The sequence below is a fragment of the Anarhichas minor genome, unplaced genomic scaffold (assembly GCF_050575085.1).
Source record: "Anarhichas minor isolate MPS153535 unplaced genomic scaffold, ASM5057508v1 ptg000026l, whole genome shotgun sequence".
Classification (NCBI taxonomy): Eukaryota; Metazoa; Chordata; class Actinopteri; order Perciformes; family Anarhichadidae; genus Anarhichas; species Anarhichas minor.
In genome coordinates, this window is record NW_027466472.1 from 265,383 (window position 1) to 337,471 (window position 72,089).

A 72,089-nucleotide genomic window follows, 5' to 3' on the forward strand; every position below is an offset into this window, starting at 1 on the left:
GAACAGAAAAAAGGGAATTGCAATTTGAACAAAGCTCTTGGGCCATTTCTTTTGTTTGTTTCAACGTCAATTTGTTGACATCTAGCAGCAAAATGAGCAAATCAACGTCCACTGCTTACTTAGAAAATATGAAGAAATGAATGTCCTCGAAGCCAGTTTATGGATTTAAAGACTAATTTGCATGTTAATGACAATATGATGCTGGATCAGAAGCTTACATATTTATAGTTAATCTATATTTCCTACATGTTTACTTCAGTCTCATTTAAAGGGCCAGTGTGCAGCACGGCGTGATTGAAGAGGTATTTATTTGGTTGTAATCTGCAGCCTCACCACTAGATGTCACCAGAACATCCCACGCACTGTCCCTTTAAGAGCTTTAAAATAAAGTGCTTGTTCAGGAGATAATCAGAGCGTCGTATAGACGAATCCCATTTCCAAATTCAAGAGTTTTAGTAGTTCAGCAGAACTTTGTGTGTTTGATGGTCCTGCAGACACAAATATAAGTTAATGACTAGAATAAACCCTTAAAGGCAGAAATAAAGAGATTCAAATTTATTGTTCATTGAACGAAGAAGTTGACGATTTGAAATGTGCAGATAAATACGAGTCCTACAGGACTGATGTTAATCTGCTCAGCCCTGAAAGCATTGCTGTAGTAGGCATGTTTAATCTCTTCTGGGTTTTAGCATGTTATTTTAAAATATTCATAGGTCATATATTGTGACTTGGCTGCTTTAGGAAGATAAGAGACGACAGAGAGGTTTGGAGTTTCTCCTCACAGTATTTTGATTAACTCCAGTTGTTCCTGGAGGACTTGACACGTAACTATTTAATACAACGGTTGTTGTGGAGCAGATTACCTGAGGCTCATCTTTTAGCTTGCAGTTGTTAAAACATATATTATTCATTCCCTTTCAATACCCGTCGAGGTATCGCAGCGAATTGGAGAACATGAAGAGTTGTTGCACTGTTTATCGTTGAAGCAAACGTATTTAATGTCACTTTATTGTTGGCGTGTACTGAAGGAATATAAAGATTTAGTTTTCCAAAAACTATACGGATTCAGCAAGTGCCTTTGAAATGACTGTAGCTTTAGTGTACTGTACTCGAGCTTCGTACGATATGTATCGTTAACATTCATCAGATTATTTATCATAACAGCGAGACGTTCACGGCCTCCTCTCGTTCCTCTTGATTATAAACATTGCTGTTCTAAACCTTCAGTGGAATGTTATTGGCTTGCTGGAATCAATTATTAGCCAATTCACGTTTTCCCGTTTTATATTTTGTACTAAAAGAGGCGACCTATTTTCTGAAGTAGAAATTAAATGTAAATGTACCGTAAGAGAATACCAACAGATGTATAGCTTTGCAAATATTAAATAAGTCTCACTTCATTTGTCGTGTGGTTTACTTTTCTATTTTAAATAATAATAATAATTGTATTATAGCATTAGGTATTGGGTATTAGGTATTATAGCATTAGGTATTGGGTATTAGGTATTATAGCATTAGGTATTGGGTATTAGGTATTATAGCATTAGGTATTGGGTATTAGGTATTATAGCATTAGGTATTGGGTATTAGGTATTATAGCATTAGGTATTGGGTATTAGGTATTATAGCATTAGGTATTGGGTATTAGGTATTATAGCATTAGGTATTGGGTATTAGGTATTATAGCATTAGGTATTGGGTATTAGGTATTATAGCATTAGGTATTGGGTATTAGGTATTATAGCATTAGGTATTGGGTATTAGGTATTGTCATTGGGTGTCTTGATTGTTTTTTTACCTTCTAGCTAATGACTTTGAGTTAAATGTTAAAACAGTCAAATGAAGATGTGATGTGTCGTCGTAACCATTTGTCAACGGACAGAAGACGGCCGAACGGATACATTTGGGGGGTTTCAGCTGCACGTAACAAGGTACGCTCAAAGTCTTTGGTATTTACAAATAAGTTATGTAGAAATTTAAACATTTTTTCTATTTTATTTTATTTCAGAGGCCTTTTAAATGATTTGTAATAAGTGTCTTTTTGTCTGTAGTTTAAGTATGTTGGTATTTTTCATCCTGTATCTTTAATCTGCTCGTCCATTCCAATGTTTCAGTCTTGGGATTCTTTTGCGAGCAGAGATTCAAAACAGTATTTATGATAAAGTCTAGTTTCTAGAAGTTTCTAGTAATGGAATGGACATTCTTTTATATATTTCACGCTCTCTGAGCTCAGATTGACGTTTTGTGTCCGCGTAGCTTGATAAAATTCTCCTTTATGTCTCTGTCCTCTAGATTCTAGAGGTCTGCCGGTCTGCAGAGGACCAGAGAAGACCTCCAGCTGGTCTTCACAGAGAATAAACATGTTCTGAGTTCGGCTCGGTGTCCCTCCAAAGAGCGAGCCCACGATCCAGAACAGTCCCAGCTGCTCGTCGAGGTCCAGCAAGTAAGTCCCAGTACGGCAAGTTGTTTTAACATTTAATAGATTTAATGTCTCGTAGATATACTTTATTAAATGTTTCCTGGTCAAAATTAACATTTCAGATATCCACAATCCAATTCTTCCTCGAAAAATAATCACGCTTGTCTTTTATTTATCTGTCAAATACATCTACAATCCAATTCTTGATTTTATTTTCAGAACTCCAAAATTAAAAACATTATCCGTGATATAATTTTGAATATCCAACATACATTATGACCAGTAAACATGTCATTAGGGATTGTTTTTGCAGATATCCACGATATTGATTTCCAAAAAGATGAATATTTGCCAAAATGGCTCACTTCAGTTACGACTAGTAACAATTGGATTGTAGAGATCTGAAATGGGAGTTTTTCCACATTTTTATTATACAGATTGTTCATTCTAGATATCAAAAATGTAATTGTGGATATTTTAAATTGAAAGCTCAATACATGTCTGGCAGAACTGATGTAATTGTTCCTCAGAAGAATGACTTTGTGGATATCTGAAATGTTCTTTTTGAATAGGAAGAATTAAATTCCATATATATATATATATATATAATCTAGCTATTAAATGTTAGAACGGCCACTTACATTTTTTTAAGGTATGTTTTTTTTTTTTTAAAGGATTTAAGGGACACTGGTCTTTAGTTGGATGCAGTATGCTACCTCACCACTAGATGCCACTAAATCTGACACACTGCTCCTTTAAAGAAATATTTTCTAGTTTAGTTTTGACTATTACAGATCTTGAAATACAACCAACAACACATTAATATATTACTTGTTTAACTAGACTGTAGAGTAAATAAACTGCAATTAAAAAAAAATTACATTTCACAAAGATAACGCAACGTACCTCAAATTACATAATGCCAATAACATTAAGCTGAATGTTGGTCATGTCAGATTAGCTTAAATTTGTCGACACATCACATTTATAATATTAACTAGACATCATATGGACTCCATACACAATGAAAGACAATTAAATTAAACTAAGTAAACATATTTATATGTCTTTTAAACGAATGCTTCTCAGATTTTTTACATGTAAATATTTTAATGTAAACGTTAGCAGCAACAGTTCCATTTTTACACTAATGAAAATTCCGAAACATAATGTCTCTGATTCAAAACATTCAAATCACAGATTTCAACAAGAGGCGATTATAGCGTTCCGGTTTAGTAGCTTTGTTTGTGTTTAACAAAAGCAGCGCTACAAAGTGTGTAAACTGTACTTAAATACAGAGTTTTATTATTTAAGTCACTTTCTTTCCATGCAAGCACAAAGTCATTTACACACTGATTCAAACTAAAGGTGAATAAAACTAAAAACAAAATCTTTACCTTCATTTAAACATTAAAACAATCTAAAGTGGGCTGACAGTGATACGCTCAAACACTCGTCTTCCATCCCGTTGCTGATGAAGCAGCTCTCTCTCTCTTTTTATCTTAAGTTAATGAGGATTTGGCATTTCACCTAAAAACAAACAGAGAGGACGGGTGAAACATCGTACAAGTAGGCGACTTTTAAACAAATACAAAATCCTGTGTGATGTAGGAATGTTACCTCGTGCCAGCGCAGTGTGATGACGGGCAGGGCCAGGTGACAGTGGGGGCAGGTGCTGATCTGGTCCGGGTCTCCTGCATCGGCACCGGTTCTTCTGCCGGGCCCGTCCGACTGGGAGCCGGCCTGGTAGCCCCTTGAAAGCCAAGGGGTGGCCCTCTGCCTGGTGAAATAATCCTCTTCCTCACTCACTTCTTCCTCCTCTGACGCAGCCTCTTCCTCGTCCAACCTGGCTGCTAGAAGACACACCAGCTGGTTTGGAGGATACAAACAAATGTATTATTTTAATGACAAAAATGCTGAAAAGGGGATTTTGAGCTTCCAGCGAGATTATGATGAAATAAATTATGGGAAGAAAACGCATTTCTTTCTTTTGCAAAATTAAAAACCAACATGGCAACGACCGTAATCCAAGATGGCGTCGGTGAAATTGACGAACACGAGGCCAAACCAACCCAATAAGTGACGTCACGATGACTACGTCCACTTCTTATATACAGTCTATGGCAAAAACCACGATGTTGACCAGCCGGTTGCTAACTTTGTCTGTCCGTCATTGTTAAGATTATTATTTTAATAGTTTTCATGCTCCACATTTAGCTTCAGGGATTTTTTCCCCAATAATATGTAATAGAAACCGTTTACCTCATGTTCTTCTATATCCTGAACAGGAAAAGATGCCATACATCTGCTACAACTCGCCGTTGTTTTTGCTGTGAAAAAGAAAACAAGACACGGTCGTAGTTTAATAGAAAAGACATGACGATAGCTGCGTTTGTGCTGAAGCTTCACATCCAACATCTCCTTACTCTTGTTCGGTGGCACTACTTTGCTGGCGGTTGGAGGAGGACCCGAGCCGCCGTTGGCAGCCGAGCAGGCGGCGCCGTGGCCGGGCAGGTCCTTCAGGGTGACGTAGCGGCCGCAGTCCCTGCAGAGCTCGGTGCGACTCCCGCAGGCCAGACGGTGTTCGTCCAGATCTTTAGACGGCAGCTCCAGCTCGCAGAACGGACAACTCTGCAGACGCTCCTCACACTCATCGGACTGAGAGGCGGAGCAGAGTTATAAAATCCTTTACTACCCTAACTTTCTTTGGCGTGAAAGTGGAAATGAACTGATGAACTACATGGTGTTTTAATCCAGAAATATTGTCAATCCTTGATTATTATTTTTTTAAGTATGGTTAAAAAGGAACGGCACCCTAAATATCCTGTCTTCTCGTCCACAAGCTCCACAAACAAATGGATCCTACATTTCCCATAATGCAACAAGATCATTAGAGGTCTTTCATATAGGGAGTCAAAGTCCCGCCCCTTCCGGGTTGGCAAATTGGCAAACATCATATTTCAAACAATTCAAACAGGATCAAAAAGTTATTTGTCTCTCATCGTTGACTACTGTTCATATTTATTCCAAAATAAAGTCCACCAGTGTGTGTGTGTGTATATATATATATATATGTATATATATATATATATATGTATATATATATATATATATACACGTGTGTATATATATATATATATATGTATATATGTATATATATATACATATATATATATATATATATATATATATATATATATACATATGTATATATATATATATATGTATATATGTATATATATATATATGTATATATATATATATATATATATATATATATATATATATATATATATATATATATATATATATATATATATATATATATATATATATATATATATATATATATATATATATATATATATATATATATATATATATATATATATATACACTTCCCTCATACCTTTATGTCCAGGAAAACCAACAGAAACGCTTCACTCACCTCGTGATCCAGGAGGTGACGACGTTCCATCTTCAGGTGACACTTGGAGCATCTCACCTGCAAACAAACAGTTTAAACCTGCAGAGAATACACCACCGTGTGTGTGTGTGTGTGTGTGTGTGTGTGTGTGTGTGTGTGTGTGTGTGTGTGTGTGTGTGTGTGTGTGTGTGTGTGTGTGTGTGTGTGTGTGTGTGTGTGTGTGTGTACCTCGGTGTGCTGCTCCTCTCTGTGTTGGTCCAGTTGCTCTTTGGGAACTGGTTCATCGCAGTCGGGGCAGAGACACAGGAAGCGTCTGCAGTGCGTTTCATGCAGAGCGAAGTTTGCCTCGGCAACGTCTTTGTGGCTTAAAGAGACGAGAGGGAGAAAGTCATCGTCTGTCTTTACCAGACGCAACGCTTTAAGGGGAACTACGGAGGTTTTTAAAAATTCATACATGTTATTCCTTTAGTCTAAGACTGTCCACAGATATCAGAAAACATAAACAACTCTTTGGTACACTTTCTGTTTCACAACTGAGAACACTTCATCAGAATTGTATCTTGTTTTTAACTGAGAAGTGTTATGTTTTTTATATTGTATAACATATTGATGAACAGGAAGTGACCATATTTGGACTGAGGAGGAGTGACGTAGAGACGTCGTATACGTCTCTGGTAGAGACCTGTTCTTATGGTGTGTTCAATAAAGACTTATGGACCATCAGTTCAAGACTACAGACCATTATTCAGCCGGGGTGCTACAGAGAGGATGCAGATTTAACACATGAAGCTTTGACTTCACGCAGCAGAACCGCAGGTTGCTGCCTGATCACAGCAGACAGGAAGTTGTTAGATTGTGCATTGATGGGGAACAATCACTGCTGAGTTACTGATTTAACTGGTGTTGTTAATGCAGAATCAGAATCCATTTTAAAACTATCACCATTTACGCTCTGGTAAATGTAGAAAACATCTTTCTTTCTTTTCTTCTTGAAAACATAAAAGTGAACTGTTTTGTTCACATGACCTCTCTGAACCCTGTTTTCAAAACCCTAAAAGCTAAATATAGAAAGTGAAAGTGAAAGTATCCCACTTTATCTCTCAACCTCATATCATTGTTAATATTCAATATACAGCTGAATGAGGCTGAACTTTAACAGCAAGCAACGTGTAATTGATCCACATTGGGCCACGCCCCACGGACATGATATCTGATAGATTTTTGTCAGAACAGCTGAAACTTTAAACGACTTTTAAATGTAATTTAAACTCTCACCACGTCCCGCAGATGCGTGTTGCCTGTTTGTCACCCATCGGAAAATAAATCCTAGAAATAAAGATCCGCTTGAAGACAGAGGATCGACCTGCTGACTCGATATTCAGTCTCAGTTCAGCAAAACAGAAACTGAAATCATTCGTCACGCGCTGTTCTTTTTGCGCACCTGACACAAGGTGGCGCAAAAAGAAGAGAGAAATCTCACTCTGTAAATAGAATTATTCGTGGGAGGAAGCTGGTAATGTATTCATATAATAATAACATAATTAAGTACTTTTGATGGTCTGTGAGCTGCCAGAAGAGAGACGATGAGTTCAGATGATGAAGACTCACTTCATGTTAAGGATGTGACACGTTTAGATATTTGTGCTGCTGAGTCGGTTTAATCAGTTGTAGAATTTATTCATCGAACATAAATTAACTCGGTTTAATACAACAGTCCTGTAATAAATAATACCTTCATGAGGGTTATAATGTTTCTTTTGTTAAACTGAAACTGAGGTTCTGATTGAACTCATTGTGGATTCTCTAGTTTCCAGTGATGTTGACTTAGCCTCAATATTTATGATTTGCAAAAACTCAAAATCCAAACTAGTGATACGCCGGGTTGCACTTTAAAAAGTGACCGACTGTTTGTAAAAAATGTTTCTTTTTATAGCAAGACACATAAAACATGCTAGTTTTTGATAAGGTAAGATATTTAACTGTAATTATTATTTTAATAATTTTATTGAATTTTATTGTCCGTCTTTTATTGATATGCATCAGGATATGTCAACGATATTTCTATTCTTCTTTTTAATCTCAGCATTAAATTGTTTAAGTTGGTTTTCGGTTTGAACAGCAGATGGCGCTGCTTCATCATCAGTGTGTCTGGGTCACGTGATGAACTACCGCTATGTGTTCTACTATCAAATACAACTAAAATAAGAAAACGTATCAAACAAGCTGCTTTGTTTAAAAACAAAAAAATGAAATGAAAATATGTAAAGTATATCATGTTTTACTTTTAAAATATTTTGAAAATCTTAAGCTCCTCAGCAGCCAAACATTCACATCTGGAGCAAAGTGTTTCCATGTTTTGGGTTGCAGTTGATCGTGCATGTCTTATGCTGGACACATAACGCATACCAACAATGAACACAATTTATTTTATTTTCTAAAAGAACTGAGGCCACAATCATCCGTCTCTGTTTGTCTTGTTTCCCAGAGTCCGCTGTCTCATAGGAGACGAGTGTTCGTGTGGGAGGAAAGAAAGATTAAAAGAGAGAGACAGGTTCTAGACACATATATTGGTTTGTAAAGTCTCACACTGATATTTGTCCTTTATTAAAAATCAAAGCCAGCCTCTGCTATCCATCTTTGATATGAATCCTTTTTTGACTTCACATTTAATGAAACCTGAGGTTCACCTTCATCTGACAGTGTCACACTGACGCTCGTGATAGTGAGCACACTTTGAAAGAACAAACTTTATATAGATATATATATATATATACACAAGCAGATCCAGAAAACAGGAGGAGGCAGTGAGGAAAGAATTGAGGTACTCAAGAAGTGCAGTTTATTTATCATGGTGGGTTGTGTTGTACCACGTTAACCCTCCTGTCTCTTCTCTCCTCCAGGTGAGTCGCGTCGTCGCTCAGCTGGAGGCTGAGAGGAGCAGCCTGCAGACTCCGTGAAGCCAAGCTTGGGCTCGTCTAGACCACCGTCACCCCCTAAACACACACATTCACCTGTAGCTCAGGGTGCTAACTCGTGTCCATGTTGACCGGCAGGAGGAGAACAGGAGGCCCATGGGACAGGGGAGAGGCAGGTCACCTTTAATGTCGTCTTCACACTCAGCATTTCTACTGATATACATACTTACAGTATTCTTTAAAAGATAAGACCTTTATTTATCGGGGAGATTCATCTGTTAATGCAGCTCAATAGTCAAAGAAAGAAAAATGATCGAGTGATGAATAAAGATGAGAAACCAAGACTAAGTCTCAAATAAAACTAAACTAAAATAGCAATGATCAGATATACTGTATACACCTTTCACCTATTACCCTGAATAACTGCACGGGATAATTGCGTCTTTGGTGTGTTGCATTGTACTATATAATATATATATATATAATATATGTTATATATATATATAATATATGTTATATATATATATATATATATATATATATATATATATGTGTTTGTGTGCAGCAGTTTAATTTAATGTACAGCACACACACACACACATTAATTTAGGCTTCTCATTTTTTATATGAGTCTCAACTTGGTGCAACTAAATCGGTTTAAAGGAGCAGTAACATATGTTAAACACACGGGGGCAGCAGAAACACTTGATGAAGATGATGTCAACATGTGGTTACGAGTGAAGGACGGTGTGATCATCCCTTAGTGTAAAGTGTAATCCTCTTTTTTCCTTATTCTTACCTGGTTGTTCAAACATTGTTGTGTATTGTAGTTTTGTTTGTTTTTGGGGATTTGCAGTTAAATGTAAGTTACGTACATCATCCTAGAATGTGTAACACAATAGCTGCAGAGAATACAAGTAAATAACTGAAACAAGGAATGAGAAATACAAGAATACAAAAATATGTGCATCAGACACAGTGTGAGTAGTTTGATCATTATTAGATGCTTTTTGGCTGAATTAAATGACAGCAGACCTGTAGAGAGGGTAGTGTGTATTATTGAATGCTGGGCTCTAGTCAAACTGTAATGAAGGTTCCATGTAGAGGTGCATTGTGGGAACTCAAAGTCAACCAAAGAGGTGGTAGCAGTAGAGGCCCCACAGCTCATTTCTACCTCGGGTCCCCCCTTGTGGGTAAAACCAGCGAACAATTAGATCTGTGCGTGTGCGTGTGTGTGTGTGTGTGTCTGCGGCTCGCCATAAAGCAACAGAGACGAGAGGACTCTTCCATGAAGACGCTGCATCGAGAACTCAGAGGTACCAGATGGCAGCAAAAGTTTCATTCTGTGAATGATTTATTTTAAATTACAGTGAATTACTGTCACAGACTGGCTTTTATGTGATGTCGTCGCTTTTCTGTTTTATTTTTATTTGTTGTTTTTACTAAATTATTTTATTTTATTAGTTTATTTTTATTGTATCGACTGTCTCACTGAGCTTTCTGTTGCTTTTACTGCTTTGTCTGTCAAAGCACTTTGTAAACAGACCCAGATCCTCCAGCAGAGACCGGTCCACCGTGGAGAGACCCAGATCCGGCTTCACCTGCAGCCTTGGACCTGTAGACGGAGCTCCGGAGGGAGGAGGAGAGCTCAGCTCCCGGCAGCAGCAGCAGCGTCTCCTCCTCCTCCTCCTCCTGCAGAGCTTCTCCTCTCTGGGAGTCAACACCGACTCCACGCTGCTGGAGACCCAGGACGTATTGCTGGACCCACTGGAGGGAAGGGAGGCACGGGAGAACCAGAACCAGGACTGAGAGGGTCAGACTGTCAGACCCTGCTGCAGTAACGTGAGAGGTTTTCTAAAGAGACTCTGGCGCTCAGAGACACTACCACTTTAGTCCACAGGGGGCGACAGAATCAACACTAAATGAAAGTTCCTCGTAGTAACTTTAAAGGAGAACAAACAGTGAAAATGCTACTATCAGGCTTCTGTCATTGGTCAAAACCGTGCATTGGCTTTGTTTTAATTGTAACATATTTCCTGAAATAGTGTGCACTTTAAACTGTCCATGCTGCAAGCTGCTCCCTGTTCACAGTGCACCTTCAGACAGGACCAGTTTCATCTGGCAGGCTGATTGTAACTGGTAATCTTTATGAGCCACCCCTCCGGTTTGCACAGCTTGTTGACGTTGCGTCGTAAATGTGTTGTTTTGATTCCCACTGGTTGATTTTTTGCAGGCTTCGTGCAAACGGGAGTCAGAGTGGGAGAGGTGGACCTCTACCGTCCAACGCTGGGAGGCCAAGAGAGAGAAGAGAGCTGGCTCACACTGCTGGAGGATCCGGGGCCCTGTGAGGACACAGCCGACTACACTATCACACCGGTTATAAAGCAACGTATCTCACACAGACTAAAGCAGCGACACACAGTGATCCTTTGTGTTTATTCAAACGTTAAACGGTGACCAACAGAGAAGGAAGAGATAGCAGCCACGTGTGAAATAGCAGCTATAGAGTCAGACGTGTACGTGTGTGTGTGTGTGTGTTGTCCTCCATCTATATCGATCCAGATTTAATAATGTTCAGGAGGGAAACATGCACTCTCATCAAAACAAACTGTACAACCATAACATCTGATATACTTCTCCATTGTACAAAGATACTTATTTTTTTTTGTGCCAACAGATTACTTATACAAAAGTATTTTTTTTTAGATAACACTGTATATAAATGTATGATTCTCCACCTCTCATAGTCGCTCTTACGTACAGAGGGTTGGCTTGTTATTTGGTGAGTTAACTTGTATAATGTGAACAATTCAATAGCAGAGACTCTTCCGTCTTCAGTAGGAATTGTTATTAAATCGGGTCGAGCTGTTGCTGTGATTTCCTCTTCTTGAGCGTCCACTGTTTGATGAACACATCTCCTTTGTGATTGTACTTCAGGCTGAAGTGTTGAATGTAGATACGAGACGCAAAGATCCTCCGTTTGATGTTGCACTTTGCTACAAATCCTGAGAAAACAAACATTCACCTTTCTCTTTTTTGTTTAGTTTTTTTTAGTTTTTTAGAAAAGTTGGACAAATCTTTATAAACCGTACAAACACTCACAGCAACAAGAGAGACCAAATGCAGGCAAACGATACATCAGTGGTGATGGCTGAACGGTGGTCGTGGCTCTCTGCAGCCACAAGAGGGCAGCGTCGCGACACAAATCAAAACCTCCGACAGCAAACGGAAAAGGACACCAGCCTTCAGGCTCAGGATGCTACTGATCTCAGTCCATTTCTTAAGAGCTGTCGGGGACTGAAATCACTGGTTTGCTGCCAATCTTTAGTGTCTGATATATTTTTTCTAGTTGAAGCTACAAAGAAGAGAAACTGAGGAAACATGTTGCTTAATAAAAAAAAAAAAAAAAAGCTTATGAATTCTATGCACGTGATATATCCGCTAAAATACAAAAATAGATGATTTGAAAGTAAATTTAAACATAGAAAAATATATATATAATCAAATGATATATATGCACATGATCAGTGTTCATGTGACCCATGCTTTAGATTGGTTAGTACAGACAAACGTTAGGCTTCCTAATTGAAAACAAGTGTTCTGATAATGTTATAGGCAAGAAGAGGCTTTCTGTATCATCCTGTCGGCTCTGATGAATGTGATGAGGGAGGGATGGAGGGAGGGAGGGAGGGAGGTCACCACACGGAGCATTTGTCCGCGGGGTTCATCGGGGAGCTCTTCGGACAGTGGAAAACACGGGAAAACTCATCAAACTGGGAAACGCTGCCAATCACCCTGCAGGGGGAGGAAACACGGGAACGTCCAGTAATGTTGAGATGGAGAAACATCTGCAGTCACGATGCAGTTCAAGTGCAAAAGTTCAGGCTTTTCTTTTACATTACAGCCATATACATCTTATTTACATCTAGTTGAGAACATATTTCTTTATTGTTAAATATTGTTTTTCTTTCATGCATCATGGTGGTTTTTCTCTCTCAAGTTAGTTACATGTTGAACAATAGAAATGTCATTAATCAACATCAGAAAAGTCAATTGTTTAGATATAACAATCGCAGAAACGTGATTTGACATATTTTTAATGTCACCATATCTTTTTTAATTATTTTTATTGGGTTTTATCATAGTGATCAGTTGAGATCTTTCTTAAAAGGTAACATCAATGTCCACAAATGAAACAAACTGATGACTTTCTGTTTGTGTTTTGTGTTTTGTGTTATGCGAGTGAGTAAACTGTACCTGTAGTGCTCCGGCGCGTGTTTGTCAGTCAGCAGCTGCAGGTAGATGGACTGAGATCTTCTCTTCATGCACCAGTTCTGGAAATACAACAACAACACAACAGTGACCCGACCCGGAGACAGTTGAGCCAAAGTGGGACAGTCTGGCTTCCAGTGGTGGCACAGTTGTTGTAAGAGCTTTAGTTAGGCCTACTAGTTACTTTTCTGATAAAACTGATGTGATGAGCTTATAAAATTCATGTCTGAAGATCAAACCAGTGTTTAACAAACTTTTTGGCAACTACTTGTTGTTAGCAGTTCCACCAAAGACTGATTTCCCCTCTGAACCTCTGAACCAGTGTGTTTCCATCTGTCTTCACAGGAAACTGCTTAGTTAGGTTTAGCAGAAGATTGAGGTTTGGGTTAAGTTAACTACAGAAGTGTTGTTACTTAAGTTAAGGAAGTTACTTGACAAATAAATCAACGTTGACTTCTCGTTTCACTCGTGGGCACGACCAACGGTCTCCTGGATAAAAGACCGTTTTTTGTTTGACTCCTCCCCTTCCACTTCCTCTTTAGACCTCCTGGTTCATGATTACGTGGATTACATTAATAAATAGCTGGTTGAGTCCCAAAGAGGTAAAATGATCCAATATTTCACAGAAAGCAAAGATTAAAGAAAATAAATTGTGCAGAACTTTATTTTTCACCTCTTATCTTCCTCAGTAATCATGTCACGACCCCTCAGATTGACCTTGTGACCCTTTGGAGGGGCCAGACCCCTAGTTTGGCAACCTCTGGACTAAACTACATAACTGGCTCCACCTCGAACAGCTACAACAGTTAAATGCTACAAATGCATTGATTAATTAGTACTATTTTAATGTAATACAATACATTATATATGAATGTTTGCACATATACTGTACATGGTTTTCACATCACTTCCCCGTAGCAAGAGTTTTAAAGTTGAAAGCTAAAAACACTGCAAATTGCATTAAAAAGTGTGTCTAGATTTTCCGTTACATTAAGCCATGAATTTCAATGAAACCATTGCATTTCAATGATGGTGGTAATAGTTACAAAGAGCAGGGGTGGTCTAGTGCTTAGAGCCACTGCGCCGTCATCAACGCTGCGTTTTGTGATCCTTCCAACGGTTAACGGATCCATCAGCTAATGCTGGGATAATACATAACTCCTACCTGCTCCCTGTGAGCCGTCGCTCCGACGGAGAGCGGCAGCTAAAATGATTTAACATGTAAATGTAACGAAAGACGACAGCGTAAAAACCACTGGGAGGCTTCTGTACCTGTGCAAAGGCAATGAAGACCAGCTGTTCGTGTGTGTATTTGAGCCCAGGCAGCGGCCTCTCAGGTCCATGTTCCCTCACCCACTTCTGATACGCCTGGAGATAGAGAGAGAGAGAGAGAGAGAGAGAGAGAGAGAGATGGAGAGATAGAGTGGAGTGAGTGAATAAAGAACACACAACTTCCCCTTGTAGATATCTCAGCTGATCTAACTGATGGACCAACAGTCTCACAACTGATGGATGAGTCTCACAGCTGTTTGTGAAATAGTCAAGAAATGCGATCTGTTGGTTCGGTTTAGGCAACAAAACCACAAACAGTTAGGTTTACATAGCAAAACCACCTCGTTGGGTTTAGGAAAAACATCATGGTTGGCCTTAAAATAACTACGTTCAGTTATAATTTTATAAAATAAAACAAAAAGTCATGTTTCGGCAACAAAACTACGAACAGTCATGTTTCGGCAACAAAACTACGAACAGTCATGTTTCGGCAATAAAACTACGAACAGTCATGTTTCGGCAACATAACTACGAACAGTCATGTTTCGGCAATAAAACTACGAACAGTCATGTTTCGGTAACATAACTACGAACAGTCATGTTTCGGCAACAAAACTACGAACAGTCATGTTTCGGTAACATAACTACGAACAGTCATGTTTCGGCAACATAACTACGAACAGTCATGTTTCGGCAACAAAACTACGATCAGTCATGTTTCGCCAACAAAACTACGAACAGTCATGTTTCGGTAACAAAACTACGAACAGTCATGTTTCGGTAACAAAACTACGAACAGTCATGTTTCGGTAACATAACTACGAACAGTCATGTTTCGCCAACAAAACTACGAACAGTCATGTTTCGGCAACAAAACTACGAACAGTTATGTTCCGGCAACAAAACTACAAGTCAAATACACAGAAAACAAGGGATCCTTTTCATACTAAATGAAGAAAAGTAATTTATGAGGAGTAAAGACACATATTTTCAGGTGCTACTGATAGAGTTTGTGAAGCCATGAATTTGTACATTGATTGTCCAATATTACTTACGTAGTACGACAGTTTGAGTCCTCCCATGTCTGCTATGTTCTCCCCCAGCGTCAGACGACCGTTCACCTAGACACAAAGAAAGGAAACTTCTGAAACGCTGAAAGCTCTTAAAGTCTCTGCCCCTATACTTCTGTGCTAGTATGTACATGTACTTCAAGGATGTACTTCAATCCTGGATCTGGCGTGTGATAAAAATACATTTTAAGAAAAGTTCCACATTTTAGGAAATTTGCTTTCCTACCAAGAGTTAGAGACAATCATTTTCTGCTCTCTGCCGGGAGACTGTTACTTTAGCTTAGCATAAATGCTTAGCATAAACACTGGAAAGAGCCGGGCACAGCTAGCCTGTTAGCTTAGTCTGTACAAAAACCAAAGAGTTACAAGTTAAGTCCCCAGACAAAGCAGACTAGCGGTTTTCATTGGTGAAGTGCTCCTTTAAGAGAACATCCATGTAATCAAGCGTATCTATTTGTAATCTGCACACAATATTACAAAAGTCTTCCACAGAGAACAATTGATGTAATCAGCAATAACAATAAATCAAGCTGCATCATATTAGAGATGGACACAGACTTGCTGACACATGTTTTTAAACATAAATATCAGCTGACCCATGTATGAAATGATTGTTTGTGCAGTGTGTGTGTGTGTGTGTGTGTGTGTGTGCGCGCAGACCAACCCTCTGGTTGTAAACGGTGAAGTTATCGTAGAGCTTGACGATGCATTCGGCCTTCTTCTGGAACTTCCTGTAGGACTCCTCTGTCCACCACTGTTTGAGGTTGCCGTGGCGGTCGTACTGGCCCCCTAGGGACATGAACCATTGCATCACTAAGATGAAGGGCAAAAGGGCAAGGGGGGGGGGCAGTGTTAGCATGGAGACAACACAACCTGCAACTTTCCTTCACAGTCAAAAAAGCTGCCCAGCACGCCATCTTTGAAGCCTTTTTTTGTTGCTGCGGGAGTCAAACCATTAGGAGGCAAAACGTTGTCTGGATGACTTTGGCTGATTCCGTTCAAGAACTTTTCCAGCAAACTAAATATAAAATAACCGTTTGACTGGTCGGTGTGTGAACTACCAGCTTCTTTGGCAAAGATATTCCAGTACTTGGTAGGTGGTTCGCAGAAATATTTAAAAGTCTTCTGATGTGTCTGAAAGGGCAGCACTTTTGACTGGAAATGAAAGTCAGAGATTGTGGCTCAAAATAGTCTTTTTTTTTAAGGGTAGATCGTACAAATTACACAAATCATCAGGGGACCCTTTGCTGCTTCTGTGGAATAGAATAGTTCAGTGCAATAGCGGGAGGACTCTGAATGGTGAAAGTATGGGCGTTGTTGTGATGGATTATAGGTGAAGAGGCTGTAAATTCTTACCCCAGTCATCATATCCATGCGTTAGCTCATGGCCAATGATCGCTCCTATTCCTCCATAGTTCAGAGACCTGGCAGCAGGAAGGATAAATATAGACCGTTACACAAAACTAAATCTTTCTAGGTATCTACAGTAAATAATCATATCTGTCTGTTGAATATGAAGCTAGATCCAAGACGCAGTTAGCTTACCATAAAACATTGGAAACAGGGGAAAGCCTGGCTCGTGGTTGTTGTATAAAGTAAACAAATGAGATTTTGTTACCTTTGGACAGAGCCAGGCTAGCATGTTTCCTCATCGTTTATGCTAAGCTAAGGTAAGCTAAACATCTCCTGACAGGAGAGTGGTATTGATGTGGGACTTTCGAAGAGAAATCAAAGATTTGAAGTCCCAAACTCATGCACGTTGTACACAGCTTCAGAAGTCATCGCGGATCATGAAATTGGAGATATTTGCATTTGTTCTAATGTAGAAATATCTAGTTTACTGTTACTTGCTTGACAGATGCCCAAAGTTATGTCTGTGCTTATGCACTTACTGAAGAACAAAGCAATATGCCGTTTGACTGATTTCAGTCGTCTCATCACAGACAGCTCTGTGGCTTTCTTCTCTGGTTTTGTCCCGTTGTCCTCATTGCTAATTCTGCTCAGCCGAGCCAGTTAGAATGCAAGTTGCACTCGGGATCTAATTTCGGGTCCGTGTGGCTCAGATTGGTATAAAAAAAGCTCAATGCCACATTTCTTTCCTGCTCGCACTGATTAGAAAACATCTGTTTTACGTGCGAGGGAAAATCTGCATTGGGACCTTTCCGGCTGCAGTGTGAGCATAAATCTTAATTTCCCAAGTCGTTGAAAACAAAATGCAACAACTCGTAACACGTCCCCACAACCTGCTCGTGTCCCCAATGCTTCCAAAAAGCAGCGGGTCGCTCAACCTCTCCTTGACCCTGGGCCGAAGCTCGAGTGCTGTCTTTTGCGCCACATGCAGATATAGAGAAGGATGAAAGGGCAGACTCGGGGCTATTCACATGGCTACATCTGAAAATGACTTTCTGACAGCTAGTCGATACGCTGCCTCACATCGGGCCTGACTCCCCTGCTAAACTAACTGGCTGATTGAAGCTTCATTATACTCGTGGTGGTGGTGGAGGTGTGTGTGTGTCTGTGAGTGAGAGAGTTTATGGGAGGTTAGGGCTACTGCAGTAATAACTGGCTTGGAATAATACTCAATACTGGCAGCAGTGGTTTGCCCCTCAGTGAGAAGCTTTGGAGGAGCATACAAAGGGTATGTGGAAAACAAAAGAAGGTAGTTGTTCACCTGCTCATTCCTCGGTGCTGCAGTGGTTTCTAACTGGCCTTTATATATGTTTATATGCACAGTTAATAATTTATGGAGTAAAACATGCATGGACCTTTGAAACATTAGAGAATGGTATAAATACAGTGATTGTGTTTCAGATGGAGTTTGTATTAAACCTCAAAACCTTTTTGGTCCAGACTGAAATTAAATGTGAAATGTATAAATTACTTAGAGCAAGTATTGAATGTCTGGTCAGACTTGTAATTTGTAAGAAAACATTTAACACTTGAGAAGTTTGTCCTCCTTTGCTTAATGAAACCTTTTTTAGTACCCGGTATTGAAAACCTATATATTAAAGTTTCTTTTGGTTCAATTCAGATGTAAAAGTTAAAGTTGAGTCAAAAATATCCACTTGCTCAAATTGGCCGGATCAAATTCAGACTCTAAAACCAAAGATAAGCAATGGAGCCTGGATGGCAGTGATATTTCATTGCAACAACTTAAATTAAAAATAACATTTCAACATTAAGTCTCAAGTCTTTGTGCTCATGTCCAAAGTCAAATCCCAACTTTGAGTTTCCAGTCTTAAACAAGTCGTAATACTATTATAATTTTTCAGTTGAGCTGCTTAGTTGGTGTACTCGCACAAAATCATCTTTCGTATAATTCTGTGTCTGTGGTCGAGTGGATCTGAAGGAGTTAAGTGTTGTCTTGTTGGGAATGAAAAACGTTAAAGTTAGTTGATTCAGGAATTGAACACATTTTTGACACACTTCAAAAATAACTATAAATCTTAGCGCTTAGGAGAAGATATCAAGTATTTTCAAAATGATGTGTTTAATCGTTGATGAAATTCAATATTAAAGTGTAGTTTTTGGTATTGTTATCAACACTAGTATTCATACATTTGGGCTACTTTTGAAGTTTTCAGTGTTTAATGGCATAATGATTTAAATCTGTTGGGGAAATACTTGGTCCTTGTTTGGCATGATGATGACATACTTTTAAAAATGTTATGCATCACAAAATGCTGCATTGCCTTTCAGCAGCTGTATATTTGTAAACATATTATCGGCCATGAAATACTCCCATATCTGTCACACCTTGATTAAAATAAGCGTTTTCTTCTAAACGTGCTTCTGAAGAGGGGGATCTTTTGTGCTCTGATTAAAGTTCCGTCCAATAACGCCGTGACTCTAATTCACGAGTTTCTCATCACAGAGAGCTCGCTGAGATAAATAGTAGCCATCGAGTCGGACGGGGGAAGCTATCTACTTTCATGCGCCATCAAATTACTCGATGGACTCAAATTTAGGGAGGCGACCTCTCAATGACACCTGTTCCATTAGCGGCACCTTGTTCAGTAATTGAGCTCTTGGTGGGTAGTTAAATTGGTTTGTTGGGACTTCGGGGAGGCAGAGCTTTGCCAGACTAACGTAGCCGTTAATGACCTTTGTTGTTGTGGCCGTGGTGATGCTGGAGCCTCCCTATAGGACTGAAGCAGGCACTACTTACTGTGGGAACTCAGGGTTATAGAGAGTGGGCTGGAGGATGCCGGCAGGAAAGACTGGAAAAGAGATAAAGAAACCAACATGAGGGAGGTGGTCCAGATACAACTCGTAAGAATATCACACTCTGGTTTCAGAATACGTTTTTTTTTTATGAAAGTCACAGTGATACAGTCTCCTTTAGATGGAAAACGACAGTAAGGAGGAAATGGAAATCACTGATGCCTTAAAGCCGCGATAGTGCAGCTGCTATAGAGGACGATGACGGAAAGTCTCTCGATTTGCCCAAATTTCTGTCAGCACACAGAGCAAAAATACAAATCCGTCTCCTCAGCAGCAGCAACTACTTGCTTCATGCAGAGGAATCTGCATTCACCAACGACTTCTTAACTTCTTCCAGTAGCTTTAAAATGATCATATACAGAATATTATCATTGCACCTATCACAGGATGACAGCGGCACGTTGAGGTAATTTAAGATTCATTTGACAAAATAAGAAAATGTCTCTCATAGAAAAAGATACAAAAGATTGTAGAGGTGAGGAATTTGGTAATGGACTGATAATTTACTGTCTACATTTTGATAATTGATTGGTTCCAGCAAGGCGGCAACCTCCGGTTCTGCCAATTGAAGCCGATACTGAAGTCTCTTCAACCTGCATTCTCTCTAGTGTCCACCAGGGGGCGACTCCTCTGGTTGTATAGAAGTCTATGAGAAAATGACTCTACTTCTCTCTTGATTTATTACCTCAGTAAACATTGTAAACATGAGTTTATGGTCTCAATCTCTAGTTTCAAGTCTTCTTCAATATGCGTGCTCCCCAGAGGATGACTCCTAATGACTAAAGTGATCCCCTGACTTTCATCTAGATTTTTCACTTTTCCTGTGAAATCTACAAGAAGGTTTCACAAAGATATTGGTACAGACATTCATGTTCCCCTCAGGATGAGTTGTAATGAATCTTAATAACTTCGGTGATCCTCTGACTTTTCCCAGTGGATCTATCTGCAAGACTTCCCATCAGCCTCAGCTTAATCTCTATAAACATATTCTGCATTGTTATGCAAAGAAATACAGATTATAAAAGGGAAACTACCTTTAGAGAAGAATGTTTACCGAATGTTAATTTCCTTTGTAATTTTTGACTGTAAGAGCGAGAACAGTTGTAACCGAGGATATTGGTCATTCAAAGAACTCCACTATGTTCGGGAGCTCCTTTAAATTCAATCTCTTTCCTCGTCTCCTTATCTTCAAACCGGAACCTGATTCTAGAAATGTAATAAAGAGATGGAGGTAAAACTTAAGTGTGCAATATTAATTTGATTGAAATAAAAAGAAGAGCAGGAAAGTGAATACAGAGATGAGAACTGAAGTGGCTGGTTGAAGTGAGTGAAATAATGTGTGTGGGTTAAGAAAAAAGGAAAAATAAATGACCCAGGGGGCTCTGATGACTGTGTTTTTCTCCGACTCCTCCTGTCCTCTAGCATCAGCTTGCGAGCACGCCATTGATTTTTCTGCGAGAGATTTAATCCAGCTGGCAGGCAGACAGACGAGCAGGCCGATCACGGTGGAAGACGAGGGGGGGGGAGTGGAGAGGGGAGGGGGGAGTGGAGGAGTCGAGAGGGGAGGGGGTGACAGCGCAAGGCCAGATTTGTTAAAAACTCGGGGACGGTGTTGCCGCTTGTTTTTCCCTCCAGGGGGGTATTAAGCATGTGAGGTGCAGATCAGAGGAGAAAGTGAGCGATGAGGCGGAATATGATATGAGGAGGTCGACGCTTTTTTTTATTTCCCTCTAAGCGACATGTTTGAAAAAACAGGCGTCAACATGGTGTAATTGCGTGTAACTAATGCGCGGTCCGTGTTGCGGTGCAGAATGGCAATGAAGAGTCACGCACTCACCCATTTGGTTCTTGTTAGGGAGGTAGTAGGCATTAAGGGCCTGAGGGGGGAGAAGCCACCTGGGGAGAATAGTATCAAACAAACAGGGTTTTAAAAGATGGGATCCCTCACACACACACACACACACGCACACACACACACGCACACACGCACACACACACACACACACTAAAATCACCAATTTACTTGAAAAAACCCCTGATACCTGAACAAAATCCCAAACACTTCTATTTGTCTCTGAGTGTTTGAGGTCTTTCTCTCTCGCAGACATTTTGAGCCCTTTATTGAACACTTTCCGTAAATCCGCATTTCTGCAGACTTTGCCCAAGGGAATTACCCACAATTCATAGCAATATGACGTTAAACACGGGGATATTAGTGGAAGCAGGAGACATAAAAAACAAGGTAAACAAAGAGGAGTTCAGCCTGACAAATTACATATACTCTGAAACAATAAGGATTAAAGGTGGAACATACACACCTTATCTATTCAAACATTCATTTTTTTGATGTAAATAGATTATTTGACGTCTCGTGACGCAAAGAGCCTGGAAGACGATCAAATCGGGGAGTAAAAGTACCTGGACCCCCGGAACTTAACTGACGTCACCTGTTAATTGTTTTATGGACATTGGGATCGGACTTCTCTCTAAACCCCCCTGGTGAGAAATACTCAGTGTGTGAGCTCCCACGGCCAAAGTTCCTCCACTCAAACCGGACAGTTCCTTTATAGTAATCCACTTAAAGCCAGACCAATCGATTGGCTGTAAAATCCCCCCAAAACCTCTAACTGTGAGAGTGTGAGATGCCCTTGTGTTGTGTTCTAGGAGTGAAAGACTGATGGCTCTGCAGTGACTGTGGAGCGACGGAGAGGAGACAAAACACCGGGACGAAGAGGAGGAGGAGGAGGAGTGTTTTTCTTTCTTTATTTCCCGGCGACAACACAGAGTGAGTGATGAAAGGTTCACTTTATTCTGGGCGATAAAGGAAAGGAGTGTGTGATTTAACTCTTCAGGGCGTCAAGTGTTGGCTAATGACGCCGTGGTTCTGAGCACCTTGGAATACTAATGTGACTGTAATGTGTTGTTGTAGCAGAGAGACACTCAATCCAGGGGTTCCGTTTACTTTTTTGTTGGAAAAAATGAAACCGCATATCCCACAGCACTTTTCATGCAGCCTGGCTGCTGCAGATAAGTAAATCAAATGGATTTTCTCCAGCTGAGTGTGTCGATTTCGGTATCTGTTGGTTTAATTTAGAGGCGCATCAACAAATGTGTCAAACTTTAAAAAAAAGGAGGGACACGCGTTGGGCGTGTCAAACATATTAAGAGACCGCGGCGTCCGGTGTGAGGCCTCAGCTGCACGAGCTCAGGCTGGATTTCAGATATATTAACTTTCTTTAATTGCTTTGCGCCGCGTGTCTGTAAAATGAGATTAACAGGCCGGTGAAGCTCGTGTTGACGCGAGGAGACGATGACACTCACGCATTCTTGTCCACTTCCTCCCGGATCTTCTTGACCGACAGCTTGATGTTGAAGTTGATGCTGTTGAGGATGTTCTTGAAATACGTCTTCTCGTCCACATCGAACTGCAAAAACAACAGATATGAAGTTATTACAATACATTTAAACAACATTTAGGCAACATTTTAATGTTTCAGCTTGTCACGGTGGAGCTAATTTTATCAACAAAATGCATTGCGGCCAAACTGATATATTCCCGATATATTCCCCTGACAAACACTAAGCACCTCAGAACTGCACTGAGTACAATACTACAGGAGTAAATGCACCTTCCCTACTTTGAGCACCTCCTCCACGATGCACACGCCCGGTTTTACAGGTTTAAAACGGGATTACACTTTCACCTTTCCCTCCCACAGTTAAACTCATTCCACTCGTCCCAAGATGTTCAGCACATGTGTCTGTTTATACTGTTGCCCCCCCCCCTCTAGTTTTTTGGACAGCTGAGGTTTCACATTCACCTCCTGGTTGCATCAACATACTTAAAGTATAATATTTATTCAAGTGGTCTCAGCTGTGTTCCTCGGGTTCATTTACCCCTGTGCATGATGTAGGTCGCATGTTAATACCAGAGAGAGAGAGAGAGAGAGAGAGAGAGAAAGGGATGCTGGGAAATGGCATTTGCTCGTGTGTGGTGAGGACGACCAGACGAGCTCAGAGTGGAACAGGAAGCTCATGACTCACCCCGTATTCTTGATCTATGAGCTCAGGTTTGAGCATGAAGTCCGGGTATCCTGTCATCACCATCATGTGCTTCAGCTGGGAGAGAAGAAGAAGAGAGTGATGGAGGAAGTGGAGGAGAAACAACTGATCCAACGTCGCCCCACATCCACTTGTGGTTACTAATACCCAGACACACACACACACACACACACACACACACACACACACACACACACACACACACACACACACACACACACACACACACACACACACACACACACACACACACACACACACACACACAGGCGCACATCAACTAATCAAGCAAACTCAATGTAATAGGATTACAGGGAAGCTCTTTATATTCAGCACGGCCCTCTAAAAGGATTATAACTTCAGATTGTAAAAGTATTAGACGGGATATCTTGCAGTGCAGACCCTAAATCGGCACCACAGAGAGATCCGGATTAGGCGATCCCCACTTCTCAATGTCAAGCCCTTGATGTATTCTATCACACACTTCCATCTAACCAAGCAATCAATCAAACCCCCCGGAAAAAAAAAGGAATTGCAAAGAAATAATTAAATCCTTTTTCAAGTACTAATGGGATCTGACGGCGAGCGGTGTTCTGGGATGCAGAAGCAGAGTGAGGCTCTGAACCTTTGCCCTGGCTGCCTCCTTGGTGGCTTCATCCATCCAGTCCAGATCCTGCAGCCGGAGGTCCAGCGAGTGCTTTATGTCCTCTACCAGCTCCTGGACCTGGAGGGATTTCACATGGATTTATAAATGCACTTTTATTGAGCACATAGATCATATTTCACATTAAATATTTCTGCATTCTGCGTTTTTCTCACTAAAAAGTCAAACTGAGTGAGAAAAAAAACAAAAGCAAGGAGCAAAATCAGAAAGCTGCTGGTGTGATGTTGCTCCACTAGTGTGTGCTGTTGACATTTAAAAAGGAACGGTCGGTTATCTTGAGAAACTGGGTAAAGCACGCTGGATTTAAAAAATGATCCGATCTAAAAACCCAGCCCAGTGTTGCCAACTCTTGTCCAAATGAAAGTAGTGAGTAGCACTAGCTCCAAAAGTTGCTAAATTTAGCGTGACGGCAACACCGACAACTCATCAGACACCCCAAAAATGATCGTAAACAACAAACATGGCGATTGTTAATTCTCACAGCTTGTAAGATGAGTGAACGGGCAGAATACAGGCAGGTAGACCGTCCAATCGTTACACTCGGACCAAATTGATTAATCGGACGAGCTTATTGAATTCCTGCGACAGCCGTAGATACCAGATTCTGTTTTTGTCAGAGCGTAATTGATCGCTGTCTGGATGTAAAGACAATTTCAATTTAAATATTCAAAAAGTTTTTGAAGAAGAGTACCAGCCCTGCCTTTAATGCAAGAACTGTCTTCTTTAATATAAGAGTACCATATATCACTAAAACATTGTCTCTTTGCTCAGACTTCATATTTACCCAAGTAATTCATTCTTACTTGTGTACTTGACGTTTTTACATAATATTCTCGTCTTCATTCATCCTGTTATTTAGTATATATATATACATAGTATATATATATATATATATATATTAGAGAAATGCAGAGGAACTTGTTGGAATTCCCCAAACCTAAAAAGTTAAAAGGTGCAGTTAAAGTGGTCACAGATACTTCGGGGTTGCTCGTGTTACTAACAGACGATTTGGTTTGAACGGTGGATTTTCTTCCACCTTTGTGAACCCACTGCTGCCGCTTCTGTGTAATGTGACATCCCATGTCCAATATGTAATTGCCACTGACCTTATTTGCAGCTGAAACACGCAAGTGGAAGCGTTCAACCGTCACAGAAATTTCGATTTCGTTTTAAAAGAAACCCCAGCATGGGACACCGGTCTATTTTCCAGCTGCCAACACCGACGCAAGTCAAAGTGGCTGAAATGGGACGCTTTGACTCGAGGTCTGTGATGGCGTAAAGTTACAAGTTAAAATGTGAGTAAGCTGCAAAGCCACCGAGAAACTTTAAGTACTGACAACGTCCTTTTTTCTTTCTTCCAAATTCCAGAAGAATCCATAAAGAGGAAGTCACCTCCACATCAAATACATTTTAGAAATCTGACTGCTATCAAAGCAGATTATTTGGGCTTTTTTTGCATCCTTGTTTTTGTTTGTCACACCAGGAGAACTATGAACCTGAGGAAGTATATTTATAATATTGATATTTAATATTCAAGTTCAATCTGATACTTTTATTTATAGATCAGCAGAAGAAATGAGGTGTAAATTAAATACGTTTCGGGCACATTAAAATAGTAAAGTTGGCAAACCTACATTTTTCACGAGCTGCCAAATAGAAATACCGAAGCTCTTGGTTCAAAACTACTAATTGGATCGTCTTAAATTAAGGATCTGATATGAGTGAAAGTACAGCTGATTAAGTTGGAGCTGCTGGAACACATTCTCTCTCTCTTGGTCGGTGGCCTACGCTTCCATCTATGCCGCTCGTTACTTGCATATATCATACCTTATTAAAATAAACTTCTGTTTTCACAGGAAACAACTTGGTTCAGTAAAAGATTGTAAAAAATACTTGATTAGGTTTGAGGTAAAAAATCGTGGTTTGGGATAAAATGAGTACTTTTGTTACGTGGTGAAGTAAAATGAAAATGTCAGGATTCAACGTCTGCACAAAGCAGCAGCAGGAGAACAGTCGGGCTCAAACGCAGACACAGACGGAAGATTAAAGGTGATTTTAATAAAGCAAACGTTCAAACTAAACTTACACAACACAGGAGGTGAGGCCGATGAGTTCAAAAGCAATAAGAAGACCCAAAAGTGAAACAATTAACCCAAAAATTTATCAACTACCAAAATTCAAAAGTGAGCAACTTTCAGTCCAGAAATGAGCAAAATGACAAATAAACAGGATCATGTACACAGCCAGAAAAACACAGCAGACGAACCGACCAGCAACCAACAAAAACTATAAATACACAAGAAACTAATCAGACAACAAGACTCGATGACGACAGGAGGTCACGCTGAAAGCTGATTGGTGGAAGAAACACAAGGAACGGAGCGAAGCTGACGAGATGAATACAACACAGGTGATTTGACAGGAAGTCAAAGGACACAAGAGGCAAGGAACTTCAAAATAAAACATGGAAACAAACTAAACCAAGATTATGACAAAATCGTGTGTAAGGCAGCTGACTTCTGTCTTTCCCTCGACCATAACTACGTTTTTTATGTGCCTAAGGAACCGTTTCGCCATCCAAACTTTAAAATACACAGCAGGACCCTGTTTTGTTACGACCCTTTTTGAATTTTTCCTATACTATATAAACTATATTCAAGTTTTTTTGAATGTGCAAAACATAATTTATTAAAATTTACATCAAACTTTTCCAACATCAGTGCTTCTTGAGGAATATTTTTTACGGTCCAAACTTCAAGAAACTTTTAAAGAATTATTCTGGTGCTTTTCTCAAACTACCGCAAAACAACGTCTGACACCGGGACGCGTGGTGTGCGATTCAGGAGAACAAGAAAGCTCGTCTTTGCCCCCCCCCCCCCCTTTGTCTCCCGTCTCTCAGCCTCGGCTCCCCGAGACTCATTAGCTCCTGTTCATGCTGAGGTAAGCAGCATCAGTGAGCCGGTCTAGGTACCTCTGGTGTTGATAATGAGGTCTCCAACCTGTTTGGACATGCCAGTGTAGACGGACTCAGGTCTAAGCAATGATCAGCGTGAGCGCGGACAGCTGCAGTAACCCAGCATATACGATTTTCTACCCAGTAGTATACGTTACATTCAACACGGACGGTTTCAATGATGTTTAGATGCTGGATTCACTGTAGACGAGATCTGATAATAAAGAAATCATTCTCTACTCTTTAATTAATCAGAAAAGGCTCCAAATAGCTTGAAGCATTATTGAAACTTACACTTTAGTATCTCTGTAGAATCTTAAATTGGGTCTCCAATGCTTTATAATTCCTGAGGTTTCGGGTGGAGATTTAAAACGATTGCGAGAGAAGAAGAAAGGCCGCTCAATGTTGGATAAAGAGCGTAGAGCATAAGAAGAAGAAGAAGGTGAAAGGGAGATGATGGGAAGCTTAAAGAGAGAGCGCGGGGTTACAGAGGTTAGAAATGCTATTGGGAACCGTATCCCCATGTCGTGAGAGTGGACATGGCACTGAGATAAGAATACATATGGGGAGGATTAAGGTGAAAGAGAAGGGCAGAAGAGTGACTGACCAAGACGGAGAGAACACAATAGAAACATATAAAAAGTCCAGAGACTAGAGAGAGGAGTCTGATTGGTAAGGAGGGTATTTTACTAGATACGAGTGCAGGAATCAATCAAAATCATTCGGTCACGTCACAGTGACGAACCAGAAAATAAAAATAAAGAAACAATATTATAAGAAACAAAAGAAGGTGATGACTTCCAGTCGTGGAAATTGTGGAAAAGTTATGAAATTCGCAAGATCAGAGAGATGTTTTATGATTTAAAAATGTTGTCAAATGTTTTTCATTTCCATTGCATTGTGGGACAATCAAAGCTTGTTTTCTATCTTGAGATACTGACTATTTTAAGTGTAGTTAAAGCTGCTTTAATCAATATTTTCAAATTAACAAGCAATTAAATAACTAACGTTCCCACTTTAAAGTGTTTTTAGGCTCATTTTATTTGCTTCTACAGCTCACGATTGACTTGTTTTTAGCCAAAAGGTTCTGATAAACCTTCTGTGAACACACGACATTCTGTACTCAAAACCCTAATCAGTGAGTAATATTGGGGAACACCTGGAGTGCAGCCAATGGGTTGCATTATCCTGTTGAGCTCACAGTCAGTAATGATTGGAGTTAAGTAAAGATAGAATTGTCTGGCCCTGGTTTGGGTCTGAAATTTGGCACGTTAAGTTGTTCAGCTGGCTCCCGTCTCAATTTTATTTAAATGTCAAAAGGTTTAAATTTAAAGGCCACTTGAGTGGAGTTTTGCTGCTTTCTGGATCCAATAAATTGAATGAATATGGAGAAAACCTCTGAAAACAGGACAAAATGAAGGCCATCGGAACTCATCAATCTACGCAACGCATCCTCTTACAGCGGTTCGTATGATATCCTACAAAACGTTACTCCTCATCCCTTGAGCCTTTCTTTATGAAGACATGCAACACGTGTCAACATTCATACAGTCCTTTCAAAATAAACTTCTGTCTTCACAGGAAACTACTTCGTTAGATTCAGGAAAAGATCGTGAAATATTTGGTTAGGTTTAGGAAAAGATCGTTAATTAGTTAGGTTTAGGAAAAGATCGTGAAATATTTGGTTAGGTTTAGGAAAAGATTGTTAAATAGTTAGGTTTAGGAAAATATCGTGAAATATTTGGTTAGATTTAGGCACAAAAACGACTTAGTTACTTTTAAAAAAAGATCGGGAAATATTTAGTTAGGTTTAGGAAAAGATCGTTAATTAGTTAGGTTTAGGAAAAGATCGTGAACTATTTGGTTAGGTTTAGGAAAAGATTGTTAAATAGTTAGGTTTAGGAAAAGGTCGTGAAATACTTAGTTAGGTTTAGGAAAAGATCGTGAACTAGTTAGGTTTAGGAAAAGCTTGTTAAATACTTAAGTTAGATTCAGGAAAAGATCGTGAAATATTTGGTTAGATTTAGGCAGAAAAACGACTTAGTTACTTTTAAAAAAAGATCGGGAAATATTTAGTTAGGTTTAGGTAACAAAACTACTTGGTTAGGTTTTGGAAAAGATCGTTGTTTGGGTTAAAATAACTACGGAAGTGCTTTTACTGAAGTACGCAAGTTGCGTGACTAATAAATCAACGTTTACGTCTTGTTTTACATGGGCGTTGAACAGTGGTCTCCTAGCTGATAGAGCGACGGTTGTTGGACATCCACTAAACTCTGTTGGTTTTTGCGGTCTTTATACCCCCCCCTCTCCCATCCATACCTTGGCCTTGCTCTGCGAGGAGAAGTGCTGCTGGACGAACAGGGCTCCCAGGGCCATGCCGAAGTGTTTGTTGGCCTGAGTGAGGCAGAGCCGCCCCAGCTCCAGCTGCTGCTCGGTGCCGTCGATCTCCCGAGAAAACTCGTGGATGGTGCTGCGGAAGGCGGTGGACAGGTGCTCACTTAGCGCCGCCACGATGCGCCACAGCATGTAGTTATGGAGGACCCTAGGAGGGAGGAAACAAGGAAGGAGGGATGGATCAGTTGCATTATCATAGATTTGATATATATATATATTATATATATATTTTTTCTCTCCTTTTAATTTTTTATAAATATTTGATTACAAAAAAAACATGAAAACAGTCTGTTTTGTTGCCTAAACGGTTTAAAACTGTGACCGTGCGAGTTGGAAGAGAATCGGTTTCCCCTCGAAACGTAATTGAGAGTACATGTGTGTGTATAGAACTCAACAAAGGTGCATTTTTATTTCTTATGAATTAAACATTCAACAGTGGAACAAAAACATTCTCATTTTTACTTTCAAGAGTTGCATCGTTATTGTCAGACTGTGGAACAGTTCCTCGACTTTTCTTTGTAACGTGACATCTACTGCGTCTGGCTGTTATCTCCCTCCATCTGGCTCACAGTGCTGTTTTTGCCATCTGCCCTCTGAGCTCCTTTAAGAGTCACGAAAGTTAAGAGACAAAAACAGAAAAAAGCAGACAGTGATGGAGAGCGAGTGGTGAGGAGTCAAGAGGGCCCGGCGGTTTTAAGAACAGCTCCCCTCTAATCTGTAGTGACTCACAGCCAAAAAATGGATCATTCATTTATGCATTCAAGCTGTGTCTTCTTCCCCCTCCAGATGACGGAGCGCTGGTGAGTCCTCGTGCCCCCACTGGGTGCACACATCTACTCTGCCCTGCGGGGACAAATGCCTCCCCCCCCACCCATCTCCCCTCTCTCCCACTGCGAGGCTCCATGCGGACCTCAAGGCATGTTGTTTTTTTCTTAAATTTTCCCGTATGCATGACAGATATTAAATCAAAAGCGCCTTGGCAACAGCAACAACCCAAGGTACCGCTTGTGAATTGACGTGGGGGGAATGAAAGAATGAGGAGACTCAGGTGGTGCCCTTGATCATCATCACCGTCAACTAATATCAGCGTGTGTTACAGGTGTGGCTGCTTTTGCTTGATTAGCTTGTGTCATTTGTGTTTTGTTTAGCTTTCATCGTCACACTTGGACAGGCGTGGGTCTATAAATGCAAGTGTGTGTGTGTGTGTGTGCGGCTACGTGTGTGATGGAAGTCATCTATATGATAATGGTGAAACTTCAGCATGTGGGGGGAGAGGTGGGGAACATTTCTTACTTGAGGCATCTTTGAGGAAAAGTGATGACAATCATCTCTCAGAGTAAAGCTGGAATCAAACGTGCGGCGAGAGGGTTAACGGGAGGGTTGGGATGTATAATGTTCAGAATTCACCTGCTGATAGCTCGAGTGCAATATTAGTCGGATGTGTTCAGAACGTATAGAGGAGAAGCTCTGCTCCGGAGGGAGGAGAGCTCAGCTCCCGGCAGCAGCAGCAGCTCCTCCTCCTCCTCCTCCTCCAGGAGCAGAGCTTCTCCTCTCTGGGAGCTAACACCGACACCACGCTGCTGGAGACCGAGGACGTATTGCTGGACCCGCTGGAGGGAAGGGAGGCACGGGAGAACCAGAACCAGGACTGAGAGGGGCAGACTGTTAGACCCTGCTGCAGTAACATGAGAGGTTTTCTAAAGGGACTCTGGAGCTCAGAGACACTACCACGTTAGTCCACAGGGGGCGACACTAAATGAAAGTTCCTTGAAGTGACTCTAATGATGACCCAACTTCTAACATCCTACTACTTGTCCATCATTTTAACTGATCTATTACTGTTTTGACGATGGACCTACACCTCCTTAAACTCTCCTCTACCTGGTCACACTTGTATACGCCGGTGTTCGCTTTGTGCCATAATGGAGTCGCAGCGGAGCTAAATGAAAGCAGAGGGCCTGACGGTGAGAGCGCCGTACAGATCAAGCAGTGGGTCTTAATCACCGGAGGACTGAGTGAAGGCTCTTTAGCTGAATGGATTTTAATGGGGCTAGTTAGGAAGATGAAAAGACACTGTCCCCGGTGCACTGCATCAACACATTACCACAGGTAATGACCCTGTAGGTAATGGAGGAGGGAGGGACTCCTCTATTCCAAACTTCAAGGAGAAACTTCATGCTATATGTTAAATCTACACCCACAAGCAGCACAGAGGCAGAAAACCGTATTATTTATTTATTATTTTGGAGAAGACTTTTAATGATGGCATACTGTATATTTTCAGCTCGGGCCTTGCTGCAGACTGCTCGTAGCTACACTTGAGAAAACGGAGGTGGAGGAGGATGAGTCGAACTAAGAACTAACTAGGAGACAGCTGTTCGTGCCCCGTGTGAAACGCAAAACCGACGTTGATTTATTCATCACGTAACTGCTGTACGCAAGTAACTCCACTTCTGTTATTTTAAACCAAACCACAATCTTTTCCTAAACCAACTATTTCCCGATATTTTCCTGAACCTAACTAAGTATTTCACCATTTTTTCCTCAACCCATATTTCCCAACCCTATACCCAAGACTGTATTCATGTAACGAGCAGAAATTGACACGTGCTGCTGGACTTTTGTAGGAAAAGGAATAACTTTTTCACAAGATATCATACGAACCGTCTTATGAGGATACGTTGGCCGCTTGGGAATCAAACCTCGACTGCTTAAAGCTATAGTTCCATCAAATCAAACATTTGGCGAGCCGCTTCACCTGAAAATGCTCTAAATCTACCATCAGTGTGTGTTTTTCAAAGCGGCGGGCTCAGCAGGAGGTGAATCCTCGGTTTCGCTCATGAACACACACATAATGTACCCTGAAGAACACCAGAATAAACACACTCTTCTGCTGGCCTTCAAACCACTAAGGAAAAATAACACACACTGAATTTTCACCCACACACACACACACTCCGTCGAGAGTGATGGAGTTAGCAGACGGAGAGCCAGAGAGGCGAGGGAGTGTGTGTGTGAGTGTGTGTGTGAGACGCTGGTGTGTCATTATGCTTTCTCCTTCATTGGAGGCCTGCTCATCTGGCTAATGGGATTGGCTGCAGTCATTGCAGAGCGTGTGGGACCGCATACACACACACACACACACAGTGAAGGCAGAGAAAAGAGAAGATGGATGGAGGATGAGGAGATGGAGGTGTAACTGCTCTTGTCAGTAGACTTGTATGATGAAGAAACCCATCAATGGGAGAACATGTGAGGGGTGGAGGGAGAGGACATGAGGAGGACTCGGTCAATAGATGCACCCGTAAAGATGGAGAGTGTGTGTTCCCACTGATTGAGGAAGGGACGGATGGGAAAATGGGAGTAGGATGGATGGATCGACTCGTCAACCTAAGAATGAAGAGGAGAGAAAAGAAGTGATGTGCAGAAGGAGAATGAAGGGTGGTAAAAGGAAGGGAGGATGATGGCGATGGGTGAGTGAAAAAACGAGTGAAAGACGGACGCAACAAAGCACAAAATAATGTGGACAAAAACATGAAGCAGTAGAAATAGGAGGGACGTGAAAGAGAGAAGAATGGGTGAAGGAAAGGAGATAAGGTGGTAAGAAATAGGGGTCAATAAGAAGCCAAGCAGGACAGCAGAAGGAAGGACGATCCATTGATTTTCAACCGTCCATCATGTCATCCTGAAACACACAACTGTCTGGTTTTACTCGTCCGTCACCTTTTCACCTCTCAGAGCGCAAATTCTCTCCGTTCCTCCAATTTAACAATAATTCAAACTTTTCCTCTCCTGTTATTTCTGCGACGGCCTTTTTCAACTTTGTTATATCTTCAAGCGTACTCTCGGAAAGTGTGTGTGAGAGGTTTTTCTGTGGTCCATTAGTGGCCTTGAGAGGAACCGAACCTCCTCTCCATCTGCTCTACTGGACAATGACACAACGGGCCAACACCTCTGCCACGACCCCCCGACTCCCACCACATGAAGCCAAACAATGGCTTCTGTGTGTGTGTGTGTGTGTGTGTGTGTTTGCAGGACTCTTTCTACTTTCTTTGTGGTTCAGACGTGCAGGAGATTTATATAAACTCAGACATGGCTTGTTGCGCGTGTTCTTAGCCGATTGGCAATCATGCGGATGGCTTAATCGTTCTTTAATCATTCTTGTTTTGTCATGTTCTACGTGTCTTAAAAAGAGTAAAAATAAGGCGACTAGACGTCCTCACTAGAACACTAGTTCTCCTTTAGCTTAGTGGTGGAGACGTGAAGACACGTGACCGTGGTGGAGTTCCTTTATAGACTAACGTTAGCTTTTTATGTTACACTTCAAACATAAAAGTGGAGTTCATTAGTTAAGATTATCTCGCTGAACAAAACAAGTATCATAAACGTTTGTTTGCCACAGAGATTATTTTTTGCACTAATCCAAAATGGAAAAATCGGCTTTTTGTCGAGGGAACCAGTCCGTTGCTAACTTCCTGTGACACTACATCAATGCTTCATCCCTGCAGCTCTCTATTCATGCTCCCCAGAGGATAAAACGATGCCCTGACTTTCCCTCTTGCACCAGCAGGTCGACGTTTGTCGTTTTGACTGAAGCACTTCAACATAAAAGGGATGGATTTCTCCAAATTTGTGTTCCCCCCCGGATGAATATTAATCACTGTGGTCTCATCTCGAGACATCATGAGGTCAGCATTTCTATATTATGATATTTTGATTTATGTACAAATACCTGCAAAACTATGACATTCCCATCAGCTCCAGCTGTATTTTCGTTTACTGTGTTTTGTTCCAATTAGCGAATATTACCACGCTAAAGACAATACTGATAAAAGAATGTTTTGTTTTTCACTTTCCATACAGACTCCTTACTGATATTGAAACTGTGTTTCATTAAATAAATAGAATAGTAAACGTATAACTATAGTACACCTGACAGATGAGGCAGCTGGAGAAGGAAGTGGATTGTTTTATTTTTATATTTCCGACAGGATTTTTGCACCGTTAGGGTTCAGACTCCTGGTGTTGTCCCACTGTGAGTGCTAACTTCAGTTTCCAAGTCTCTGTATTTATTTGCTTGCACGAAGGCGTGTTGCTTGCTGCGCTGGAGAGACCCCTTGATGTGAGGTACCGGGGCATCTTCTAGTTCTCATGAGCTATGCTAATGAGCAACACCCCTCAGGAAATCCAATACCTCTATTCCTTCATTTGTACGTGTGTGACTGTGTGTGACTCTGTGTGTGTGTGTGTGTGTGTAAACCTTTGTTTAAACCCCAATAAAGCACTTCCTGGGAGACGGAACCTGGGAGACGGTCTGGAGGTGGGAGGAAGATGGAGAGTGAGAAAGTGAAAGAGGGGGAGCAGGTGAAGAGGAGGATGACAGGAGGGTTAGAGAGGTGACAGAGGCGAGGATGAGGATGGATGGAAAACAATGGAAGAGGTGCAGATGGAGATAAGGGAGAGTGGCGTTGAGGGGGATTTGAGGCAGAATTGGAGGAAAGAGAGAGGGAGACAGATGGAGAGAGCTGGGGAGCTGCAGCCTGAAGAGAAAAGAGTTTGGTGAAGAGAAACACTGAGTCACAAGTCTTCAAGCTGCTTCCTCCCACTGTCTGTGTATAGGAGCCACACCCACGAGGAAAAAAGATTTCATGTTAGGAATAACAAAATATTCTCAAATTAGGAAATACAAAGTCCAAAGAATTTATGATTCTTAAAAGGGGCTGCCTGCTAATCAAGTTGGTTTTCCGCAAACCAGTGAACAGGAAGTGACCATATATGGACTGAGGAGGAGTGACGTAGAGACGTCGTATACGTCTCTGGTAGAGACCTGTCAATCACTGTGTAGCCCCGCCCTAAAGCATCCCCTGCTTTATGGTCTGTTTGACTCTAAATGGACCATAATGTACTAAATGAACATCATGCTGTATTGAAGAAGACTTGAAACTAGAGATTGAGACCATAAACTCATGTTTACAATGTTTACTGAGGTAATAAATCAAGAGAGAAGTAGAGTCGTCGCCAGAGAGAGAATGCTTTTATAATATATTTTAATGTTCAAATATAATTTTGACGTCACTTTTGGTTGTTGTTTTTAATTTACTATTGTTGTGTTTATCATTCCTATCTGTTCTTTTTGTTTTGCTGGCAGAAATGGGCTTCTAACCAACATTTAATCACCAAAGAGCACAATTAGCTGCTGTAGTTCAAAAGATTATTTTGACCTCTTCTACACAATTTAAAACAAATTGTCATCTTAGCACAAATTTGTCGAAAGCAATTAAAACCAATAATGGTGAAAGGAGACATGTTTAGCAAGATAAATACAGCATCTTTTGTAATCACTCGCTTATGTGACTGTCATGTGATTCCTGAACCAAGTAGCGCTAAATACAACTGAAGAGAAACGAGGTCAATTTAAACTTCTGGGATGCAGCCGGGTGAGTGAAAGCGTGATGAAAGGGAGAGAAGAAAGGATGTCGGATCATGAAAGGAACAAAAAGGCAGAGACGGAGGATGATTGAAGTTTAGTGTAGAATCTATTTCTGCAGCCATCAGAGGGGATGGATGAACGGACAACTCGAAGAGAAGATTGGTAAACAAGGAGGAGAGAGATGGAGCATCGACGCCGGCTGCTACTACCTGAGGAGGAGTGAACGAGCTGATGGATGCGACGGTGGTGATGGGGGGTTATGAATCCCTTAATTATACGACTCAACTTAATATAGTGTGTTGGAGTGTTGTGTTTAAAAAGTTCATTTTACAAGAAAAGGGAGAATTGAGAGCAGAGAGAAGAGATGAGGAACAGCAAACCGCTCATCACCACCACAGCGATCACAAAACAGAAACATCTGAGATAGAAGAGATGTTTACACCGATGGGAGCTGAGCTAAAGTCACATCCTGTGTTGTGGCTGATAAAGTAAGCGGAGTAACACATTTTAAAAGGATTCTAAAGTGAAGAAGAATAATCTTTATTTGTAAAACTGTGAAAGGAAAGAAATAAGCCAGAAACATCTGCGTGTTGCATGATGCTGCTGTTTATCCTTTAAATGTACAAAAACAAAAGTCGTGAAAACGTAATAAAAGAATCAAAGTATACGTCACTAAAACATCATGAAAAAGTCATAGTATAGTACGTCATTACTAGAGCTCTCAGTGCTACATCCTGGTGAGTTAGGATGCTCATAGGGCAGAATAATATGTCATCAAGATATAAGAAGTCATATTAAAGTACGTCATAAAATGTCATTGTATAGTTTATCAAAACAGTCTGAGTATGTTGTGTAAAAAAAGTCAGCAATTAATCATGCAATTAAAATATAAGAAAAGTCATTAAAGAGTCATCGTATAGTTTGACATTAAAATGTTAACAAACGTCTGCCCTTCAAAAGGCAAAAGACTTTGTACACTTCTAAAAATGACGTTTTATCATGTGTGGAGCTGTGAAGACTCTCTGTCATGTGGACAAACACTGTGTTTCCTGTGTTGTTCTTTGCAGAACATCGTGGGTTGTGTTTAACTTAACTGTGAAAATATTATGCTTTTTTCCCCTGTTCATGAAGTTACCGTTTTCCTGCACATAAGTTGGTGTTTTTGCTCCGTGTTTTATGTCGTTCACTACAAAAACAAATGTCATATCTCATTAAAACTGAATAAAGTATTGTTTGTTGTTGTTGTTGTTGTTAATCTAACCTATCCATTTATCAAGATAGCCGACTCCTGGGGTCAAATGTCAATCAAGACACAGGTCAGAGATTAATGAAAATAGCATTATTGCTAAATGAATCGCAAATGTTAGCAAAGAGACAGAACTGGAAAGCTGCTCCCAGCAATCAGAACTGAGTTCAAAGCAACCAGGTAATGATCGTAAATCATACAAACATCTCTGTCACTCAGTCTAATTATCGATGATTATTTTCATACAATATATCGCTGACTGTAATCAAAAACAAAGTGAATGATCGAATAGAAGTTAGAGCCTTTTTTCATTCAGCTGGACACCAAAACAACTTTAAAACCATTTTCAATACTCTGGTCACTTGTAACCCTAACCCTTTGTGGGGCGATGTGATATTTCATGACAGTATAAAAAAGTCAGGATTTCACATATCAGAATGCATTTGATATGCCATAAAAATGTCATAATATAGTATGTCGAAAAAATGTCATATTATAGCATGTCGAAAAAAGTCCAAAAAGTTACATTATAGTACGTCAAAAAAGGTAAAAAAGTTATGATACAGTATGTAGAAAAAATAAAAACAATAATCATAGTGTAGCATGTCTAAATAAATTCATAAGAACTTCATAGTATAAAAAGTTAAAATTAAGTCCTAACAAAACAATAATCATTAAAAGTCTGCATGGCTCCCTCGGCTCCCTACGTCGATACAAATGACTTTTCTAAGCAAACAAAAACACTTTCAGGTGTTTAAACACTAATTAAAACATAGTCATAAATAATATATTCCATTTCTGCCAATTAATCCCCTAAATGCTCCACACTGTTCCTGTAATTGATTAGTTTATTACACATCCAAGTCTATGATTGATCAACACTACACCAGTCGCTGCATTAAATCAATCACAGGCTGTAAATCTGAAAAATGGTGAGACGAGGTAATAAAAATTAACCAACACTCAAGGTGCCACGATGACTGGTGCCTCATGGAATTACCAAAATGTCTGAATAGGACGTACGGACGGACGGACGGATGTGTATAAAGTCTCAGCCGTAAATGACAAGCAAGTAATCCAGCCGCCAGTCATCCGGCCAGTCAGCCGTTGCGAGAGGGCCGAGCGCTGTTGTGTATTTGTGTCGAGCACAGTGACTATTGGCGAGCTGTCAGTCGCTGTGACACACATCCTGACGTGCAGCAGCCCCGTAAGGCCTCCCCAGGAGGCTGTCAAGAACAAGACGGGGAAAGAAAGTCTGTGTGTGTGTGTGTGTGTGTGTGTGTGTGTGTGTGTGTGTGGTCTGCGTCTGCAGGTGGTAGATCGGTGTGGGTGTAGATCAATAATAATCAGCTGCAGTAGAAGTGGAAGTTCACCCAACAGACTCACCTCACACACACACACACACACACACACACACACACACACACACACACACACACACACACACACACACACGCACACCAGCAGCACTCAAAAAACAATCCATACACCTCGTGACATTGCATCGTAGCCCAAAACTAAAGTGGCAGCCCTGAACCAAAGGAAACACACACACCCCCCACACACACACACACACACACACACACTCACACAAAACAACTCAAACAAAAGCGCTTACTCACGCTCAAAAAGTACAGCATCAAAAAATGCCTGCGTCTAATTTCATTGATTTTTTTTTCACGTACCTCCGGCACCCTCCCCCTCCAGCCTCCCCCTCCAGCCTCCCCACCCAGCACACCTGTCCTCTCTTTCTTTACCTCTTCGAGGTGGTCTTGATGATGTCAGAGACCTTCTGTATGTAATCGGTGGCGAGCACCACAATCTCCTCGTCTTCTGAGAAGTTGTCGTGGAAGATTTTGTCCAGCAGGCGTTTCCAGTGAAGCTGTGGAGAGAAGAGGAACGTCTTAGTTTAGGTCGAGTCATAAATCATTTAGAGAAAGAGAACAAAAGAACTAAACCAAAAACACAAAACAAACCGAGAGGCTTTGCTCGAGTAGATCTTCAAATATCGACCCCATTGAAGTGAACGGAGTATATTCAGTCTAATCGGTTTTAAATTATGGAGGAATAATCAATCCACAGATTGAATTAATTCATCAAAGCGCCGCCTCACTTCTCATGAGTGAGACTGAAAACTAAATTGCAAAAAGAGTAAAATTCACAAGCTCTGTACAAAGAAACACGTGAAATGGACTTAATTTGACTTGGTCACTACATTAAACAGATCATGTCCAACTTTATAATACGTGCACATATTATTAATTACGTAATTTGCTTTCATACACTAAGTGCAAACAATTTGCTTCATAATCGCACTGTTCTACGAGCTTCAGAATGATTCTGATGCAGGTCAGAGAAAGCGAAGCGCGGCAAGAGGAAACGAGTCTTTAGAAGTTCTGCTCTCCTTGATGGTGACGGTAAGTTGGTGGTCACGTCCGTCACCGAGACCTTTTCCATGTCACTTCATCCAAGTTGAATTTATGAGATTTGGAAGAGTTATAAAACAAATATATGTGAATTGTTTTATTTTTCTTGCCAGCCTTTTGCATAGTATCTTGACGCTTAAAGGTTTTGCGCTTGGTTAACGTTGTGAAACGGTCGCGGTGACGTTTAGGCAACAAAACCAGTTAGTTCAGGTCAGAAAAAACAGTTTGTAGGCTTGTAACGTAACATCATGTGGCACAAAGTTTGTATCATATGGGACATGAACCCCGGCCTCCTGAGTTACAGCCCAGTGGTCTAATAACGAAGAGGATGGCTTTACATTTGAATCAATCAAAAAAACCTGACTCATCTCGTTCCAACAACCAGCGATGGTTCAGCCAGGAGGCCGCTGTTCGTGTGAAACGAGGAGTCAACATCGATGTTTTTGACACGTAACTTGCATACTTCAGTACCGTCACTTCCGTGGTTATTTGGACCCAAACGACGATCTTTTCTTAAACCTAATTAAGTATTTTTGTTGCCTAAACCTAACTGAGTTTCCGGTGAAGACGGATATTTATTTGAAAAAGACCGTATGCATGTAACAGACCCGTTGATATCAGACCTGCTACCCAAAGTGTCATGCAATGCTACATGAAACATGTAAATGAACTTTACAGAATAGATATATACACATGAATTTCAGTGGTAATTAGGGGTCTGATATCCCAGTATTTCATAGTTTAACGTGTCCAGAAAAGTCCAATTCAAAGAAACACTCTTTGGTTGTTCACAATGAAGCCAAGATGATACGAGACTCTGTGTAGGAATCGCTTTGCGATCGGCACAAACTGCTTTGGATCCTCAACAGCGATCTACTTTAAATTCCCTCGTTTCACTTTTTGTATTTAGTTTGCTTCTTGAGAACAATGTTTTTTTTGGGTTGTTAGCTGTCCTTGTAACTCTAATTCGATTTTTAGTTTTTTTTACAGTAAAAGCAAATAAATTGCAGCAAAACACTGAATTCATTCATCTGCTAGAATCTCCGTCCTCTAATCTGCTTCTCCTTTTTTCTCGTCAGCATCTCTCGTTCCCCAGCTTTTACTCTTCTTCTTTACAACCATTCAGACTTTTTTCTGTTTGTGTAGTTATTTTGGCTGACGAGCGAAAATCAAACTCTTTATCTTCGTCTCACAAGAAGCCCACTTTCTCTCTTCCCTCCTTCCCTCCTTTCCTCCTCCCCTCCCTCGAACATGAAACATATTGAGGATTTCATGTCCGTGTTCCCGCTGCTTCAGAGGAGAGCCTCCTCCCCCTCCTCTCCTCCCCCCTTCCTCTCCTCCCCCTCCTCCCTGCCTGGGTCTCCAGTGTCTCCCCCTCTCCTCTCCCCTCCCTCCATCATTTCCAACATCTACCATTTCCTCCTTTTCTCTTTACTTACTCCTTTCATTCCATCGCTCAACCTCCCCGTCTATCCCCGCAGGGCGGACAGCTTTTTGTGAGTCGCTTTGGCCTCTATGTATGTGTGTGTTTGTTGTGTGTGTGTGTGTGTGTGTAGCACTTCACCACTCCCTCCCTCACCCAAACACACACACACACACACACACGCACACACCCAAACACACACACACACACACCCAAACACACACACACACCCAAACACACACACACACACACCCAAACACACACACACACCCAAACACACACACACACGCAACACATTCGCCACACTACTTAAAATGCTCAGTTGGAGTTCAAGTCTTAATCCATCACGTCTGCTTCTACCCAAAATGCACACACACACACACACATATAGATGATGGGTTTTTAAGTGTGTGTGTGTGTGTGTGTGTGTGTGTGTGCAACACTCACGCCGGGAGCGAGGCGCTGTAACTGCCGGAGGGTGATGCGGTTATACATGGTGCTGATGTCCTTTCTTTGGTCATCATATTCTGACACAGTGATCTGGAGAGAGAGAGGAGATTTTTACTCAACACTGCTCAACACACACACACACACACACACACACACACACACACACACACACACACACACACACACACTCATGCATGTGCATGAACAAACAACACGCAAATCAGCTCACATTGGCCAGACGCGTCTCCAGCTGTATGATCTCCTTGGACTTCTGCGTGGCGTTGTGAGCCCCCAGCATGCTCAGCAAGCGCTCCATCAGGGCCTTGTACGCCGCCAGGATCTGAGAGGCGCAATGACATCAGCGCTAATAGACAGGAGGAGCTGCGACATCATCGGTAATGGCCGGTGGCGGGGGGTGATGGTGGGGGGGGGGGGGTGACATGTGGCAAAGTGGACGGGATAACAAAAGCACAGCGGGCGACAGAAGAAAACAGGTGGATTGATGAGGAAGAGAGAGAGTCAGAAGGACAGATGGAGGAGGGGAAAAATAAGAAAAGGAGGGAGGTAGGAGGGGAGGAGATAAGGAGATAAGGAGCCAAGAGGAAGTCAAGTATAAGGGAAAGGAAGGAAAAGATGAAGGAAGGAGGGAGAGAAGGCGGGAGAGTGTGGGTTGAGCACAGACTGTATATGAGAAGTGGACGTAGTCGTCGTGACGTCACTCATTGGTTTGTAGACTGATGTTTTGAAGCCTCGAGTTCGGCGCCATCTTGAATTTTTGCAACTGGTGAACGAAAGTGACCATATCTGGACTGAGGAGTGACGTAGAGACGCCGTATACGTCTCTGGTAGAGACCTGTCAATCACAGTAGCCCCACCCTAAAGCATCCCCTGCTTTCTGGTCTGTTTGACTCTAAATGGACCATAATGTACTAAATGAACATCATGCTGTATTGAAGAAGACTTGAAACTAGAGATTGAGACCATAAACTCATGTTTACAATGTTTACTGAGGTAATAAATCAAGAGAGAAGTAGAGTCATTTTCTCATAGACTTCTATACTACCAGAGGAGTCGCCCCCTGGTGGACATTAGAGAGAATGCAGCATTAACACATGAAGCATTGGCTTCACTCTTCAGAACCGGAGGTTGCTGTCTGGGATTGAGGGAAACAGGAAGTGGGGAAAAAAAGAAGAATTCAGGGAGAAAATAAGATGATTGGAAGTAGAGCGGGACAGGGAGGGATAACTAACATGGAAAAGAAAAGCTGTGAGGAAAGGGAGGAAAAAAAGGGAGATTGAAGGGTGATGACAGAAAGAGGGAGATGATGGGATGGCGTTGAAGATGAGCATGTTTACCTTCAGACTGTCCTCATCCTGTCCCAGGTAGAGGCTTCTCTCCGGCAGCGTGAGGCCCTCCTGATCGACCTGCACACACACAGTCAGCACATTCATTCTGGTCTGTTGTCACATGTGTCGCTAAGCTCTCAACAGATGCACATTCAGAGGATCGGTTAATATTTTAATAATCCGTATATCTGTAATATGCAATGCCTACACGTAGAGTCTTTATCTCTGTCAAACTATCGTCTTTTATTAAATCTTAGATATTACTTAACTTAAATATTGTTGCTGTTCGGTGCAAATTCTTCAAATTTGTTGATTTAAAATGTTTGAAATGAACTGAGGGAATAAGTATTATTTTATGAGCCTCTCTTACTTCTAAAGCCAATTTGATTATCTGTCAAATGTTTTGTCACAAAGCTGTAAACAGGGCTGTTTTTCCTCATGAAAAGTTGACATCTTGGAGATTTTTGGTTTTCAAAGGCCAGATCCAGTATTGGTTGTTTTCCCTGATAATAGTGAAATCAAATTACTTTTTTCAAACTGTGCATCAGACCAGATGTTACAAACCTCTGGATGTCCGTCTATAAAAACTTAAACGGAACAAAAGTTTAGATATTAACTTCAAGGCTGAATCCAAAACCCGCCAGCGGGATAGAAAAGCATGTTCGCCAACACCCCAATCGCCAAAACTGCACCGTTTATCACAACCAGAAGCTGTAAAAACTGTCATAATCGTCAGATTTTCATCTTTCCGACGGTCCTTGAACACATAATGTGTGATGAACGCTTCCCTCAGAAAGATTTACCGAATCTAAGCTTAAAATTGTGATATTTCATCAAAAACATTTTGTTCTACATGCCTCATTTAACATTCCGCCTCAAAGAAACCGTTTGAAGAAGACAGATCCTGTAAAAAACATAAAATTCTGAGTTCCTCAGCGCAACTAGGAAGCCATGATTGATTTGGATGAGACCAACAGTTACATGACAAGAAATCTGTGATCTTTGACTGAACTGCAGGCTGATGAACACAGCAGAGAGGAGAGGCTCGAAGTAGAGGCTGTAAATATGTAAATAGTTTATTATATACAACAGGTGGAGCCTCAATTTGTGCATTCAACATTGGTAACACTTGTGGCAACTTGGATAAATGTTGGACATACAGGTACAGATTCCATTGTTTTCCAATTTTTGTAAAACAATTATCAAAGAAATTCAACTTGCGTTTTTTTTTTAATGATTTAAGGCATTGTTGTTGTTTTATACTGCAGAAAATGTTTGAGTTCTCTCTAATTCTAGCCATGATGGTGCTGTTTCCATAGAGGTGCAGCACTTTAATGTCGCAGTGAAAAACACCCCGAAGCTGCTCAGGGTTCAGAGGGTTAAGGAGCTTATAATGCACCTAAAAGGAAAGCAGTAAGTGTCATGTGACTGTGACTTCTATGAGGATTTTCCACCTGGCTACGTTACTAGAATAACACACTCAGAAACTCAAACCTTTCTCACCCTGATTGCGTTCCTGGAGGAGTTTTTGTCGTCCACATTGACAGTGAGGGAGAAGAAGACGGCGGTGCTGTAAACACCCTGGGTCCTGTACAGAAGCTCGTTGAAGTCCGGCCTCAGCGGGGCGCCCTCCCTCTCCCACCCGGCGGCACCGGGAGGAGCCCCGACCAGGTCCCACCCCCCGCAGCTGTCTATCACCTCCGTCATGGGGTCAGATCCCAACTTGTCGATCTCCTGGATGCTCACACAGGACCGATAGAACTCCTTCACCTTACGCTCTGCCGAGTCCGCGCCGCGCCGCCGTATCGGCTCCAGCAGGAGGCGCTGCAGCTTCTCCTCGTTGTGCTCCCCGATGGCGGTGATGATGCCGTAGCTGAGCTTGTCGTCAGGGATGCCGTGGCGCCTCAGCCAGCCGCCACACGCAAAGGAGTAGAAGTCCTGGCAGGGTTGGATGGTCGGGTCAATATTGGCCTGAACGAAGCGCGCCGCCCGCAGCAGGGAGCGCTTGCGTTGGCAGTCCTGCCGGCACTGCGGGTCCTGCTGGGCGTCCAGGGAAATGTACTTGAGCGCCAGCATGCTGCCCAAGATGACGCACATGCCTGCCGCGAAGACCAGCGCAGAGAGGAGGCAGATCTCCCTCCGGCTCCACCGAGGAAGCCCCCCGCCGCTGCTGGTGCTGCTTAGGTCTCGGTTTTTGCCGTTTGACATCGTCCCTCCCCGGCTCCGTCCCGCGTGGCGGTCCAGGCTGCCCCCCAGGTGAAGGGTCATGCCGTTGCTGAGGATGTCGCTGCTGTAGCGGCCGCCATATTTCACTTCCTGGAACTCATCGTAGTGGGCAGTTAGTGAGTACGTCTTCTCCATGGCAATGGGCTGACACCAGGTGAGGGGTACTGCGGGAGCCGGGCGTAGACAGACAAAGGGATGAAAGTTGTTTTTATGTTGAGTGTGCAGCCATGATTACTCCTACGCAGATGAAAAAGAGGACTTCCACTAAAAGGGCAAAACACTGAAGTGATGTCAAAAATCCCGTTGGCCCTCTTTAAGCAAAGTCTCCTTTATTCTTTTCAAATCAAAAGCCAGCAAAGCGAATGGCTCCCATTGTGCAGGAGGAATCTCACGGGTCCTGCTCTCTCTCTCTCATCCTCTTTCTCTCCATTTGTTCTCCTCTCTCCAACCAGTTACAGGTGACCTGTCGATAAAAATAGAAATGAGAAAGGAAGAGGGCTGTAAGTCGACAGAGATGGTAAAACCGAATCCATGATTACAAACAGCAGAGTCTGACAAAGTAGCATATTCTAGTGCCCCCCCCCCCCCCCCCACACTTTGTCTTGTTGTCTTTGTTGGGTGAAAGCTGTTGGATTGATCGGTGGTAGTCATCCCGCTGGGGGGGGGGGGGGGGGCGATGTGCCTGGGTGGATGGATCAATGGAGAGCAGAGCAGGGAGTTGAGCATCATCAGCTGGGCACGGAGAGGTGGCAATCACCATCATTTAGCTTGTGTCAGTGCAAACTGATGTACAATTTTTAAATTTTCTTACAGGACGGGGGAGAATTGATGTCCTCTGTCTCACCGAAACAGCACAGCAGGCATCAGCTGACCTTCTGCGGTGGTTTTTAAAGCAATAACAAGCTAAAACAGAGGACGACATTTCACTCATGCATCCCAAAGTGTTTTCATTTAGACCAACAATACACTGGATGTATACCATGTATATGCATTTATGTGATGCAGCAAAAACAACTGAACAAATGCAGACTCGGACTATTTTTCGTTTAGCATTTTCTTTTGCTTCTGCTAATGCACTCTACATAAAGCCTGGAGGCAATATCACAAGCCTTTAGACAGAGAGATTATTTGGATGCTGCCCCAGTGTTTATAAGCCCTTTTTGTGTGTGTGTGTGTGTGTGTGTGTTTTCAGAGGCTATATGCAGTGAACTCGCTGAAAGCTGTGAAGGCGATCTGTGAAAATTGATCCCTGTTATCTCCTCTGAGAATAGCCAACTTCAGCACTGATGTCTTTAACAAGCGTTCCCTCGCCTTATGGGAGTGCTGTATGCAGATAAGAAGGGGAACAATAAGAAAGAAAGAAATAAGACGTTTAGTGTTTACAGGTACAGAGAGAGGAGTATAGCCTCATTCTGTGAGAGGTCGCAATATAAATCATGAGTGGAAGGGAAAATGGGTGGTGAAGGGTTTATTATGTTTTAGGGGGAAGAACGACAGAAAGAATACAGTGCATCAGCGGTGAAGAGATAAAATCATTTTCTACCACTGCAGACATGTGAGGTTCAAGTCCCGGTGGCAATAACACCGTGTTTGTTTGGTGGGAAGCCAACCAGGGGTTCTCCTCACAACAGTCCTAAGAAACAAAATGTTTCTCTTGGAAGAAGCTGAAGTGTACGAGTTACATTCAACGTCAATGCGAGAAGTATTGAACCCCCACAAGGTAGAAAAAGAAACCCCGAGTTTAACTTTTCCATGAGAGTCTGCGTGACATAAAGTTTGTCATCTGGTCATTTCTGCGAGGGTCGGCGCTTAATGATGGCGTGGACAATCCTTGCATTAAATCCGCTATATTTTGCATTTAGAAGTGTGATGCATTTTTTTTCACCAACACTGCAAACATCCATTGGCTCTCAGGCAGCCAGAGGGGGCGTGTCAATGTCTGTGCTTGATCAACAGCAGCTGGCGGGCTGAGCCTCAGCAGGGGAACAAGAGACAAAGTAAACAGAGCGTCGTAGCCTACGTGTGATGGGCAGACAGCGCGTTGTTAGTGGTCCTCAAGAGTGAAGAACACACCAGCATCTAACTAACCCGGCAAAAAAACACTTGGCAGCTGATTGAATGTGTATCACCGTCCATCAAGGGCTGACTTCAACCAATCCAGACCATCAGAGCCAGTTGGGAAATCAAACTCTTGCCAAAGCCAGTTGGGAGCGAAAACATGTTTTCCATCGAGACAGATCCTTCAGTGCCGTTCTTTGCTCTTCTTTCAATGAATAGATGCCCTCCAGTCCTGATATAACTGATGCTATTGTAGAAAGCGCCTAGCAGAAGGCATACTTTGTTAAGAGTGGTCGGAGGAAACCGGATGGGACAGCGCGATGCGTCTGGGTCTTTACATCTAGCGGGTGAAGAAGAAGCCGGTGACAACATGTAGTCTGCCGACACTCTGCCCACAACAGCAGCAGCAGCAGCAGAGGCGACTGGGCATCTAGTGGTCGACAATAGGTGTGTTGCTGTCATTATCAATTCAGCTTATCATCCATCAATCCTCTGCCTTGTTACACACACACACACACACACACACACACACAAACACACACACACACACACACACACACACACACACACGCACAATAGACACATCTATGGCGCAGATCATTTCTTATAACGTGAATATTACAGAACTATTCTCTCTTTGCAACATCTGCCCCTTTCTCTTTCAAATGCAGGTGCACTTTCACATACCTTCCTTAGGCCTTATAATGAATTATGACGCATGCACGCACACACACACACACACACACACACACACTCACACACACACACACACTGAGTGGACACCCAGCGTATGGCTAATGGATTGGATCTTGCGGGTACCATCACAGGGAGAGGAATGCATGATGAATGGCTGTTTACCGAACATGACAGAGCCTAATATCTTAGAGTCATACTAATACTGCTGCACACACACACACACACACGCATACACACACACACACACACACACGCACACACAGTCTGTTTCTCTCTCACGGCACATACACATTAAACGCATCAAAAACACACCCCTGGTGAAGCGTAGCGACTTGTCAATTGTCAAGCATTTCCCATACATCTTTCCAGCAACAGACAATCTCTTGTTCACTTAAAGCAGGGGGTTCTCAAGGTGTGGTCCGGGGCACTTTCAGGGGTCCTGCAGATGGCCAATGGCAAACGGACAGAAAGTTCTATTGAATCCAAATGAACCACAAAAGCGATCTTCAAAAGCGACCTAACACTACTTTTTATCCATTAAATTACATGTCCTTTATTACACTGTTCACTGCAACAGAAATTATATTCCTATTTCCAGAGGAAATCTCGTAAATGTGTCTTCTAGACGCCAAAAACTTCTGTGAAAAATCGGTGTTTCTTGGGACAATTCGCCCACGAACTACGAGGCAACGCCCCGTTCATCAATACGTGTAAACCTACCGGTCAGTAAGAAAAACATGAATTAAAACATGAAAAATAAGATCATATCTCGACGTTAAAGCGGCTGAAAAGCATCGCTTTGCGTAGCAAACTGCACTCTACAGCTGGATGAACCTTCCTCTTGCGTCTCTAACCAATGATAATAAATCCTCAGAGGAGATCAATGGATAATCAATAGGCGGAGGCCTCTGATGGGGCAGGTTAAGGAGACTCTGCAGATGGATTGCAGTGCTCCGTTCATAAATGGCTCAATGTAACTGCGCAGTGCTGTGAGCTGATGGATTCAGTCAAGTTACATGTGAATATTTTACCGGCGTAGATTTGTTTCCATAAAGAACTCAAATTGAAAGTTGCCTGCTGATTGCAAAACGACAGCTATATGTGTATCAGCACGAGCTGCACTGAGACTTGTCAGTGCTTTTTGGAATTACAAGCTTTATTGCTCGGGGAGTTAACACATCAACGCATTAAAATTGTTCCCTGTGGTCGGAGGAAGCTGTCGGATTTGTTGATGGTGAGATGTAAAGTCACCTGCGGTCGACATCGACAGGCAACAGAATTGCAAAGTCGCCCAACGATCGCCGGAAGGCACATTTAAAGAGGCCATAAAGGAGCATATTTTTTTTATATTTACTCTGTCAGTATAATTTACTGTTGAATCGATACTATAGTAAGAAAAAATAAAAAGATTCCACCTTCTGGTCTGTTGCCAAACACATAACCTGCCCAACGACACAGGAAGCAAAATGCATTTCGCAACTGATCGTCCTCAAAACATTTCACAATGTTTGTTAAACTCACAGTCAGACTTAACTTTACGATTAACATAAATTCACTGAGAGCTAACTCTTTCTTTCTTTCCCTCCACTGCAGTTTGTGATGATATTTGGTGGTGGCCAAGAAATAAGAGCTTATGCGGGGAACTCTACATCACCTGAAAGCCCTCTATAACTGGGTTTATTATCCCCTAATCAAAGTGGTCACAGAGCCTGCCCCCCCCCCCCCCCCCCCCCCCCACACACACCCAAAAAAAGCTGCACGGTCGCTCAAAGGGTTCAGAGTGGGAGCCGGCCCCCCTCCAGCCTTATCGCCGGTCGCCAGAGGCTGCAGTAGAGTGCTACGGTGTGTTTGTATGGGCTACAGATTTGGACACACAGCTCAGGAGTCCGATATATAAAACCAGGAGATGCTTCTTTAGGCTTGTACCAGGGCAGAGGGGCCCCTTTGTGGTGCCATTAAAACTTTTTTAATGTTGTGCAGCCTATGTGGGAGATGTTGCCCTTCAGAAATATAAAGAAATTAATGAGCACAATGGGCTCTTTAATTCTATTTCATTATTAAAACAGAAGAGTTTGAGTCACTTGAAGAACACTCCCTTACACACACACACACACACACACACACACAGGTATTAGGCGCTGACATAACTCTATTAACCTTAATGACTTCCCAAACTCCTTCTCCTGATAGAGCAGCAGGCTCTGCCAAACTAAGACCAAATTATTGGGATTTTAATCACTTTGACCTGTAGCCTCGTTGCGCTGACAATATCTCTCTATAAGTCCTCAACACCTTTACATAGACAACCTCGCTGAGTATTATGAGTTGTGGTGTGCCGAATGAATCATCGTTTTATATATTTTGCATGTATAGAGTCTTAAATGATGATCTTTAAACAATAACAGAAAAGGTATTAAATTGTACTTTGTTTGAGCGCAGTTCCGTATGAGGGAGAAAAGCGCGTGACTGGCGGTGGACAGAGCAGTTGAAACTGCTGCATACAAGTGTGTGTGTCAGTGCTCATAAAGAGAGCGACTGGTATGATTTCAAACTTTTTGGGGCAAAAACTCGTGGTGCGTAAAGACGCAGACCAGGCTGCTGCTGCTGGTGTGCAAAATTAAGAAAATATGCTTTTTCGCATATTTTAATATTTAGTTTTTGCTAAATGATGATGAAGTCCAGTGGTGTTACATTTAATCTGTCGAATCATCACCAACGACGCAAACAAGCTTTATAGAAACTGCAACATAATAAATCCACATAAATCCACGCACTCTAAATTGGGACACTTCATCCTTCTGTAAAGTGAAGAGTCATTAACTCAGCAGTCAACTTCAGTCACATCCAGACCGACAGACCGGCTCAGCATCCACACGTCCAATTGAATCATTTATTTCTCTCTTTTAGTGACAGCTGGCCGACAGACGCGTCTCATTACTGACCATAAAAACTTCTAGTCCCGCTCTCTGACACGTGAATAAAAGACCCAAAATATATGAGTGTCTGCTGCTAAAGACGTGACTCCCAAGTTAATTTATGGCAGCTTTTTCCTTTAACCTGTCGTCCATAATTAAAAACAGCAACATGAATCAACGTGGGTTTAGTCTAAGAGCCATGAGCTGTGCCATGGACCCGTATAGGTTTTTATATCCATGGCTGATCAGAGGTGCGGAGAGCCCCGCAGCGATGCAAACTTGTGCAAAAAGACCATACCTGTGGCGGGTAGATGAACAATATCCCCTGGTGGAAACGTGAGAAGCGCCTTGGCTCTGAGTGTGCAGACAGCGGAGATCCAGTCCACTGCAGGTCCGACCAGGATTATCCTGTTCCCCCTCTGGAGATCGACACACACATCGGGATCCGCACCGCGTTCTGCCGCCGCTGCAGCTCACAGCCTCCGATGTATGGAGGAGAGAGAGAGAGAGAGAGAGAGAGAGAGAGAGAGAGAGAGAGAGAGAGAGAGAGAGAGAGAGAGAGAGAGGAAGGAGAGGGAGAGAGAGGGACAGGGAGAGAAAGGGAGGGAGGAGGGGGTCCCTCATTAACAAGGTAAGGCACACACACACACACACACACACACCTACACACACACACGCACAGTCACACAAGTTAAACAGATGTTAATCCTTGTCCACTGGCTGTCCTTTTTTATTATTATTCTCTTTCATTTGTTGTATTTTTAAATTGGTATTTGTGCCAGTGAGTAAGAAGCCAAATGCAACTGTACCTGTACATGATAAATAAATGAAGGAACATCTGAATACATATCAACACATATGATATTCTGTTAATGTTTAGGAAATGAATGAAGAACCCCAGCAGCTCGGAGAACATCAACCCATTCCTAAATGAATGAGTCTATTCCACTGATTAATATTATTGGGCTGCAACATTTTATGATTCTACCAAATCACAAAGTCAGTTTTTAATAAATCTTCAACCGCTAAACATCCCCTACGGAAACATTAATCTCCATGTAGCCTGAGAGTCACACAAACCAAACTGATCAAACCAAAAGGTCGACTAAATGTTATTATGCAAATCAGTCGTTTAACTAACTGACCATTTTATTACCGCGACCGTGTTCAGTGAGAGTGACGAGCTCATGAGGGGGAGGACTGCTGGTTCATCTGGAGAACCACACATATATTATTGTTAAACCTTTTGTTGACTCATTGAGAAAATAGAAACACTCCTCAACAGAAGGTGCCGGTTTGATTTCCAAGGTGCTTTAAACTGTAAAATAACAACACATGAAACAAAAATGAATGGTTGCAGGGAAGACGACCCAAGTTTATATTAGAGTGACTTTGTGGTCAGCAGGTAACAGACAGACAGCAGGTCAAACATGCAGGAGGGAACAGACACAGTAGTGAATGGTTTGCAACATACTGTGGGGATTATGGGTAGTGAGGGACATGTGAACAAGAAGATTAGGGTCTGGTGACTGGCAAAGATGGGGAAGAGGTGATCGTAGTTATGATTGGGAGTAAACGAGGAATTCAGGTGATGTATTTTAAAGAGTGATAAAAGGACAAAACACAGGAAGCAAAAGCACACACGGGCCGTGGTTATTTTAACCCAAACAACGATCTTTTTCTAAACCTAAGTAGTTTTGTTGCCTAAACCTAACTAAGTAGTTTTGTTGTCTAAACCTAACTAAGCTGTTTTGTTGCCTAAACCTAACTAAGTAGTTTTGTTGTCTAAACCTAACTAAGCTGTTTTGTTGCCTAAACCTAACTAAGCTGTTTTGTTGTCTAAACCTAACTAAGTAGTTTTGTTGCCTAAACCTAACTAAGCTGTTTTGTTGCCTAAACCTAACTAAGCTGTTTTGTTGTCTAAACCTAACTAAGCTGTTTTGTTGCCTAAACCTAACTAAGTAGTTTTATTGCCTAAACTTAACTAAGTTGTTTTGTTGTCTAAACCTAACTAAGCTGTTTTGTTGCCTAAACCTAACTAAGTAGTTTTATTGCCTAAAATTAACTAAGTTGTTTTGTTGCCTAAACCTAACTAAGTTGTTTTGTTGCCTAAACCTAACTAAGCTGTTTTGTTGCCTAAACCTAACTAAGCTGTTTTGTTGTCTAAACCTAACTAAGTAGTTTTGTTGCCTAAACCTAACTAAGCTGTTTTGTTGTCTAAACCTAACTAAGTAGTATTTGTTGCCCAAACCTAACTAAGCTGTTTTGTTGTCTAAACCTAACTAAGCTGTTTTGTTGCCTAACCCTAACTAAGTAGTTTTATTGCCTAAACCTAACTAAGCTGTTTTGTTGCCTAAACCTAACTAAGTAGTTTTGTTGCCTAAACCTAACTAAGTAGTTTTGTTGCCTAAACCTAACTAAGCTGTTTTGTTGTCTAAACCTAACTAAGCTGTTTTGTTGCCTAAACCTAACTAAGTAGTTTTATTGCCTAAAATTAACTAAGTTGTTTTGTTGCCTAAACCTAACTAAGCTGTTTTGTTGCCTAAACCTAACTAAGCTGTTTTGTTGTCTAAACCTAACTAAGTAGTTTTGTTGCCTAAACCTAACCAAGCTGTTTTGTTGTCTAAACCTAACTAAGCTGTTTTGTTGCCTAAACCTAACTAAGTAGTTTTATTGCCTAAACTTAACTAAGTTGTTTTGTTGTCTAAACCTAACTAAGCTGTTTTGTTGCCTAAACCTAACTAAGTTGTTTTGTTGTCTAAACCTAACTAAGCTGTTTTGTTGCCTAAACTTAACTAAGTTGTTTTGTTGTCTAAACCTAACTAAGCTGTTTTGTTGCCTAAACTTAACTAAGTTGTTTTGTTGTCTAAACCTAACTAAGTTGTTTTGTTGTCTAAACCTAACTAAGCTGTTTTGTTGCCTAAACCTAACTAAGTAGTTTTATTGCCTAAACTTAACTAAGTTGTTTTGTTGTCTAAACCTAACTAAGTTGTTTTGTTGTCTAAACCTAACTAAGCTGTTTTGTTGCCTAAACCTAACTAAGTAGTTTTATTGCCTAAACTTAACTAAGTTGTTTTGTTGCCTAAACCTAACTAAGCTGTTTTATTGCCTAAACCTAAGTAAGTTGTTTTGTTGTCTAAACCTAACTAAGTTGTTTTGTTGTCTAAACCTAACTAAGTTGTTTTGTTGTCTAAACCTAACTAAGCTGTTTTGTTGCCTAAACCTAACTAAGCTGTTTTGTTGTCTAAACCTAACTAAGTAGTTTTGTTGCCTACACCTAACTAAGCTGTTTTGTTGCCTCAACCTAACTAAGTTGTTTCCTGTGATGACAGAGGTTTATTTTGAAAAGACTGTATTCGTGTAACGAGCAGAAATTGACAGGTGTTGCTGGCTTGCGTATCAAAACGCACAAAAACTGAGGAGGAACTTTTTTAGTAAGATATCATACAAACCGTTGTATGAGGGTACGTTACGTAGGTGGGTTTACATTGAAGTTAGTTGAAAACCCGATGCGTCGCACACAGACACCAAAGGGTGCCTTAAGCTAAACACCTAAGTTGCAGTACATAGTGAAACGGATTTGCCGTTCATTTGAAAAGTAGTGTTTTTCATATACTCTAATGATAAAAGTAGTGTTTTTCATATACTCTAATGATAAAAGTAGTGTTTTTCATATACTCTAATGATAAAAGTAGTGTTTTTTCATATACTCCTATACTAAAATAAGTGTTTTCATACACTCGCATATTAAAATGAGTATTTTTCATATACTCTGATATTAAAAGTAATTTAGATTTACAAATTACAGTTCCAGCCTTTACAGTACCTCAGTATCTGCTATTATACCCATTTATTACCAAAAAGAAGTTTACTGGAATCACTGATTACTTTGTGATGATTGCTGGCTGTTCGCCCGCCTTTTCATTTACCTCGACCGCAAATTACTTTGTGGAGTATTTTGTTCCTTCCTCTTACGGATGTGATTTCCTCAGTTAATTTACCTTTAGCTCGGGGCCGTTTTCATCCCAACTTTCCCCATCAGTTCCTGGGCTCATTTTGCTAACAGGTAACAACAGCGAGGGGAAACGAGACAAACCAGGCATGCTGCTCTATAATCCGGCTCAGTGAAGCAGTGGATTTGGGTTCAGCTGTCAGCCAGCACAGAAGCGGGACACTTGGCGAAATTATGCCACAACACTCGCGGCCTACAGACCCAGAATTATAACGAGTGCCCCAGCAGGCCGGAGAGGAGGGAGAGCAGCACTCCGGAGCAGCCGGGGGATGTTGATGATGAGCAGATGAGCTGGGATCGATGTCGGGAGTCTGACGGAGAGAACGAGGAGGGGAGCGCACAGATGAGTGGCGTTCCGGTCCCTCGGCACTTTGATTCATCCACATTTTTATTAGGGTTTTATTTACACACCTGCTGCCACAGGGACAGACGAAGGAAACTCACTCTCTCATCTTTATTCTGGCTCTCACACACACTTATACAAACAACAACACTGCAAGCAAACACACACACAGCTGCGCTAAAACTTCCTCTTGACAATAATCGAAGTCTATATGAGTTGCAGACAGGCGGTAACCTACGGTTCTGCTGAGTGAATTCTTGCATTCTCTCTAGTGTCCACCAGGGGGCGACTCCTCTGGTTGTATAGAAGTCTATGAGAAAATGACTCTACTTCTCTCTTGAGTTATTACCTCAGTAAACATTGTAAACATGAGTTTATGGTCTCAATTTAGAGTCAAACAGACCATAAAGCAGGGTATATTTAGGGTGGGGCTACACAGTGATTGACAGGTCGCTGCCGCTACCAGAGAAGTAAACAGTGTTTCTACGTCACTCCTCCGCATTCCAAATAGAGAAACTTTCTGTTCAGAGGTTGCATAAAAACCAACATGGCGACTGCCGTAATCCAAGATGGTGACAACGAAATCGCCGAACTCGAGGCTTCAAAACAGCAGTCCACAAACCAATGGGTGACGTCACGATCCAGTCCATGGTTGCAGACTACAAGTCTGATTTTTTGAGCATTTAAAAATATCCTTTTGTGCCCTGGTTCACTTGATTCATCAAGGTCCCAGATGCAGCTGACATCTCACAAAGGAAGTCAGAGACTGAGATGAAAATACTTTTTTACAGTGGCTCTAAAAGTGTGCTGATTTCACTAGAACATATTAGCCGGTGTGTGAGCAGTGATATATGCGCCTCCTTCCTTCTGGGATAAGTGTAATAGAATTACAGAGGTAGCCTCCAGGTCGCTCTCGGGTTTAGCCCAACTGAAGATGGATAGAGGTGGCTCCCCTGAAAGGTGCAACAACTTAGATAAGAGGAGAAGGGAGGAGGCCGGGGGGGGGGGGGGGGGTTCCTGCTGTCTGCTCAGCACCTGAGCCTGACCCATCCGCCCCCCTCCATCTTCCACTCAGATAGACTAATGGCGAACTGGGAGCACCATTTATATTCCTCACCCCCCCCACCATGCAACCACCCGGAGGGATTACATAGATGTATGTGTGCGTGTGTGTGTGTTCTTCTGTTCCTATGAGGAACAAGTTTTGTGTGAGCTTTTCTTTTAGGGTAAATCTGTATGTAGCATCTTATAATATCACAACCATAGACTGGATATAAGAAGTGGACGTAGTCGTCGTGGCGTCACCCATCGGTTTGTGGACTGATGTTTTGAAGCCATCGCCATCTTGTTTTTTCCGCAACCAATGAATGAAAGTTACCATATTTGGAATGCGGAGTGACGTAGAGACGTATACATATACGTCTCTGGTAGAGACCTGTCAATCACAGTAAGCCCCGCCCTAAAGCATCCCCTGCTTTATGGTCTGTTTGACTCTAAATGGACCATAATGTACTAAATGAACATCATGCTGTATTGAAGAAGACTTGAAGCTGGAGATTGAGACCATAAACTCATGTTTACAATGTTTACTGAGGTAATAAATCAAGAGAGAAGTAGAGTCATGTTCTCAAAAGTTTATTTTGAATTGGAGAATAAGTTAATTTGAGCAGACAAGACTGTATGTTGTGCTAAATGAGTTTGTGTGTTTGCTGCAGGTCAGAATATTTGCTGTGAAAAAGGCCTCTTGAAAGCAGGATCATTAGCTACTAAGGAGAGAAGCACCTGGATAATTATAAATAGTAATTAGAACAGAAATTCTGTTTTTAAGTTAGTCTCTACTTAGCAGGTCTCCTTCAGCTCATTGAAATTAAAATGCAGTTTGAAAGAAATTGTCATTTTCCAGAAGAAAGAATAGCAGAGAATTCATTCTTACTTGTATAATTATAGATTAAAAGAAGCTTTTTGTGGGGACAGTTGTGCACGCTTCTAAAATACTGATTCGGTTTCTGATTTAATTAAATTGAAACCGAATCTAAATATCCATGTGCAGGTCCGTGTTTGTGCGAGTGCCAGAAAAACCGAGCCAAACATCTGAGACGTCTCCGTGCCTGACGAAAAATTAAAATGAACCATAATGAAGATGGACAAGAACTTGGCTCTCATTTCCTCCGCTTCCTCCTCCTCAGCTTTCTTCTTCCTGTCGACTTGTTTTTCTTGTGCAAAACCTTTTTCTTCGTCCTCCTCTCGTGTGAGTCCGGACCCCCAGCATCAGCCGGTGACAACGTGGGTCAATTCAATTCAATGTCAGCGTCTTTTCAATCATTTAATCAAGCAGAAGTGTCCCACACTTAAATGACTGTATATCATTAACCGAGGGATCAACGTCTGCACCAGAGAAACTCTCAAAATGTTTAACTAACTTTTGCGTAAATAGCAAAAATTTGAAAACTTGTTGCAAAAATCCCCGTTGATCCCCTCAAGGATCTCTAAAAAATCCTTGAACCGCAGTTTAACCACTGCTGCCATGAACAACCTGCAAAAATAAGAACCCCAAACAACACGCCGGCGCGTCTCCCATGAGTCACAGCTGCAATGTTCAATAATTGCTTAATTAACAGTTTTTCTGAGAGACTCTTCTGAACTCTTCTGAACACTTCTGAACATCGTCGACTGCTGTGCAAGTGTCCAAAAAACAGCTACACACACAGCTGTGCGTTCTGTTTTTTATTGCTGCACACACACATGCTCACACACGAACATGCAATTAAACTTTCAGAATAACGAAGGACTGATGAAAAGCGCAACAAACTGCTGCAAGAGAATGTCTCTGTGGAGCCTCGGAGGCCTTTATACAAAACTAATAATAATGTCCCTTCGTCCACCCCCCCCCCCCCTCTCCTTCCTCCCCAATCCCCTTTCTCCCTCGTTTTTAGTTCTTTAGTCTCAAGTGTCAGAAACCCCATTACAGTAATTAAGTCAGTGGACCCTCAAAGAGCTCTCCTTCAAACAAGCGGGGAAAAGGGAGAGAGGCATGGAGGGGGAGAGATATGGCTGCAAGGAAGGAGATGGATGGAAAGAGGCTTCAGAGGGAGAGATGACGTGGAGATGAAGCGGTGGGAGGAAGAGGCGGAACAAATACACCTCACGACACGAAGAACGATGTGAAGAAGTAACACAGGAAGCAACTTTGAGATGCACATGTAGCGTGATTTTTTTATTTTTTTTTTACTTCAGCACATCAGCAGCACGTTAAGTTTGAGATGCTGCTGTAATTACTACGAACAAACGAAGGACATTTTCCAGATGATTGGCAGCCTCCACCAGCCTCTACACTTTTACAATGAACACGCTGATTGCTCCACGGCTTTGTGGCACAAAACAAGAAGGCGCCGTTTCTTCATTCCTCTGTGTTGTTGCTCTTCATTTCTGAGGCTCCAGAATCGAACACAACACGGTCTAATTTGTTTTTCTAATTAAACAAAGGTATCATTTTGATAATGCTACTTTAGTGTTTTGAGAAGCATAACGTCGTCATGTGAAGTGGAAACTTATCACATAAAAAAAGGATGAAGTTTATGGAAGAAAGAGCAACAAACAGGATGTGGAGAAGCATGAAGGAACAAACCAGCAGGAATAACATTTCACTTAGTGATCTCCGAGGATGCATTACTCTGTGTGATGGACAAAAAGAACCAGTAAGTGGACCTTGAGTGAAGTTTATTTTTTAGCTCAGGCGGCAAACCTCCGGTTCTGATGAATAAAGCCAATGCAGAAGTGTCTTGAAACCTGCATTCTCTCTAGTGTCCACCAGGGGGCGACTCCTCTGGTTGTATAGAAGTCTATGAGAAAATGACTCTACTTCTCTCTTGATTTATTACCTCAGTAAACATGAGTTTATGGTCTCAATCTCTAGTTTCAAGTCTTCTTCAATACAGCATGAAGTTCATTTAGTACATTATGGTCCATTTAGAGTCAAACAGACCATAAAGCAGGGGATGCTTTAGGGGCGGGGCTACACAGCGATTGACAGGTCTCTACCAGAGACGTATACGGCGTCTCTACGTCACCCCTCATTGGTCACTTCTGTTCACTGGTTGCAAAAAGCAAAGACGGCCAAACTCGAGGCTTGAAAACGTCAGTCCACAAACCAATGGGTGATGTCCACTTCTCAGATGATAAGTTCATTCACATGAGGCAGTGTGAAGCCAGTTGTTGTCTTGGATTTTGCGCTTGAAGAGCCGTCTCAAAACCACGTCTGGCTTAACGTCGCTCATCTGCCAATATGTTGATTTGATCAATAAGACCAAAGTAAATACATACAAACCGCTTCACCAGGCAATTAACTGTAATCAATTATTTCTATCGTCATTTGACTGAATTCATTTGTTGAGCTGTTGTCGTCATGCTTCGCCGTGATTGTCTTAGCTGTTTCAGGTCGATGAGACCAGTGATGTGACTGTCTGAGAGTTTATTATTTATCTGATCTATATTCCACTTCACCCAGCCCTTCTGCATGTTGCTGCTGTGCTACCGCACATTTATCAACCAAAATAGGAGGTGCACGAAGTATTTCACCATCTTTTCCCAAGAAAAAAAAAAAGCTGCTGGACGTGGAACTGCTCTGAACAAACCTGACTCTGAAATAAAAAGTAGCAGGTGGCAACCTGCATTCTGAGAGAAAGACGCATGAAGGAGTGGAAAGAATGGACAGGTGTCCGGTCTCCATGACAAAAGGCTGCCAATAGAGGAGTTATAGAGGATGGAGGGAGGAGAGGGCTGGAGCTGTCCTCCTACATTGATATTCTGAGCTCATAGTTTGCTGAAAACCTCCCCTCCTCCTCCTCCTCTTCCTCCCTTTTCTTCCGAGGGTGATGTCATCCCTATATGGATCTTTTGGTCAGATGCCATCGTCGCTTACATCTCTGTCACTGTCACCGTCTGCACTCATACTCACTCACACACACACACACACACACACACACACATCCACTTAGCCCCGCAGCGACCTACATCTTAATGCACATTTGCTGCAAAGGACACAAATATATGTGAATCATTAGACGGGTGGAGTCGGCAGAGAGCCGGTCAGAGTGGAGCGGTCATCCAGCTGTAGATAGAGCCGCGGTCTACTCAGATCTACTCAAGCAAGAGGGGCTTTACGGCTTGTTTAGGTTGGCTAACCGTGCCACTTAAGACCATGGCGGAGGGGCGTGCTCCATTTTTAATATATCAGAGTGGTTCCAACGTGAGGGAGGGTGGAGCCATAAATAATTTCTAATCATTATGAGTTCATGGTTGGGAGTGGAAGCTGGGTTTGTGTTTGTGTGTGGCTTTGTTTTGAATCAAAAAGAGAAGGTGGCCGAAGGCGCCTGCCATCGAGATTTCACATTAATTACATTAGCAGACCACCAAGAGAGGGGTCAGTTAACGCTGAAAAGAGAACACAATATCTTCAAGCTGTGAGGCCCAGTCAACCAACACTGGGACGGGGCTTGGGGCTTACTTTTTGACAGTTATTCATATCAGCTGGAGAAAATGCTCCAGATTCAATGTAGGCTTCATATAAAGAGGTGCAGGGAGGACGGATGTTTTGAAGGCCAACAGGAAGTTTAGATGAAGATTCACCAAATCCTTTGACTCTTTTGAAGTTGACGGATTGATGGATACAACACGGTGAGTTTAATGACCAGTCGGCGTATATCAATTTGCGTAATCATGACTCAACCTCAAATTAAGTCCGTCCAGCGAGAGGCAGCAAGCTCGCAAAACTCAGATCAGTCGAACGAGGCAGCGTTGTTCAAAAATGAATCGATATCTTATTACTGCACTGCTTATATTTTGCCATGAGAGTGCAACCATGAGAGGTCCTTAAGCATAGAGGCATAAATTAGCATAAAAAACATAAAGCGGAAGAGTCCAGCAGTAGCCTATGCAAGATTAGCCGTGGACGGACAGAAATGCACACGCACACAGCAACCGCCTTTCATAAGCTTCAAAATAAAAGATGTTTATGTGGTAGAACAGAAGGTTAAAATATGTTAAGTTAGTGTTACCAACAGACCTTATTTAGGGCATCTAAAACAAAAACCCGTTCAAAAGACACATTGACTTTGAAACAAGGGAACCCGACGGGCAAAAATGCTGACTCGTTTCTGGGTTTTAGGACTCCGTCCTGCAGCTCTCTGTTGCATTGCCAATATTCACATGTGGGATTGTGGGAGTGTGTTGGTGGATGTTAGTGGATAAGAGGTGAGGAAGACTAAGTAAGAGGAAATAGCCGCAGCGCTCTACTACACTATCAGCTGTCGATTGATCAAGGAGGTCATCTGAAAGTCAATCTCTCTCTCTCTCTCTGCCACCCAAGTGTGACACCCCCCCCCCCCCCCCCCCCCCCCTCCCAGCCCTCCCCCTTTTTTCCTCTGTCCAGAATTACAACAAAAGGCAATTAAAGCCAGCGACTCGGTGTTCTGGGCTCGTAATTTTTAACTCGCCGTAATTAAAAGTGTTGCGGTGACAGCAGCGGATGGGAAGGTAAGGATGGGTAGGTGTTGGGTGACGAGGTTTCGGGATGATTGATTGACGGACGGAGGGTGGGGGGGTGGGGTGAAGGGGTTGGAGGGGGGCGTGTGTGGCGTGAAAGCAGGGGAAGGGCAGAAGTCAGAGCCTTGAGTATGATTGGAACGAGGGATGTGGAGGAGGAATAAAAAAACGGGGCAAAGGGAGGGGAAAGGAAAGGAATCGTGTGAGTGAACAAGTGGGTGTCTAACATGTGGACAGGGTCCCCAGGGAATTACTAACGAGATGACCGGGGTGAACTAATTGTGTCTGTTGTGTTCTCTTGTACAATCAATCAATTACCACAGACTGCAGGGCAACAGGAGCGTATGTGTGTGTGTGTGTGACACAATGCACGATGGTAGTACAGTGTGTGTGCTTATTTATCACCGTCATCATCGCAATGTGCAGCTGAGAATCCCAACCAGTGGTACTTGCACACTAGAGGTACTTCTGCCAGGGAATACGTGGAGATAGTAATAACAAAAAAGAATATATATATATATATATATATAAACTAGCCAAAAGTGATGTGCCATGTGAATACAAACTTGACCACACAAACCTGAGTAATGACTATGTTTACATGCACACTTATATATAATGCTATAATAACTATTTTAAAAATGGCATGAATTCAAATGCGATGCCACAAACTGTAAACTAAAGCAAAAATAATCAGGTCTTATTCCATATGGAGCATTTTACGACTAACACGCGCAGGACATGAAGGTAATATTCTGGTTTTAGGAGGATTCTTTGGATGTGTATACAGCACATTTGGGATATGCATCTTAATCGGGGCTTTTATGGCAGTTTGCAACACAGTCTCTTGTCCGTTGTACACTAGTTATACACAAACTAACTACCAACAGTTCGCCCGAAAGAAAAGCTCGCTTTTGTGGTCGGAAGGAGAAACACACCTACTTTAAAACATTTTGAGAGACTTGGATATCAACAAAGATTTTGGATATGCACACACATCGCAACACCGACCCTGAGTTTGGCATTTTGTCCATTGCCATCTTGGATTTTGGCTGTCCAGTGGAGGAGTGATGTAGAGACCTGTCAATCACCGTGTAGCCACGCCCTAAAGCATCCCCTGCTTTATGGTCTGTTTGACTCTAAATGGACCATAATGTACTAAATGAACATCATGCTGTATTGAAGAAGACTTAAAACTAGAGATTGAGACCATAAACTCATGTTTACAATGTTTACAATGAGGTAATAAATGAGGTAATAAATCAAGAGAGAAGTAGAGTCATTTTCTCATAGACTTCTATACAACCAGAGGAGTCGCCCCCTGGTGGACACTAGAGAGAATGCAGCTTTAACACATGAAGCATCGGATTCGCTTGTCAGAGGTTGACGCCTGGTAGGAAAATTGTCATTTAGACAGAATATTTGGAGCATGCTAACATATTCAATTGTATGAAAAAACTAATGTAACAAATTGCACTTTTTTTATTCAATTAAAAAACTCAAATGATCACAGTTGCAGCATCTGTTGGGCTGTTCGGGTACTTCGGACCAAAAAAGGTTGGGAACCACAGATGCACGATAAATATAGGAATGATGACATTCAATGGAGGCCACATAAAAGTACAACTATACATTACTTTCATTATAGGCGTGTAGGAGTGTATGGCCTTAATACCTCATCTTAATGTTCTTGCAGGCTTTATGGCTATTTTTCAGGAGAGAATGCGACACACACACACACACACACACATAGAAAGAAGCAGACCGTATGATATAAAAGAAAATCATAAGGGAGGAGTTAACAGTTAGAGCCCCTTCTGTATTCTCCTCCCTCCGGCCTGCTCCATCCGTCCTCCGTCCTTCTTTCTCTCCACTCATCCCTCCTGAGTCGCTCTTCGATTTTTTAAAACATTTTTATATTATAGGGCCCAATAAAAGAGCGTGAAATGAAAACATAATTGAGTTTTAATTTGTCTGTGGAGCTCCAGCCACCCGGCTGACAAAAGCCCCGACCAGATCGCTGCTCACCGCCTCATTAAGGGACGAAGACAAGGAAGACGTAAAACTGCTGCCAGCAAAGGAATGTCTCTCTCTCTAAGGGAAACACGTGTAAGCATGTGTGTGTCAGGAACAGTAGTGTGTGTGTGTGGTTATTTACACTTCCTACGTCGGTTTTGCTTGCTCTGAAGAAGACTCAGTGAGCCCAGCTGCAGGAGGAGGTGTGCTTAGAGCCTATAAACAAGTGTTCAAGTGGGAAAGCTCAAGTGCCCCTAAGTAGCTCCTTATCACCACCTTGAGAATACGTGTGTGTGCATGTGTGTGTGTGTGTGTTTTCCCCTCTGGCTGGTGGCTGTGTAAGCCTTGAGCTTCTTAAAGAGCCCAGTGGGACCCAGTGGAGGAACCAGAGCGAGGGCTCAACCTGCTCTGCTGCCCCTCCCCCGACACCCCCTCCTCCATCTGGGCTGCAGTCACACATCACAGATAGCTAAGCAGGAAGAAAGTGGCACAAAGTCGGGTTTATAATAAGTTCACATACAGTCAGTACACCTGTGTAGAAACCTTATCTAGTACACAATGCCTGAGAGTAATCTCTTGTAAAAAAAACTTTTGGATTGAAGTGTCGTTCCATCCACATCTTTGGTTTGTTCAGCGATTCTAGAAGAAGTCTGTCGCCGTGCTCAGTGACGGCTGTTTTTCCTTTGGTTAGAGAGACAATTGAGTTTTTTGTATGTGGGATTAGGAATGAGGATGCTCGCTTCTTAAATTAGCAACAAGAAAAGATGCCTCTGCTTCTGGCTACCTCCCTCGTCGCGCTGGTCTCATCCAGCGTTCGTACCAATACGTACAAAAAAAAAAAAGCCCTGTAACTCATAGATATCCCATGAAATCCTTCTGTATGTTATCCACTTAATCATGAATAAGGAAGTATAAAGACAGCAGAAATTCACTCTCTTAGGGTGAATGGATCGCTCCAACAAACAGATCTTTCCCTCCAGGAGACCGCTGTCGGTTCCCCGTGTAAAAACGAAGCCAACGATTTATTTGTCACTTCATTTGTCAACTTCAGAAACGAAACATTCGTAGTTATTTTAACCGAAACCACGATCTTTTCCGAAACCTAACTGAGTTTCTTGGAGGAGTAACTTTTCGTAAGACATCATCGATCCATTTTTCATCCCAGCAAAAATAAAACTAAAATCAAAAGCCTTCGCTCTAGCGCTTTTTAGAGGACAACATTTTTTTTTCTTTTGCGGGTTTGTGGCTAAAAACTTTGTTCATTATCTGTGCACCAGTGTAACCCATTTAATGTCAACTCTTTCCAAATGCTACATAATTTGTAAGCTAATTTCCAAAATGTTGTCAAAAGTAAAATGAACTTTATCAACTAAGCGTGTGAATATTCTCAGGATTGTGTGACAAGATTGCAGAGTGTTGTGGCATTTTGTTGCTGCCACCCATCTCAAATGACATTTCTGCAAATGTATTTATTAATTTATTTCTGTCTAGTCAACACACAGTGTGGCACTTTTTCCACTCAGCCTTCTGATTTCTCATTATCTGGCCTTCCTGGAGGAGTGAAACAACGCTCTAGTAAGTGGCAGCAATACGTCTGCCTTATTAAAACATTTAATAAAAATCCATCCATCATTGATCCTCCTCACTGCAGACGTTCTGACTTGTTATTAAACACTATATTATAACTACTACATTAAATTAGTGCTTTTGTGTTCAAATATCAGGTTAGTTTTGGAGTGCATGCTGGGCCACTGGAATGACTAAACTAAATTGATTGGGTATCTTGTCTTTATGACATCGGAAAAAAGTTAATATAATAACTTTAAAGAAATAATACATTGCATAAAAGTGTAATATTTGATTTTCAATTGTTTTTCTTATTATTGGGAATTTCCAATAAATCCTATTTCCATTCATGTAATAAATGGATGATAACTCACTGAGATTTTACTGCAGGTAAAATGTTCTTAAAGGTTCCATATGCGATATTCAGAGCATTAAATTCCCAGTGAAACAGAAGTTAGAGCGTCTTTAGCTTGCGTAATATGACGTATCCTTCAGTGAAACTGAATATTTGAGCGATTAACAGCTACAAGAGGGATTAAGATCAAACCCTTCACATTTCATTGGACTGCTGAAAAGGATAGCCAATGCGGAAGTGTCTTAAACTTGTATTCTTTCTACCGACCAGCAGGGACTCCTCTGGTTGTTAAAAAATGTCTGATTGTATAGAAGTCGATGAGAAAATGACAAGGTAGCCCCGCCCCTAAAGCATCCCCTGCTTTATGGTCTGTTGGACTCTAAATGGACCATAAATTACTAAATGAACATCATGCTGTATTGAAGAAGACTTGAAACTAGAGATTGAGACCATAAACTCATGTTTACAATGTTTACTGAGGTAATAAATCAAGAGAGAAGTAGAGTCATTTTCTCATAGAAAATGACTCTACTTCTCATTTCTTCTATACAACCAGACTTATACACTACTTACTCCTAGTCAGTAGTGAGCGCTGTTTGCACTGTTTGCACTGTCAGCGCTGTTAGCGCTGTTTGCACTGTTAGCCGTCTCCATGCTGAGAGCCAAGTGGTGACAATAGAAATGGCCTTGATTTCATATTGAGCACCTTTTAACAAATCATCATTTTTTAAACTTAAAACGTCAGTACAGAATCAATCTTGTCGGCACACAAAAGCACCTCGTGCCCTCCGTGTTCTAACTCACGGCTTCGACATGTGATGTTTCTGTTGTCCCATGATGATAATGGGGGGGGGGGGGGGGGGGGGGGGAACTGAGGGAGAGGGAGTGAAGCTGGTCAAACAACAAACAGTCAAAACGAGATAATGCGCTTGTAAAAACCCTAAAGACTCTTTATCTCAAAAAAACAGATTTAACAACCCCCCTTCCAGAAAAAGTACTTTCATTGGTTCAGCACAAGCACAACTAACCATGGACGTTGCAGTGTCCATGGCAACCTACCTGGTTTTTGCTGCCACGTTTTGCTGAATGGGTTTCCTCCTGCCAGTGGCGCGTGAGGAGTCAGCCAGTCGATCGCAGTACATGGTATAATGAACAGGCTATATGAAACAAAGCCAGGGGCGACGCCACTCCAAAGATAAGAGCGTGAAAGGAGAAAAAATGCTGACTGTGTTGAACAAAAGATACAACTATTTAAACAGAAATAGCCCCGGAACCCAGCTGTTGAGAAGGCAGCGACGAGAAAGGGAGGCAAATGATCCCAACTGGCTCCATTCAGCTTGTCTTTTGATTTATTTAAGGGAAAATATGGTCAAAGGGAGAAGAATGGATGCAAGAGAAGTCTGTCTTAATACGAGCTCTACACGAAGCAAGACACTTACTGGGTTAGAAAATCACTGGTCCTCTTCATACTCAATCGTGTTTCAATTCAACGAAGTTGTTTTAACAAATTCATTTTGGGAGGAAATGGAATAGATGCTTGGATTATGTTTCTATTTCCGTCCAGTCAAGGAAAAACTACAATCCACTTACTTACAAAACGATACAGGCAGAAACAATGATGGGCATGGAAATGTCCCGTATGTGGTGCTCAGCGTTTCCCACTCTTTCCAGCGTCGTCCTACTGCTTTCTTCAGGGGGTTCAGGTCTTCCTCATTGGCCCGCTGCTTCCCGGGCTCTGCAGAGATCGGTCCTTTCGAGTTTAATCAAGGTGTCGATAATCTAAACAGGTTACGATGGACAGGCAGATCAACACAATAAATACAAAGCACACTAACATAATCAAAACTACAAAACAACAAATGATAACTCAAATTGCATTCAAGTAATACAAAACATAATCAACCAAGACACAACTTCATAAATGTCTGCTGTGTGACACAACTTCATAAAGAGCTTTTGGATTCGTCCCGTCCAACTGGCTCAAACAAACAACCCTCGATACACACTTCTACTCTTAAACACATATGTGGAGAAACACAGCTGGCTCCCTGTGTTCATTGTCATTATTATATCTGTGTAACGCAAATAGTCCCGTTCACTCTGCTGCTGTTGACATAGTGTTAGATTTCTTTACACATTACATTTCCCTCCAGGGGGGGATTTCCTGCATGTAATAGCCTTGATCCATATCACACTACACTGCACTCTCTCTCTCTCACGCACACGCACACGCACACACACACACACACACACACACACACACACACACACACACACGTTAAAGGAGAAGAACAAACAATCCCTCGCTCTCTCATCTGTTTAATCTACACCTCCAATCTCTTCTTCCTCCACCTTTCCTTGTGCAATTTCTCCATCTTTCTCCCTTTACATAAGTTACCCGTCCCTCTTTTCAACAAACTCCTCACCCATTCTCCACTTCTGATCCAATCTCTCCCCTCTCTCCCCTCTCTGCCTCTCTGCCTCCCTCCCCTCTCGTCTCCCTCCCCTCCTCCTCCCTTAGGCCTGGTAGGCTGAGTGGAGTCAGTTCAGGGCTGTAACCTCCTCACGCTGCTCCGCTCAATCCATCTCCTCTGAAAAAACATAAATACCGGTTTCCTATTACATCAGTCTGATGAAGCCAGCAGCTGAGGCAAGATTACATTACTGCTGAGAACAATACTCGTGTGTGTGTGTGTGTGTGTGTGTCAATCAGTCCAACAAATTTTATTTGCTTTTACTCCCTTGGGAGAAATGTATGTAAATGTGTGTGTGTAAAAGGGTTGTTTTACCGTCATGTGGGGACATATGTTTTCACAGTGACATTGTGGGGACTCGCCTTCCTTATGGGGACAAAATGCATGTCTCCATAACGTAAATCATTACATTATAGGGTGAAGACGTGGTTTAAGTTTAGTTAAAGCTGGTGGTGGTTTTTGTTGTGGTTAAGGTAAGTTTCCAGGAAATTAATGCAAGTCAATGTAATGTCCCCAAAAGTCATGAAAAACACAGCTTTGTGTGTTTATTTCTTCAGTCTGTGCTTTTATGATATGAAACCAGAGGAAAACACTCTGTCTTTTGTCTCTTTGTAGTCTACACACACACACACACACACACACACACACACACACACACACACAAACACAAAAGCACATCAAAGTGAAAAAGTCTGATCTTGCTAAATAAAAGAGAGATTTAGTTGCACTTGCATGATTGTGTGTGTGTGTGTGTGTGTGTGTGTGTCTGCCTGTAAATCAGATTGATTGCAGCTATAATTAAATTGTATGTGCTCCGAGAGATCGTGTCTCCCTCCCCCTCCCTCCCTCCCTCCCCCCCCCCCCCCTGCCCTTTACTCTCTCTCTCTGTTACGGTAAGTAGAACTTAGTCATGTTGCTGGTGTATCACTCGCAAAAGATTTCTTCCATTTGCCCCCCCGACAGAATCATTTGAACCATACATCAGTGTCTAAGTTGTGCTCCGTGACGTTGTATTACACTCAACCAGCGTTTTTAGGGCTCATTGTTTTCAGTTTAACTTGAATCAATAACACAAAAATGTAGTTGAACATCAGATGATAAAAATACCATTTGCAGAGCGAACCAGCTGTCAGACTGTTGAGATTTATTAACCATTAGCAGACTTTCTAATCACTTTGTGGGACTCAGTTATGTGATGCATAACTAGCTACTTGTTTTAGACCTATGAAGGAACATTCTGAAAATCTGTTTAAACAATACGACTATTTGTATGATATCTGACGCAAAAGTTATTGTTTGTGTGTTTTCCTACAAAAGTCCGGCAACACGTGTCAATTTCCGCTCGTTACATTTATACAGTCTTTATTAAAATAAACTTCTGTCTTCACAGGAAATAACAATGCAACAATAGTACTTGGTTAAGTTTAGGAAAAGATCATGAAATACTTAATTAGTTTCGGAAAAGATCGTAAAATACTTAGTCAAGCATAGGAGAAGATTGTAAAATACTTAGGTAGGTTGAGGAAAAGATCGTAAAATACTTAGTCAAGCTTAGGAGAAGATTGTAAAATACTTAGGTAGGTTGAGGAAAAGATTGTAAAATACTTAGTCAAGTTTAAGAAAAGATGGTGAAATAATCTGGTAGGTTTAGGAAAAAATGTTTTGGGTTAAAGTAACTACGGAAGTGATGTTACTAAAGTACGAAAGTTCATGAAAAATAAATAAACATTTACTTCTGGCTTCACACTAACAACAGTCTGCTGAGTGAAATAAAGTTTTTAGTTTCATCCATCCAGCTCCGTTACCACCTTGTGTGGGTTTTTGCGGTCTTTATATTTCCTGGTCCACGATGACCTGGATTACATACGAATCAATTTTGTGGAATATCTACGAATTACAGCGCATACATTTTCACATCTATAGCTACGATCGCTGCGTGAGGAAACGCCTAGCCTATTCAGCCCGCCTATTCATTCCTACTGAGGATGTACATCTTTAAAAATGGGTCACAAATAAAGAAGGAAGTGTGAAAAATACATTATGAGAAGAAAGAAACCCAGAAAAAGTAATTTGTAAACAACATTAAAGTCTCATACACATATAGAGTTTCCCTCCTTTATCCATATTTATTTCGATGCTTTTAATTACAGTCAAGATACCAACTTAACACCTCCTCATCCTCTCATCTAACCCAATCCTCATATCGTGACAGAGAGGACTTGGAGATAAGGAGTCTGAGCAGATGGGCCTCCACCCAAAGCTCCATTGTAATTTCTTTATTAAAGAGGGAAGGATTGGCTGCATGATCACTGTTGGCGCCTGAAGTTGGCATTTGTGAGAGTGACACTGTGATGTGAATTTTATTATTCTCTGTAATGAGCTGACAGTTATTGCATTGTTGTGCCTTAATTATGTTGGATTGGAATTGCCTTTTTGATTACGAGGAGCAACCTTCAAGACTCCTATTCAATTTTCTCGCTTCCCTAATTCCCCATCAACTTCCGTAACACCTCCCCCTGCCAGCAGGACGGTGGCCAGTGTGGGAAGGGACTCCCAGCACCGGGTATGGACTAGCTTCACTAGCTAACACCCTCAACGCATGTATTCATAAGCTGTCTTAAATTATTGCCTCACTGTTTGTATGTTTGTTTTGGACCCAATTAGATTAATTGTACAAATGGAGAAAGTCTTTTCTCAAAGTCGTTCATCGTGTTGCGCTGATGGAAAATGGCATGCTGGTCAAATTGTTTGTTTCAAAACAGTTCCTAAAAAAGTCGTTGTGCAGGGATGGCGTTTCCAGCCCCTGTTCAACAATCGGACGTCCAGATATTTTATTGCAGTCACATACCAGATGCAGTTGTGGCCAAACATGCTCACAGCACATCTAGTCTATCACACCATGTAGTCTACCTAATTTGTTAGAATTCGTGTTGTATTTTCCTCTCTTCTGGATCCGTCCAGCTTTTCAAAGGAAGCGGAGCTGCAGTCTGTCCTCCTGTCGGGCTTTCGTCAGTCTCTGAAGCTTCACGCCGAGCATCAGTACGTAGGATTGTGAAGCTCCCAAACCTCTCTCCCTCATGGATTTTTTAATTAATCCCAAAACACCAACAATTAACGACTCCTCTCCCCTGCGGATTTGTAATTGTCATGATCCCCTTGTCAATAATTCAGATCAGGTATATCGCTCGAATGTTCTCGCTGACTAATTGGGTGGAAAAATAAACAGAAAAAAAAGTTATTCGCCATTGAAGCGCGCCTGATATTTTTGATGCTGCTGCATGCAAACGCATCCAGATACGGTGCTCTGAGGGTCTCTCGCAGAGCCGGGCAGAAACGCCACAGGCATCACGCACAGTCAGACAGCTTCACACACAAACATCTACAGGGATGTGGTCCCCACACACACACACACACACACACACACACACACACACACACACACACACACACACACACACACACACACACACACAAATTCATCCAGCTACTCTTCCCTTCCACAACACACACAAGTACAAACGCTACTGGCGAAAAAATCCAAACAAGATTAGGCCCCCTGTTGACGACACCTGTCAATACAGCTTTTGCCTCAAGGATGCAGTTCCACGGTGATTCATTACATCGTGTTTGTGCACACAAATACGTGGCGACTCAATGGTTCTCCTTTAATACACTTCTCAAACCAGTAGACACTATCCAATATTCTCTTCTGGCTTTGCTCTCCAGGTGTTTCTGTTTCCACACTCGCTCCTCTCTTTAAACAGTGTTTCATTCGGTTTCATTCAGCCTTTATTGATCTCTGACGCCGGCTCGATGAACTTATCTTTATTTCTGGATTTTGAGGCTGAACTTTTGATGTGGACACATCTGACGGTAAAACATCTTCATTAGTTCC

At 41.8% G+C, this 72,089-nt stretch overlaps 3 protein-coding genes and 1 long non-coding RNA gene across 6 annotated transcripts in view; 2 read left to right on the plus strand and 2 right to left on the minus strand.

Annotated features, from left to right (window-relative positions):
* LOC142959689 (inositol polyphosphate 5-phosphatase K-like) overlaps nucleotides 1-1,400 on the plus strand; it is a 13,199-nt gene extending 11,799 nt beyond the window's left edge. For all 3 annotated transcript variants that reach the window (XM_076101092.1, XM_076101089.1, XM_076101091.1), the window contains one exon: nucleotides 1-1,400. This exon is cut by the window's left edge and continues 890 nt beyond it. The gene's annotated coding sequence lies outside the window, so the exon portion shown is untranslated.
* Nucleotides 1,401-3,509: 2,109 nt separating this feature from the next.
* xaf1 (XIAP associated factor 1) lies at nucleotides 3,510-7,270 on the minus strand. The gene is made up of 7 exons (XM_076101093.1): nucleotides 7,122-7,270; nucleotides 6,075-6,210; nucleotides 5,868-5,924; nucleotides 4,846-5,077; nucleotides 4,682-4,749; nucleotides 4,040-4,288; nucleotides 3,510-3,949 (listed from the first exon to the last, which is right to left on the minus strand). The coding sequence occupies exons 1-7, from the start codon at nucleotides 7,157-7,159 to the stop codon at nucleotides 3,917-3,919; spliced, it is 813 nt and encodes a 270-aa protein (XP_075957208.1). The 5' UTR covers nucleotides 7,160-7,270; the 3' UTR covers nucleotides 3,510-3,916.
* Nucleotides 7,271-9,360: 2,090 nt separating this feature from the next.
* On the plus strand, nucleotides 9,361-12,418 carry LOC142959691 (uncharacterized). The gene is made up of 3 exons (XR_012956237.1): nucleotides 9,361-10,077; nucleotides 10,292-10,603; nucleotides 10,995-12,418. It is a non-coding gene; the product is annotated as an uncharacterized LOC142959691 (long non-coding RNA).
* ecel1 (endothelin converting enzyme-like 1) lies at nucleotides 11,775-45,354 on the minus strand. Its single transcript, XM_076101088.1, has 18 exons — nucleotides 45,288-45,354; nucleotides 44,497-45,230; nucleotides 43,003-43,071; nucleotides 41,877-41,987; nucleotides 41,645-41,737; nucleotides 39,106-39,230; nucleotides 29,598-29,820; nucleotides 24,287-24,385; nucleotides 23,644-23,718; nucleotides 22,921-23,024; nucleotides 21,437-21,495; nucleotides 19,544-19,595; nucleotides 16,732-16,799; nucleotides 16,040-16,164; nucleotides 15,361-15,426; nucleotides 14,306-14,401; nucleotides 13,019-13,095; nucleotides 11,775-12,556 (listed from the first exon to the last, which is right to left on the minus strand). Exons 1-18 carry the CDS (start codon nucleotides 45,352-45,354, stop codon nucleotides 12,457-12,459), a joined length of 2,343 nt encoding a protein of 780 aa, XP_075957203.1. The 3' UTR covers nucleotides 11,775-12,456.
* Nucleotides 45,355-72,089: the final 26,735 nt, after the last annotated feature.

Coding starts and splice junctions, on each gene's coding strand:
- xaf1 (XM_076101093.1), bottom strand. CDS start 7,159: ATGGGTGACAAACAGGCAACACGCATCTGCGGGACGTG. Junction 6,211..7,121: donor ACACGCATCTGCGGGACGTG/GTGAGAGTTTAA, acceptor CGTCTCTTTAAG/CCACAAAGACGTTGCCGAGG. Junction 3,950..4,039: donor TCACACTGCGCTGGCACGAG/GTAACATTCCTA, acceptor GTTTGTTTTTAG/GTGAAATGCCAAATCCTCAT.
- ecel1 (XM_076101088.1), bottom strand. CDS start 45,354: ATGGAGAAGACGTACTCACTAACTGCCCACTACGATGAGTTCCAGGAA. Junction 41,988..43,002: donor AGGATGAGGACAGTCTGAAG/GTAAACATGCTC, acceptor TGCGCCTCTCAG/ATCCTGGCGGCGTACAAGGC. Junction 13,096..14,305: donor TCTTCATTGCCTTTGCACAG/GTACAGAAGCCT, acceptor TTGTATTTCCAG/AACTGGTGCATGAAGAGAAG.